The sequence below is a fragment of the Amphiura filiformis genome, chromosome 16 (assembly GCF_039555335.1).
Source record: "Amphiura filiformis chromosome 16, Afil_fr2py, whole genome shotgun sequence".
In the NCBI taxonomy this organism is placed as follows: domain Eukaryota; kingdom Metazoa; phylum Echinodermata; class Ophiuroidea; order Amphilepidida; family Amphiuridae; genus Amphiura; species Amphiura filiformis.
The window spans coordinates 18,397,488-18,459,002 of record NC_092643.1 but is presented as its reverse complement, the minus strand read 5'-3'; the positions used below and the strand labels follow the sequence as shown (position 1 = coordinate 18,459,002).

The following is a 61,515-nucleotide window of genomic DNA, read 5'->3' as shown; positions in this document are numbered from 1 at the left end:
AAAGTCACTAAATGTCAACACATAATCAGTCTTTTTGTATTATTTACACGTTGTCGACACTTATAACTACACAATATATTACATATCATTTTAAGATGAGTTGATCACTACGTTTAAAGACCTATACACAAGTTTACAATCTGATATATTTAATAATCAATTCTCTAACAATACTTCAGCTCATTTGAGACCACATCGAAGCTTATTCACATTGCATTGCAGTAATATTTACTTCTTGGTATAGAAAAACACTCACATTTTGTGCAAAGTTATTCATTAAATTGTGTCAAACAAAAACATTTATAGGAATCTGAGGAGTATAAAAAGAAGCAATCGCTGAGCAAAGGAAGATATTTTGAAAATCAAATAGAAAACAGCACAATGATTTAACGGGAGTCTTCATATACAATTCATGTATCTTTTATAACAAAGCAAACCTTATATATATACTTAGAGCTTCAAGATAATCCGGATAGATGACCCAATTGACAATATCGTGTTTTTGGGTATGTACATTTTCAACTACGATCAGTTTGATGAGCTAATGTTACCTCGAAACCGATTTGAAACCAATTGACAACAGCAATGATCTTTTATTCGACAAATTTTAGGGGAACCTACAGTATTTTGCGTGGTTCGCCGCCCGAAAATGGTCAGGTGCACGTAAAACAAGTACTGTCTTTAACAAAGACAACGCCACGTGCACGTAAAAATAATACGTTCCACGGTCCTGCTTATGGGCGAGTACTACGATAGACATACACGACAGCGCACGCTACTGGAATTACTCTACGGGGCTCACAGTGTACCAATGCATCCATAATTTACCAGCATTCAAGTGAACGATACATTACAGTTGCACCCAGACGAACTGTTGCATATTTACTCAACATTATACCCATAGGCGTAGATCCTGGGGGATGGGGGATGTATCCCCCAATATTTTGCCAGGGGATGATCCATACAATCACCCCCCCCCCCCCCAATGTTGACGCCTGTATATGGGTTTCCAATCAAAATAACCCCATATTTGGCCATTTCAACCTAAAAAGTGCTAAATTTTTCGCGCTCGGCGCGAATTTATTCAACTTTTGTACAATATTTCACCAGTTTAGCTTTAATATTGCAAAATTTTTCGCGCACTTCGCGTGCATTTGTACCATAACCTTATTTTGTCGCCAAAAGGTGCTGACTTCAAGAAATTTTTCTAACCCCATCCCCCCCCAATGGCGAAAAGAAATCTACGCCACTGATTATACCCAAATGCATGTTTATGACTTTATTATTGTTCCCTAAATAATAAGTCCAGAAAATATCAACAAATTATAATGAGACAGGGCTTGGGGTCCAATCCACACCCTGAAAAAGTATCAGTTGAAAATTAAGTAATACTTCACAAATGTATAAAAAGTCCCATGTACCACACACTGTTATCTACGACCAAGTTATTTTCTTAAAATATTTAAGAAACCTTTTAGTACTTTTTAGTTTTCACATACATCGATTGAAAAGTGCTTGCAGATTCGAAGCTTACATAATCTACCAAAAGAGCTTCTTGAAATTGCGTACACTTTTGTCCCGTTTATACATTTTAATACGCTTGCTAACCACATAACAATTGGACGTAAATTCGAGTAAAAAAGACTCCGTATGTTTAAAAAAGTTATATTATACCAACCTCATCAGACCGGACGTCAGCACAGATCATCACTATTTAAAAGAATGCATCCACTCTCTTCTGATGACGATTCTGAGCTATCCATGATGCATCCGATATACCGTAAACGTTCGCCTATTGGCACACCTGGGCTCCTTTGCCTTGGGGTAAATTTCATGTACGAATATTATTACCTCCTCTAAAAATCCCAACAAGAATTAAGGGTATGGGCATTTTTAGTTTGTGTCTAAAATTCCAGTAATGTCAAGGGAGCCCATAGCGCCATTAGGCGAAAGTTTACGGTACCATAGTACATTCCTCAATGTACATTCAAAATGTGTCCAGCTGCAATAAAACACATTTCTTAACACATTCTTCCTAACACTTTATAAACACGTTTAGAAGCTAAACATACGTTTCAAATTTCTAGACATGTATGTTGCATTGCTATAAACACTACCCATCTTTATTCTACAGACTTAATATCGTCACTGGGCGGGAAAAACCTCATATGTACTTTTGGCCCTTGAACATGGATAAAGCCTTGTAGGTGTAGACTTTATATTGAAGAGGTTGCTTCATCCATGTTCAAGGGCCAAAAGTACACATAGGAAACACCTCATATTTACTTTTGGCCCTTGCAAATGGATAAAGCCTTGTAGGTGTAGACTTTATATTGAATGGTTGCTTCATCCATGTTCAAAGGCAAAAAGTACATAATGAGGTTTTTCCCGCCCAGTGACGATATCATCTTCATGTTTCCAAAATGATAACAAGAAAGTGTTAAGAAATATGTTTAATCACCAAACACAAAGTCGAATTACTAGTAGTTTCTTACAACTTTGTGTGTATAGAAAACATTATCAGATTAAGAAGCATATGTACAAAAAGTTGTTTAAACATTGAGCTTGTATGCAAGGATAATATCGTGTGTTTGAGGCAAGGATTATAAGATTACATTAGCTTGGCGAGGTAGGTTATCTAAAACGTGATTGTTTTCATGTGCCAAGCAATATGCTCTATGTCTTAACAAACTGTCAAACGTTACGAAAACTGCCCCATATTTGAGAGATTGCGATTTCCAAACGTAGCATCGAACGTACGTGGAATCTATTCAAAATCCCGTCACAGGAGAGTGGTTTTGAATAGGATTCCATACGGTCGATACGTACGTTTGGAAATCGCAATCTCTCTGTTAATGTTTATACACGTATGTGGACTAGGTCTGCTGCTTACCGTTTCAAGTTTACGGTATAAATATTTGTACACCATAACAGCCTTAAACTCGCACTGAAGTATTATCTACTTTTTGATGATAACTTCATCCATACAACTGATGGATGTTATACAAATTTTTATCTCAGTTTCATGTCTAATGTAATACAAAATACAAAAAACTCTGCGTCTATCATTGGGAATTTTGTGTGTAATACTGGCAACCTATTAAGCAATTTATGGACCCGTTTTTTCTTCCAATGAATAAATACATTTCAAAATAAATTAAAAACAAATTGGTGTCACTAATTAACAACTTCTGAATTTCTTTGATTGTCATATATTTTTTTAAATGTCAACACACAAGTGTTGTTCTATTTAGAATCATCACCGTTTTTATAGTGATTGGCAGGTACACAGTATTTTTTTATCATTTACTGTTTTTAATTCTTCACGTTTCACGGACCTATATTCTATTATAAATATAATAAATACACACCATCATTACAAGTGTGAATGTATAGCTTGTTGAAGTTTAGGCAAGTACTTGATTTCTCTGTAAAACCTTATAAATATATTTCAAAAATATACGAACATGAATTTGGATTAAGTCCTGATAACCGACACAATTTGGAAACCAAAATGAATAGGTGTTTCATTTTATATTTCCCTTTTTTCTTTGCAGAAAGCCATTGTTCACTTTCCGGTTTCTTTATTCCACAGAAATTGTATAAAACTCTCCAGTATCTACCACACCTACGGCCTAAACAAAACTTTCCTAGCTAATGAAGAACTTAAAAATACTACATAATATTCTTCCACAAGTGCGTCCCGTTGTGAATGACACGATATTATACGGGTAAACGGTAGTTTCACTGACATTGCAAATAGTAAATCTATAGTACTTTTATGAATACCAAATTACAGTCGCTACAGGAGTAAAAAATCCAGCTTTTTTTACAAGCACTGGAGCTATACTGGCACCATCTTTATATAAAAAGAACTTGATTTACACAAACATGGCAAATAATCCTGTGCACTCTATTTTGTTCCAAACCGCAGCCTTTTTGGTGTTTGTCCCATCCATTGCCTCAAAAATGTGGATCATGACACCGCCAAAACTTACTTCGACGTCACATCATTATATCAAATAGCCATATTTGGCTAGGAAATGTTTATACTTATGATGATCAAGTGAAGAAGTGAAGGGATGATATTACTTCGACGCACCAATAACCGGATCGGAGTGACAGTAACATCACAAAGTTAGTGACCATTTGGTTACCGATCTAGGATTGGTCCACTGTCGACCCGGACCGACCGACAACTTTCTATGAAACCCCACTGAGGTGTGCTTCAAAATAGGAACATTTACACCAGGGTTACAACACATTGTGTCACGCAATATATTCACAAAAGCTTGTAATATATTATTTTACATTCAGCAGACCGTCGTGGCACAGTTTTTGATACCCTGGATATTTACGCACAATATTGTCCAAAAATAGCACAAAAACAAGATGTATGACGATCACACATCATCGCCATAAAAACTCGGGATTTTGGCAATCCTTAAATTTTTACACATAAACAATGACGACACAGTTTTTATATTCAAAATACCCAAGGTACTTAGTAAAGTGGTGTTTTCTTGCAATTGTTTGTTTACACCTTATGAGGGAATTCCATCCTTCCATTCGTCTGATTATAAGCTACCGCGTAGCCGCCATTTTGAATTGGTGGATATGCCGGTGGATAATGCATTGGATATGGCGGTCTCCCTGCCGTTGTTGAAGCAGACGACGAATATGATGAATAATTAGATGCATGCGATGGATAAGATCCAGGTCTAGGCGTTGGAGGCGCCCTGTACTGCTTTTTGATTGCTGTCGTTGCTTTTACCGCAACAGCAACAGCAGGCTATACATAAAATAATGGTTATGAGGAAAACAAGACCGATAGCAGCTCCAATGATAGCGACTAGCTTAATTCCAAGTGTGTCGAGACCCTGCTGAAATATATTGTCGTTACCTGTAAAAAGACAAAAACGTGAAGAAAATAAGTTTATCAAAATCTGTTTATAAACAAAATAAGCTCAAATGGCACTTCGGGTTAAATTGTCACGTGTATTTTAATCTTTTTGCGCATCCTAAAAGACAATAATAAATCAAACTAGGTTAGTAGGCCAAAGTGACATACGGTACACTCTTCTCTGTTTCTCTGATGGTTAAAGCTATAACAATTTCACATGTTTTGCCTTAGTTGTATTGAGTGTTTCTAGAACAATTCGATATAAAACATTGTAAAAGGAGAAATTCGCACTGGGAATCCGCACGTCAAAGTTGATCAAAATCTGTTTTGGGCAAGACGAGAAGCTTAACGCGTGCGAATTGGGAAATAGATACAGCCAATACACACTAAATTTTGGCGAAGAGCGAAACCTTGCTTTCTGTCCAATGATCTTGGTTGTTTTTCTCGACACAAGAAATAACTCTTCTCCTCTATGGTCAAAAATCAATCTACTTTTGTTGCAATCGATTGAAGTATAAATTGAGCTCTGCATCTAAGCTTTCCTTTATACTTAATGCAACGAAACGCATAGCTGAAACTTCACTTTTCCACAATATTTTATGCTTAACTTGAACACTATACACACACTCGAACGAAGTGGATCACAATATATAGTTGTTGCGAATGCAAAATTCCCTTAGCACTGTACTACTTTATTCATTCAATACATTTGTAAAAGATTGCTGATTTAAATGTGTTGTAAAAACATTAGCACCATCTTTGAGCCATTTTTCTAAACTACATATGACAGGATTTGTGTTTCAGACATGATCTTAAACATGAGATTTGTCTCGTGCGAAGTCTTAAAGTATATTCTATTGGTTCAACAATGTTGATGTTTTTACAAGAATATATGTTTTCATGTTCATACAATCAAATGTCAATGTATGGTAACATTTTATCAGGTCTGCGCGCTAGGCTTATGGAACATGCAGAATACTTTTTTAATGCACACTGAAGTCAGAACTTGTCAATGCTGTGATTCTGTAATTCTAGCAATAATAATTCAACCGCTAAAAGCATATCAGCTATTGCACCGCAAATATTTTACGAAAATATACACAATATAGCAGAACTTTAAGTGTTTTGTCAAATTTTAACTCGTAACATTACAGAGCATACTTCAAATATGTTGAATTAAAAAGGCACATGTCTGCGCATCTATTATCTCCCAATTTTTAAACACATCCATGGTATAGATTCAGAAATCAAAACACCCAAAGAACATTGAATGAATCTAACGGCAGGGTGTTTGCTCAAATCTAGTGTATTGGTTTCTGATAATATTACTCAATCCAACGGAATCTAAGGGCACTTATCGTGGTTTATCTTCACCATGAATACACTTCTTCTCTATCAATGCATTCAACAAGGTATATTCATGAAGTGAAAATCTTCATGAATGTCTATCTAAATCGAATCATCTTGTGCACATATTGCGGCATGAAAACGGTGATATATACTCTCCTCGAAGAGTTGTGGTTGAAGGAGTATTTCGGTAATTCAAGTGTCTTGAGGTGCCATATTTGCTTGTTATACTTGTCCTACAGATACAATTATGAGCTAGTATACTTATTATTCGGCGAGCTCATCTATTAGATACTAAATGATCTGCCCAACTGCTCTTCTACACTTAAATTTATACTTTTTGCAGACGATACTAATATAATTTGTACCAATAAAGATCCTATTAGCCTTGAAACTTTACTAAATAAAGATCTTGAAATAATTTCCAATTGGTTTAAATTAAACAAGCTGTCACTAAATGTAAGTAAAACTAATTACATGATATTTAAAAATAAATATAATCCAAATCCTAACATTGAGATCAAAGTTAATATTGATAACAAACAATTAGGTCAAGTAAACACTACTAAATTCTTGGGGATCCTAATTGATGATAATTTAAGTTGGAAGTCCCACACCACTCACGTTTGTAACATCATCTCTAAATATAATGGCATCATCAGAAAAGTTAGGCAATTTCTCCCAATTGAGTCATTACCAACCCTGTATAACTCTTTGGTTTATCCTTACCTAAACTATTGTGCAATTATCTGGGCTGATAAGAACAATTCACACCGTGACTCTGTTCTCCTGTTGCAAAAGAAGCTTGTCAGAACCTGCACTAACTCGCTCTGGTTAGCACATTCTGACCCACTTTTTTCATCTCTGAAAACATTAAAAATACATGATTTGTACATTCTCCAACTTGTGATTTTTATGTATCAGTTTTATCATGGTCTCCTCCCCAACGACCTACTTGATCATAATTACTTTATTGTTAACAGTGATGTGCATAATTACAACACTCGTCATGCAGGCGATATCCATATTGATCAAACCAACACGTGCCTTGCATATAACACCATTAGAATCCAAGGTGCATTACTTTGGAATAATTTACCATCAACTCTGAAAAATGCACCCTCGGTTGCTGTTTTCAAGCAGCACATGAAAAAATATCTTCTTGGAAAATATATGCCAAGTGATTCGTAATTTCCCATCATGTTTCACAATTTACTACTATTCATTTGGGACTCTATCGTATTTTGCTATCATGTAAGCAAATTTTGTTGTCGGCACCCTCATTTTTTGGTATTATTCAGTATAGGGCCTATTATAGGCCCACTATTTCTACATTTCCATTGAGCAGCATTTTGGCTTTAACTTTTTGCTTTTCACTATTTTGTACATTATTATGCTGAGTGCATGAAGTTTGTACCACTCTGAATTTTTACCTTGTATAATTTATTATTATTTGTAGTTCTTTGTTTCCAGTTGTAACTTTAGGTCGAGGGCACTGCACCTCACGCTCTGCGTTTAGCAGTGTCCTCATCCATCATCTTGCCCATGTAAGTTTTTCATTGATATTTACCTTTTTTTTTTACACTGTGTATATATTTATATTTATAATTTTCATAATTGTATAATTCATTGTTTATTGTAGCTTGATGAATATTGTTGCTTGTTGCTTGATGAATGGATAAAATAAAATTGATTGATTGATTGATTGATTGAGATACTTATTATATTCTAGATGTTGGAAGCTTTTAAGTTACATATGTTTTAACGAATATACTAACTGTTCCTCTGACTAGCAAAGTAAATACTTTACAAAAAAGAAAAGAGCAAGGTCGGATGATATTTTAAAGTATAGATCTTGATGCTGTGAAATTTTGGATATATTATGAAAGGTACTAATGAAATCAGTGTTTTAATTTTCATATTGTTTATATTGGTGGACATAAACATATGGCATGATGGTGGTTCTGTCTTTTATAGTACAGCATCTGATTATAATGTTGTTTACTCCGTAAAGAATACCGCATGGAGGATATTCCAGCTTTGGCTGCATCTAATTTACGTAGTACCACAAGGTAATAAACATTGAATGCGGTTATTCTGCCCCTCTGGAGTACAGTGCTCCATGTGATATGCGCGGATGATTCGGCGATACAACATCCCATATATTACCACATTGCCTCCTTGTGGGTAACTAGCCGAATTGTTTCGATGTGATTGGTATCATCATATTCAAAGAATATATATCGCTCTCCACATGGTTCATTATTTGGGTAAATGAACCATGCGAAAGCTCCTTCCTTCGGAGGGGGACAATATTCAAAGCCGACGGCCCGAGAGATCCATATCTATACATGTAGCTAATGAAAGTCAACGTTTGCGTATATTATTATCCAAATATGGTTGCGAAATATTTTATTTGCACAAAAATTGATTTATGATAAGGATAATGAACTGAGTGCAATGCATTCGTCAAGATAATCGCACGCGCCGTGGAGTTATTGCATTTAGCTCAAGAGCCGATAGGCTCAAGAGCTAAATGCAATAACTCCATGGCAAGTGCAATTATCTTGACGAATGTATTTGCACGAGTACATTATCCGTCATACACTTTGAGTGTAGGCCTATTAAAACAATAGGCAATATTAATTGCTGCATTCATTATATTAGTTTTAATATTAGGAAAATATCTTACATTTTAAAAACACCGTCAGGACATTGACCAGCTACGTAGCATTTAACTGGTAAAGAAAATCAATCCCGTATAAGTTAGCTATCAATGGTATCGATTGCGCCATACGTCATACTTTAACTTATTCACGCATGGTTTGTAACCAATTGACTTTATGTTGTGATCATTTAATATCGTGGTTTCGAACACAGAGAGCATTGAACCAGTTGGAAACGATCGATTTAGATGTCCGACTAGTACTACGGTGAATATCAACTGGACTTTATAGCTCTATAATTTGAACTTTAAAATCTACTTATACGACATTGGGATTTAACAATTTGTTCAGTATTATCATAGGCCTTCAAACACATGTGTTTGAAGGCCTATGGTATTATAAAGAATGATCATGCAATTATTCGCTAGTGTGGGTTTACCGGGCCAGGCTAAGTTATTTTAGATATAGGCCTACATGTATTTCATTTGTAAAATGCTGAATATTTTGCAATGGTGTCATCTTGTATAATTATGATCCACCTGTTTTTGGCCCTTTTTAATTAATAGAAGCTCGATTATTCTCATTTGATGTTTGATTTATTTGAGGTCATTAATCATAATTTATGACAATGATCTGCCCTTTGCACGAGCGATTGCCGAATAGGGTGCAACTAAGACTGCCCTACCCCAACCCTAAACCCTAACCCTAAACTCCGTAAACGAGGACTGGACTCAAGTCTAACGAGTTGCACCCTATTCGGTAATTGTACCCTATTATAGAACACCGTTTGTAACTATACCATTTTAACACCACAGAATGTATATTCGTACCTTTTTGATGGTATATATATCGAACAGACAATTATAGTTATGTGACCTCTGTGTCGAAAGCGTCACCTAACTCTACTATATGGTTATGTGAAAGTAGTATTTCTAGTATTTGAGCGTGCACGTATTATCTAGAATCTATTGTTTAGCGTGCAGGTTTTAGATAATGCATTGTTTAGCGTGCAGGTTTATATAATTTGGGCTGTGAAGGGTAGTTCGCGAAAATAATGCACGGGAGAAGAATACATAACGATGAATAGAAACGGGCACTAGAAGTGTATGAAATATTAAAGCATTTGGAGCAATCCTATGCATTTGGTAAAGTAGGGATTTACCACAGTTAATATTGAAATATATTGATTAACCACAGTTAATAATGAAATATATTGTCGTGCTCTGTAAAAAGACCAAAAGGTGAAGAAAATAAGTTTATCAAAATCTGTTTATAAACAAAATAAGCTCAAATGGCACTTCGGGGTTAAATTGTCATGTGTATTTTAATCTTTTTGCTCATCCTAAAAGACAATAATAAATCAAACTAGGTTTGTAGGCCAAAGTGACACACACTCTTCTCTGTTTCTCTGATGGTTAAAGCTTATAACAATTTCACATGTTTTGCCTTAGTGGTATTGGGTGTTTCTAGAACAATTCGATATAAAACATTGTAAAAGGAGAAATTCGCACTGGGAATCCGCACATCAAAGTTGATCAAAATCTGTTTTGGGCAAGACGAGAAGCTTAACGCGTGCGAATTGGGAAATAGATACAGCCAATATACACTCAATTTTGGCGAAGAGCGAAACCTTGCCTTCTGTCCAATGATCTTGGTTGTATTTCTCGACACAAGAAATAACAAATTTTCTCTATGGTCAAAAATCAATCTACTTTTGTTGCAAGCGATTGGAAGTATAAATTGAGCTCTGTATCTAAGCTTTCCTATATACTTAATGCAACGAAACGCACAGCTGAAACTTCACTTTTCCACAATATTTTATGTTTAACTATAAACACTATACACACACTCGAACGAAGTGGATCACAATATGTTATTTAGTTGTTGCAAATGCAAAATTCCCTTAGCACTATACTTCTTTATTCATTCAATGCATTTGTAACAGATTGTTGATTTAAATGTGTTGTAAAAACATCAGCAACATCTTTGAGCCATTTTTCTAAACCACATTTGACAGGATTTGTGTTTCAGACATGATCGTAAACATGAGATTTGTCTCGTGGGAAGTCTTAAAGTATATTCTATTGGTTCAACGATGTTGATGTTTTTACAAGAATATATGTTTTCATGTTCATACAATCAAATGTCAAAGTATGGTAACATTTTATTAGGTCTGCGCAGAACGTGCAGAATACTTTTTTGACGCACACTGAAGTCATAACTTACCACTGCTGTATGATTCTGTACATCTAGCCGTAATAATTCAACCGATAAAAGGGTATCAGCTATATCACCGCAAATATTTTACGAAAATATACACAATATAGCAGAACTAAAAGTGTTTTGTTAAATTTCAACTCGTAACATTACAGAGCATGCTTCAAATATGTTGAATTAAAAAGGCACATGTCTGCGCATCCCTTATCTCCTAAATTTTAAACACATCCATGGTATAGATTCAGAAATCAAAATACCCAAAGAACATTGAATGAATCTAACGGCAGGGTGTTTGCTCAAATCTAGTGTATTGGTTTCTGATAATATTACTCAATCCATCGGAATCTAAGGGCACTTATCGTGGTTTATCTTCACCATGAATACACTTCTTCTCTATCAACATGATCAATGCATTCAACAAGGCATATTCATGAAGTAAAAATCTTCATGAATGTCTATCTAAATCGAATCATCTTGTGCACATATTGCTTCATGAAAACGGTGATATTATGTACTCTCCTCGAAGAGTTGTGGTTGAAGGAGTATTTCGATAATTCAAGTGTCTTGAGGTGCCATATTCGCTTCTTATACTTGTCCTACAGATACAATTATGAGCCAGTATACTTATTATTCAGCGAGCTCATCGATTAGATAATTATTATATTCTAGATGTTGGAAGCTTTTAAGTTACATATTTTTTAACGAATATACTAACTGTTCCTCTGACTATCAAAGTAAATACTTTACAATCAAGAAAAGAGCAATGTCTGGTGACATTTTAAAGTATTTATATGCCGTGAAATTTTGGATATATTATGAAAGGTACTAATGAAATCAGTGTTTTAATTTTCATATTGTTATTGGTGGACATAAACATATGGCATGGTGGTTGTTCTGTCTTCTATAGTACAGCATCTACTGATTATAATGTTGTTTACTCCGTAAAGAATACCGCATGGAGGATATTCTCGCTTTGGCTACATCTAATTTACGTAGTACCACAAGGTAATAAACATTGAATGCGGTTATTCTGCCCCTCTGGAGTACAGTGCTCCATGTGATATGCGCGGATGATTCGATGATACAACATCCCATGTATTATCACATTGCCTCCTTGTGGGGTACTAGCCTAATTGTTTCGATCTGATTGGTATCAATATAATATCGCTCTCCACATGCTACATTATTTGGGTAAATGAACCATGAGAAAGCTCCTTTCTTCGGAGGGGGTCAATATTAAAGCCGCCTGTCCCCGAGAGATCCATATCTGTACATGTATATAGCTTGCAGTCAGTTTCTAAAAGAATAGGGTAAAAATTCCCTGACTGCAGTGCATGCCCAATCTATCCTGGTTTCATTATGGCCCATAATAATGGACAGCAATACCTCGGCACTGATTAATGACTATCCTCTAATGAAGATGTCGTAAATAAATAAATTAAAATAAAATTTTCTTCCCTAATGTTTATGAGCCTCATCCTTGCATGTGAGGCTGTCATTACATAATATCACGACACTAGGACTTCCAAGTTCAACTATCTAAATCAGGTGACCAAGCGAACAGAACATATAATAATGATGATGAAATTCAATGTATAGGTAGGTCGACACCTGGCCCTGCAAGGTCTGAATGACGACCATCGGGACTTAGCAGTACGACTCAACATCTCACAAACAACCCGCAATCTTATTACCCGCCTTATAATGTATGGAGATGAAATATATTGCAATCCTCTCAAACATATTCACTCTTTTACCATGTTTACCCATCACACGGTCGATGCTTATTTCCGTAGCGATATCAAAATAAAAGTGGAATATTTGATTTTGTCAAAACTGCTTAGAATTTTTAATAAGGACTATAGGTTATTGACCATACGAGTATCTTTGGACAGAGGAATACATTAAGTTAACGCATTAACTAATACAGCTATATATTCAGGTGTCATCGCTACATATAATTATGATATATTTCTTTCAAACGCTTTAAGACATATATCTCAAGAACTCCTAGCCTATGTTAGTACTAATGGACATGATGGACGTCAACGTTCCCGTATATTATTATCCATATATGGTTGTGAAATATTTTATTTACACAAAAATAGATTTTTGTATATTACAGCGTTTGGAACAACCCTATGCATTTGGCATTCAAGTAGGGAGTAGGGATTAACCACAGTTTCACGAATATGTTTAATTCAAACATTGATGAGTCAGTCAACTCGTCACGTGACACGAATGTAAATTAATTTGCTCCTTTTTTTGACAAGTTCGAAGTATATACGATTATAATAATGATGACTTTGAGCAAAGAATGACAAGAACATAATTCCCACGCATTCTTATTCTGTTTTCTTTTGCCGGCCCGTAATACTAATAATGTAATTTTGTATAACACATATTTTTTAATTTGCATAGAGCATTTATTTAGATACCTTTTCTGAAAATATTAATGTGAAGTTATAAAAATTTGCCTTAAAGATGGAAAGCACATATTGAAAATATCCAATTCGTTTAAATTTAATTTTTTATATAATGCACATTTTGATTTTGCATAGAAAATCCGTTTGGATTCCGCTTCAGAAAATGTTAATGTTAACTTAACAAGCATTATTGAATTTACTGTAAGGGAGCACGATGACTGCTTCTGTAATTTCTTTAATGTTTATATAGCAATACTCAGATCAATTGCAATAATGAAAACCAGCGAGTGTGTCATCTTTAATCATCGTGATATATCCTTTCCTTCCTCAATCATCCACATAATTTTATTTTAAAGAAGAATATGCGTTTTGGAAAGAAATACTTTTAGAATTTTACAGTAATGTTGACTGGCAACTACCTGCAAGCAAGTTGCCTTATACCCTAAGTGGGCCAGGTAAATGAGTCCTAATTGTTTTTTAATTATTATAATTTGTCCTTAAATTAAAAAAAAATTGTTCATAGCACATAAATATTTAGGAGCTCACCATATTGCCAATTGTTGCCCAATAACTTGTTTTGTGTTTCTTGCGTTATAATAATACCGTTTGGTTTAAATGACGAACCTATGCACGTGCAATTAGAATGTAAACTGTTTTAAGGCTCCTGATGTATTTCCTGCCAGATTTATTGCCAAAGATGTAAAAAATAAACAGATTGCAATTACTGAAAAAAAGGATGGCTTGTATTAAAAGTAAAGTATTCCGTGAATTGAGCAAATGTAATGCAGGGCGCCCAGAGGGTTGACAAGCCTGACATACTACCGAGACCATGCAACATGAGCGACAAAAATACACTTAAAAGACTTTCTTACGCACGAGCATGGATTCCCGTTGAAACATATCAATATCCCCATCAATACTCGTGGATTTTCAGAGCATGATTCCCATAATTTAATAATTTAACCGGGAAGCTAGCACGAATCGAGTACACATAATGTGACCCGTCACGGGACAATTTCTCTTTTGAAATTAAATTGCGACTTGCTTATGTTCACATAATATTTAATTAAATCCATGCAAATCATATTTCTGTTTACAGTCGAGATATTCGAGATCTTACGATAAGTCATAAATTGAAATCGTTTTCCCCTTCAAGAGGTTAATTTATATTTGTTATTTATTTGAAGAAATATATTTGCAATGGTATTTTTAAAAATACAATATGGTTATTGTCGTTATATATTGCCAAATCTGATGCTATGTTAATAAAGTGCACAATAGCCTCACAATACTGCATGGTATATGTTTGTGTTATTAAACTTCCCCTTGTATTTGTCTTTATTTTTAGACGTCTCATTTGGACCAAGCCTTTCCCGGTACCTTTATTTACATCCATGCTTGGCCTTCCTGTGAATACGGACTCCCTTGCATTTTGATATGACTGGTCACACATCGTGGGTAGAATTCGTCCTTTCATTCATTCATAGACATTAACGATTTACAAGAAGTTATAATGCAATCCCGTGATGCCCTGCAATGTTTTGCAATCATTTTGACAAAACTAAGTTAAAAGGTGCTCTTGGCAACAATATAGACCAAAGAGTAACCGTACTATTCCGAATGCTACCAAACATATTTTGATCACTCACATAATTCATTAATTCATTTTCTGCTTATGCGGATACTCTTGTTCAATGACAAGCTATTTTGAGTTTCTTATATGGAAAGTATGCCTCATTTATATGAGCCTTAATCGAATTCCTTTACAAGCGGGAAGGTGTCGAAAATACAATGTGCAAGGAATTCTGGAACGGCTTGAAATCTAGCCTTATAAAGTCGATTGAAGCAGACCCTCTTGACCTAGTCGCCTCTTCCACGTACGGTACCTCCTCTACACATCTTCTATTTCCTTTTGATATATTAAGCGTTTTTTCAAATTTGCTAGACAACATCAGCATGTCATTGGCTTCTTATTGCCAGGATGTTTTCTTGGTCTTGCAAAGTACATGCACCTCGCACACCTTTGTTGCACCTTAGCTGAACATAATTGCTCAAATGTCTCTCGTTTCTATTCTTAGTTGTACGTTTACAGTATAACTCGAAACTAAAAGAGGGAAAATTAATTTATTTGAACTTTCTTTAGATAGTGTTAGACAGGTTTAACATCTTCAATGACAGAGCACTAACTTAATTCCAAAGAGGCACTGCTAACGTAAGATCTAGGTGAGAACAGCGCAAAAATTGTAGTGAAAGATGAAGGAAATTGGGCCAATTATATCTTTGCCAAAACGGATGCTTGAATTTCTCGAAGCACACGTACGTTACATCTCGTTATACTTTATTATCCGCCCAATAATAATACGAAAGTACACCGATTCATAATGTGGTTTTATATGTCACCAATAAGAACGCATTTTAATATGTAAGTTTGTAACACAATCCGGCGATACTTTTAATATCAAACAAATCCGGGTCCTTAACTCAGATTCTAAACACAGCAAGGACTTCCAGATACATGTCAATTTAGCGCTGGTACTGCATGTTGCCGTAGATTTTGACATCATAATACATTAAGGAATGCTTGCCAATGTTAGTTAACACACTGCGTGGCACTTAAAGGATAGGTATTGATGAAGTGTCGTTTATCAGTTCATCGGCTATGCCATCATGAATATAGCACCTTCTTACGTGCGAAGGTACGGTTGAGTGTGTGTATCCGAACTGATTGTGTCCCATGTGTTAGGTAGCAAAGGCATTAAACATTCAAAAGCTACTGACAGAAATATTGTTAACCAAGGTGTGGACATGTATTTATGCTGTAAAGGTGAAACTTGCAACTTGATCGTTTGTGTCCGAATTGTGATCAGTATTTTTAAACAAAGAACTAATCTGAAGGTGTCGGAGGATGGTTTATGCTCTTGTTTTTGTGAAGGTTCTCCACCCCCCTTTCCCAATTATGCGCTGTTTATCCACGTAAAATGCGTCATTATGAGGGAATATACTCTCTTACTGTGAAAGAGTGATAATTAACTCTTTTAATAGACTGCCTATATGCAGTTATCACATGCACAAAGAGCACATTTGAGAGTGAATGCACTCCTTGTTCACTCTTTTCAGGCGACTGTCACCCTAAATTCACTCAATTTCTACCCATTTTATTTCATTCCATTGGATTAATTACTACTGTATTCACTCTTGTAAGAATGAATGGAATATCTAAGTTGTGTGGCATGAGAGCTATATTGAACAAAATAATATTAATAATACATATTTGTCACGCGAGAAAGGCTTTTTGTTATATGAAATGTGAACTAATGTCATTTATACACGATGCTGAACGAATAACTAACTACATGACATTTTTAAAGGAAAGATCCACAGTATCATACTTTTATAACATATGTCAAAACATTATTTATGTATTAGTTTTGAGAGAGATACATGTATCTGGCAGAATATTCATGTAATCTTGAAGAATATGCATGTGTTGGATACTCTCGCAGATCGCGGTAAGATTAATCTTCCATAATATGCAGAGACCATGTTTTATTTTATTTCTTCAAGAAATAGCTTTACTTTCTTCACACATATGAGAGGTTAAGCTAACACGAATCGAGTACACATTTGCTCGTCACGGGACCATTTTTCTTTTGAAATCAAATTGCGACTAGTTTATGTTCACATAATATTTAATTAAATCCTTGCAAATCATATTTCTGTTTACAGTCGAGATATTTGAGATCTTACGATAAGTCATAATCTGGAATCGCTTTCCCCTTCAAGAGGTTAATTTATATTTGTTATTTATTTGAAGAAATATATTTGACATGGTATTTTTTAAATTACAATATGGTTATTGTCGTTATATATTGCCAAATATGATGCTATGTTAATCTAAGTGCACAATAGCCTCACAATACTGCATGGTGAATGTACCGTATGTGTTATTAAACTACCCCTTGTATTCGTCTTTATTTTAGACGTCTCATTTGGACCAAGCCTTTCCTGGTACTTTTATTTACATCCATGCTTGGCCCTCCCGTGAATACGGACTCCCTTACATTTTGATATGACTGGTCACACATCGTGGGTAGAATTCGTCCTTTCATACATTCATAGACATTAACGATTTACAAGACGTTAAGACGCAATCCCGTGATGCCCTGCAATGTTTTGCAAACCATTTTGACAAAATTAATTTATTTAATAAAAGGTGTGTTATTGCTCTTAGCAACAATATAGACCAAAGAGTTAACCGTACTATTCCGAATGATATCAAACATATTTTGATCACTCACATAATTCATTAATTCATTTTCTGCTTATGCGGATACTCTTATTCACTGACAAGCTATTTTGAGTTTCTTATATGGAAAGTATGCCTCATTTATATGAGCCTTAATAGAATTCCTTTACAACCGGGAAGGTGTCGAAAATACACTGTGCAAGGATTTCTGGAACGGCTTGAAATCTAGCCTTATAAAGTCGACTGAAGCAGACCCTCTTGACCTAGTCGCCTCTTCCACGTACGGTACCTCCTCTACACATCTTCTATTTCCTTTTGATATATCAAGCGCTTTTTCAAATTTGCTAGACAACATCAGCATGTCATTGGCTTCTTATTGCCAGGATGTTTTCTTGTTTTGTAAAGTACATGCACCTCGCACACCTTTTGTTGCACCTTCGCTGAGCATAATTGCTCTTAGTCATGTTAGTTGTACGTTACGTAAAAGAGGGAAAATTAATTTATTTGAACTTTCTTTAGATAGTGTTAGACAGGTTTAACATCTTCAATGACAGAGCACTAACTTAATTCCAAAGAGGCACTGCTAACGTAAGATCTGGATGAGAACAGCGCAAATATTGTAGTGAAAGATGAAGGAAATTGGGCCAATTATATCTTTGCCAAATCGGATGCTTGAATTTCACGAAGCACACGTACCTTGCATTTCGTTATACTTTGTTATCCACCCAATAATAATACGAAAGTACACCGATTCATAATGTGGTTTTATATGTCACCAATAAGAACGCATTTTAATATGTAAGTTTGTAACACAATCCGGCTATACTTTTAATATCAAACATATCCGGGTCCTTTAGATTATGAACACAGCAAGGACTTCCAGATACATGTCAATTTAGCGCTGGTACTGCATGTTGCCGTTGCAGATTTTGACATCTTAATACACTAACATTAAGGAATGCTTGCCAATGTTAGTTAACACACTGCGTGGCACTTAAAGGATAGGTATTGATGAAGTGTCGTTTATCAGTTCATCGGCTATGCCACCATGAATATAGCACCTTCTTACGTGCGAAGGTACGGTTGAGTGTGTGTATCCGAACTGATTGTGTCCCATGTGTTAGGTAGCAAAGGCATTAAACATTCACAAGCTACTGACAGAAATATTGTTAACCAAGGTGTGGACATGTATTTATGATGTAAAGGTGAAACTTACAACTTGATCGTTTGTGTCCGACTTGTGATCAGTATTTTTAAACACAGAACTAATCTGAAAGTGTTCGGAGGATGGTTTATGCTCTTGTTTTTGTGAAGGAGGTTCTCCACACCCGTTTTGCCGAGTTTGCGCTCGTCGAATACCTCATTATGAGGGAATAATACTCTCTTACTGTGAAAGAGTGATAATTTACTCTTTAATAGACTGACTATATAGCACATTTGAGGGTGAATAATGCACTCCTTGTTCACTGTTTTCGGGCGACCATCCCTCTAAATTCATCCACTCATTTTAGAGTGAAATACCTATATTGGGTGGCATGATAGCTGTTGAACAAATATTAATAATATTATATTTGTCACACGAGAAAGAGCTCACAAGGCTTTTTTATGTAATGCAAACTAATGTCACTTACACGCGATGCTACACGAATTGTACACGCCATTTTGTAAGGAAAGATCCAGTATAGTATCAAATATGTAAAAACATTATTTATGTATTAGTTTTGAGAGATATAGCTGCAGAATATCCATGCAATCTTGAAGAATATGTGTTGGATACTCTCGCAGATCGCGGTAAGATTAATCTTTGAGAATATGCAGAGACCTGTTGGGTCTGGTAAAGCACATCTTAATAAATCACCAACATTATATTTCCACTGCTCAGTGTCATAAGTGGGTAAGTGCAATAGCTACCATGTATATAGATATAGATGAGTACAATAAACTGTGTGTAAATTGCAAAAATGTTCACATGGCAGCTATTGCACTTACCCATTTCTTCCAAGATATAGCTTTACTATATCTTCACACATATGAGGGATTAGTACAAGAAGGTACTATCTGCAATAGCTGCCCTAAATACATTTGACAATTTCTACAACTGGCAGCTATTGCAGATGGGGCGGCCATCTTGTATTAACTAACTCCTCCAATAATACGTACCATCTTTGCAGAGACTATTACTTTCATCACTATCGTCATTGCAATTGGGCATTCCATTACAGAGAAGTGCTTGGTCAATACACATAGTGCCATCCTCGCATTTGAAACAGTCTGTTGTGCCCTCTGAATGTGTGAGAAAACAAAATAAAGAGTTAGCGAGGTTAATTTGTGCAATTTATACAAATCTATGGGTCGTATCTGATCCGTTCCGATTGAACAGACTTATAAAAGTACTGAGTGACAAGAAGATAATGTACAGACTTCACTGCAAAAACGCTGTATAAAACCAACATAAGAAGCTTTCAAAAAGGGAAGCATATTATTCATGTTAATTAGAAGCAAAGAAGACTGTGTATCATTATCAGTCATTACAGGCTAATGCAAAATTAGATATCATAGAATCATCATTATCAATTATTCTGATAGTTAATACGGTACTTAACAATTCGACTAGGATGAAGTTGCTGGCGTTATTTATACCTAAAGCAGTATGCAGACTCCGAGTATTAGACGTACAATATTGTACGTAACATATCTACGTTATTCTATTGCCATTCTATTTCCAGTAATGTTTAAGTTCTAAGAATGTTTGATGACGTAAAATCGATAATATGTTACGTATAATATCTGGTAGAAATATATTATCGATTTTACGTCATCAAACATTCGTTAGAACTTAAACATTACTGAAAATAGAATGGCAATAGATTAAATAACGTAGATATGTTACATACAATATTGTACGTCTAATAAAAAGTCTGCATACTGCTTTAGGAACTTCAGATGATCCTCTACTTATACTTGTAAGTTCACACAAGTGTTTATCCATGCTGAGAAAGCGATTCACAAAGTTACTGAATAAAAACACTAGCACTTGTGAATGTTTTCAAATGGACTTAAAAAGTGATAATCGTGTGTTATTTTTCCCACTTGTGTACTAACATGAAGCGAAAACGAATCGAGAAAATATGGGAAATTTTTTGCGTCAATGGCATTGGATTGAAAATCCAGTCGGTTGTTGTTTTGATAAGCAATCTAATTACATTTACATGACCTGCATTTATGCGGACTTGATTGTTACTATTCAATCTGCCCTTCAAACTAAAAACACAGTATATATATTTACACCACGTAGCAGATACGGCTTTTGTACTTGGGGTAGGGAGACAGGTGTTTGAATCAGTATGCTTCCTATATCATGAATATGCTATATGCAGTATCTGCAAGGAGTCACAATAGCAGCTTATACCCGTGTTTAAGGTGGCTGTGTACTCTCAGACATGCATGTAGTAAAAGTGCAATAACTTTGTAATTATTCGCGCAAGACATATAAAAGTATACATTTTTATGAAGGCAAGACATCAATAAATATTAATATAAATACAGATTTGGGGTAAAAACAACAATTCTGAAGAAAATCACAAAAAGTGAGTTTTTGGCAATATTTGTTAGGTACATCATAACAAAAAAACACTCTTTCCAAAATATTTTATTTTGTTTTTAGCTCAATCTTGAGGCTCCATTCTAAAAACGTTTTTTTTTATTTTTTTGATATTGGCCTTATTTTTGAGATATTGACCATATAAGGCATCAAATTGAACTTTTAAAATTCACAAACGCTTATTTGCACAAAGTGATGCCTAAAATCGGAAATAGACCAAAATATAAAAAATGAGAAAACCGTTTCTTGAGTCGATCATGCTTTTACAATGATCATATTTGCTTACCTATAGATGCTGTATTTATTGAGTTATCGTGTACCTAAATCGTCATTTTACCGAGAAAATGAACATTGAAATAATGGCCGTTGAAGTTTAAAGTGGTCACATTTTGCACTTTCATCGAATCTCACAGGAGAATGCGGCAGTTTTCGTTTTTGTACCTTATATTACGTGAACATCGGGTAAATCCACAGCCCCTTGAGAAGTTTGAGCGAAATCCATTCATAACTTGATATTTAAATCGGGGAAAGAACTTGAAAAAACCCACATTTTATCAGCTAAAACGGAGCCATTTGACCGCTAGGTTTTTGTGAAATCAGTGCTTCCGTGGTGCTTCCATGAGATGCGCCGCGCATGTAGATACGCGTTGCGTATGCGTAGCGTATTTGTGCGTTAACAAATTGCGCGATACGCAACGCGATGCGCGGTTGCGCGCGTGTACCCTGCTGGTACAACAAAGATTTTCTTTCCTTTTCAATTTCAAATACGAGTGGAACAGTGAAATAAAATCCTTAAAATATTGCAGTTGGAGTTTACAAATCTGGATTTTCATTCCTTGTATTTATAAAAAACATAACAAAGTACAAACATATCAAAAAAACTCAATTTTGCGAAAGAAACAATGTCTATAGTACACAGCCGCGTTAATTTGGGAGACAGATCTTTTGTGAATGTTTGTGAATCAGCCTGGTCCATCCCAAAGTTAGATGCAGTATCTGATTTAAAGAATAAAGGTACTAGTATTGTTTTAGCCGCTGTCGTGCATCTATCGTTTCATACAACACGGACGATATCATTATTTTACGTACAACGAGGTTAAGCCGAGTTGTTTTACGGCAAAAATAATGATGTCGTTTGTGTTATATGAGACGATAGATGCATAACAGCGGCTACAAACAATACCTTTCTCATTCTAAAACATTTCAATTCAAAGAAAAATAATAATCGTAAGTATATTTTAATCAAATTGAATCTTACACTTTACAAGGAATTACCTAGGGCTTAAAATCGATCAGTCCCGTTGTTGCTATGCAAATCACGATAGCGGGTACGCGTATCGCGTCGACTCACATTCGCTGAACCGTGTTATATCGTGTCATATAACACAGCTTAGAACCAATAAGATTACAGGAACTTTTTCACGTGTTTAAAAAATGTCAGTAACAAACAGATACTGCCCTTTTACGTGGACTGGGTAAAGGTAGCGTAAACAGTGCTCCTTTGTGCGTAAAGCGATATGTGACCGTCCACGGCGAATGAGCCGTAAATTCCTCCCCCGGTCAATTTTGTTTTATTTCGTGTTTAAAAAATAAACATCATAAACTTAAAAATGGTATATCATTTGACTTCAAACGATATCCAGAAGCGGAGTTATGGTTAGTTAAACTTTGCTCCTTCAACAAAATTATAGCTTTTTGGTTTCTATGTGTGTCTCTTTTTCCACATTGCTGGCAATAAATATCAAACAGTCATAATTGGCGGTCATTTCAAATAATCCCCAAGTCAACGAGGTTATGCATACCTATACAAATAACCCACCACTTGAAAAGGATTTAGCAAAAGCAAACAAAGACCAGAGCTATTAAAAGTTCTATAGCCATCTAAGGTACAAGCTTATTATCCACTTCAATAATAGGATTATTGATTGGTGTTGTGACTATCCAAACAAGACAGATGTCGCGCCAGCTTACGTGACCGATGAATACGACCTTCGTACACATTTTACACCATAACTCAGAATACAATTTAGGGAATTTACGGCTCGTTTGTGCTGCCGGGTCACATATGATAAACAATAAATTTGAACATGCATTTCTGCCTCTAATGCTATATTACTATTTGGTTCAAGTTTGACTTTATTCTTTTGAAATTTCAAAACAAGTTATGTTTGGTCGGATGAATAACCTGTATTACGTTTCTTTGCCAGGTAATAGCGCAATCTGAACTTTGATCCACGGTACTAACGCTATATCAGCCAATGGTTGGTCATTTAGATGTGCATTTAAACTTGAAAGCAGATAATCATAATGATCTCCATTTATTTAATAAATTGAGTATTATCGTAACTTTCCGATACAACTAGTACCTTAGCATTGGAGCCAGTAAATATCTAACCATGCTAACTGCAGCTCAGATAAACCACGGATAAAGCTACTATAGTCTATCAACTTCATTATCATTTAGCAAGTTAGCTCAATCGTTAAGACGTTCGACTAGCATATGGTGCGAGAGGTTGCGGGTTCGAACCCTGGCGGCTGGCGGTGCCTAGTACGCTCTCGTGGAAAATTGAGTTAGCTTGAAATTCCCCTGGACAACTTACTGCTAATTGTATCCTTGTAATCATTCATCATGATTAATAATAACATATTTTTATTTAAATCAAAATTCGACTATGGCATAGTCTATATTCATTATAGCATCCTTCTAAAAATGTAGGATGTGATTACCAACCTCTGTCCTAGGGATACCTACCTTCTGGAGGTGTAAAAGATGTATATACAAACTTAATTCCCGCATCAGCAGTAGAAATATCATCTGTAGTAAATCGGACTGTTATCACATTACCAGAAGACTGATAATCTGGCGGGAATTTCCCCGTGCCACCACAAATTGTTACATCTGGTTGGAGTATATCACTACGTATGCGGGCGATCATTCCTGATTCATATATGCGGAATGAATCCGTCGGTGATGTGCCTTCTGTCCGACATTGGTTGCTTGAACTGTCCCAACCAGGGGCCAAATCAAAATAGTCAAATCGGATGTTAATCCTTTTACCAGGATGTGTATTCAGAGTCATTGTACAGTCCATCCCTTTGAGGTAGGGAGAATGCTCTACATTCATATGTGAATAAACACGACCAGAAATGTCGCTGACGTTCTTTGGTAAACATAAGAACGACGGATTGGCATCCTGTATGAAAACTGCAAAGATATAAAAAGAAAAGGCGAATTAAACAATGAATGATATTGGTATTATGTGATTGGACAGTATTTTTTACAAAGTCTTTATTGTTTTTGATTATACTCTCGACAACTTTTCCTCTGTAAGTGTATGGTGTAATGCATCCCCCATGTCACAAAGAAATTTACGCCACTGCCCCCACACACTTATGAAGTCCTGCACCGTATTTAAACGGTTACATTGCTTATATTAGTGAATAACCATGATAAAGTTGTGTTTCTGCATACAAGAGATCTAGCATTTGCACACTGCACAACGTTAGTACTAGGTTGAGTTACAATACGATACAACGGCATGTAAAACTGTGCCATTTTTAAGTAAAGTTGAACAATGATGGCGCTATTTATCTTAAATCTTGTTTGCATCTCAACAAGGGGTAGACACTAACTTGTATAATGATATTAGAACATCAGAAAAAAGACTAACAATTATGAAGGAAATTTTTACAAATCTTTTTATCATGATATGTAAGGAATAATCATCACATCATTTGGCTATTAAATCAGTTAAAGTTAAAATATGGATGTAAATAGCGCGTGCCCTAAATTTGCACACAAATAGAGTTTTAAATATAGAATAAAAATTACCACAAAAAAGCAGAAAAAGATGAATAATTTGACATAGATACTAGAATCTATGTGAAAATAGCTAAAAAATATGTGTGAATATTAGTGGGATTGCTGGTGGTATTGCCCAGGTCTAGAATTGAACATTATAATATAATGTTTTGTTAGAAAAAACAATATATAAATGACCACATCAAACAACCGTGGATCACGTTTTGAAACCACGCACTGAAATGAAAGCACACGACAATTTCTTGTGACATATATCACAGATCGTCATCGATTGTTTTGCTGCATGCATTACACTTACAGAGAGGAAAAGTTGTCGCCGGTCATATTTGATCTAAATTCAACCGAATGAGAAAACATATCTATGTTTATATAGAAACTTGGGCGACAACTACATCGTCTGAGTATATTATCCGAACGTTATGTTAAAGGGATCTTAACTTACATGCCATAAAAATGTGACCATTACAATATATATGATACTAGAGAACCTGCAGCTGCGAGGGCACTGTAGCTGTACGTGAGAGCACCACCAGCATGATAGCGATACAGTTTGACTCCCAATGACCCCATAACATCTGACCCTAGATGTCCTTCGCTTGATGACCTCAGCCTGATTGAACAAAGTTTGAAATTTGACCCCTCCGTAATGACCTTTGACCTCGGTTGACCTCAATTTTATTTCGTGCATATATTGCCCTCGTATCAAGTATTCCACCACCAAGTTTGAGCCCGATCGGACAAAGTTTGAAATTTGACCCCTCCGTAATGACCTTTGACCTCCGTTGACCTCAATTTTATTTCAGGCATATATTCCCTTTGTATCAAGGATTCCACCCACCAAATTTGAGCCCGATCGGACAAAGTTTGAAATTTGACCCCTCCGTAATGACCTTTGACCTTGGTTGACCTCGATTTTATTTTGGGCATATATTCCCTACGTATCAAGGATCCCACCCACCAAGTTTGGGCCCGATCGGACAAAGTTTGAAATCCATGACCTTTGACCTTGACCTCCGATGACCTTTAAAACTACCCGATAAACAGCGCACGCCCGGTACCCATCTATGACTGAAATATCGGAACGATGCATCGAAGCGCGGCGAAACGAAGAGCCGGACAGACAGACAGACAGACAGACACACAGAGCTCATTATTTTATTAGTATAGATGTGTATGTTATCACACGAATATTTTTTGGGCGCTGAATATTTTGTTTGAAGAATTTAGAAAATCTTAAAGACACAATTACTAGGCTGAACAACATGGGTGCAGATCCATGACATTTGATGGGAAGGGTCACTGGAGCGAGATTCTAATTTAAACTGACTGAAATTCTCGAATCTCCACCAACCACACAAACCAAGAATTCTTCTGTTTTTACAAACCGCGAAAGACGAATATACTAATTAGTGTCCCTTCCTGTTTTTAGGGTTCTCTGCCTTTGAAAGGCAAGGAAAACATAAACATCTCACACAAACATGGCAATTCTTAACTATATGGCAAATTGAAGTATCAATAAACTTAAGTATAAATGCATATAAATTTCTCTGATAGGGAAATGGGCAGCGTTATTAACGCAGAAACAAACATTAAATTTCCGTAGCTTAGGGCCACTGAATTCAATGGCAATGTAGGGTCTCAAAAAAACCCTAAAAATACTTAACAATAATTATACATCCGGGTAAATAGTAAAACAACACTATTGAATGCTGTGGTTATGGATATTGTGGTCAACATTGTGTTCAACTTGAGACACTGCAATTTTTGATGCAAAAGTACTAAGGTATTCAGTAAGCGGTAAGGGGGATGGGCAATCATTGTATAACCACAGATATTGGTGTAACCATAGGTGTATAATTCGAGGTGAATCGCCAAAATGGTTTGCCAAAAAATCGGGTTTCCGCCCTTCCGGATTTATATCGAAACACTATAGGCCTAAACGAGCTACATATAATACGGGCTACAATTCGTTGTCCATACATGTGTTGCACGTCATGACAAATATTGAGGATCCCCTATGTCGCAATTGAACATAATATATCAGAATACATGTATAGGCCTATGCAATAAAATAGCCTTACGTTCGTCATAAAGCCAATACATGTTTTATTTTTGTAAGTTTCTTGAAGCCGTGTACACATACCAAATCCTTGCAAGACACATTTTTTCCCGGGCATTTTTTACGGAAAATCTAGTGAGATCTTATTTCACTAGAAATCTATAGTCAAATCAATGTCTTCGGCCTGCTCATAGTCGACAATATTAATTGACACAGGACGTTGTGCCTCTTTCTACCATGGCAAAATTTGGCAATGCAAGGAAATAATGATCAGTGAGATATCACATCACTTTCGAATCCGGGATTCGAATTCGCTGGAAATGATATTAAACACAAGTTAGATAAAGTTCAAAACATTCAGAAGTGCTTGTGCTTTTTATTCCAAATTGGTAAGGTCACTCAACATGACAAATACGTTCATGGAGGTACATGGAGGTCCGCGAAATTGAAAGTTCAAGATCAAGTTTACAACACACTGACTGTGGAGTGTGGAGGAAGACACCACACAAATTCCCTACAGAGCTAGGGCATACTACCACCATAGATACTAAATTTTTAGTATCTATGCTACCACACAACCATAACACACCAGCGACATAATATTATACAAGAGCTCTTATATTATCATATCTATGATATTATACAACCATGTTGGTTAGCCATGACCTTCGCTCCATTCCGACTTGTCAATCACTATTATGAGCGTCGTAATTTTTCACGTGTCAATGCCAATTCAAAGGCCAAGAACGACTTCACAACGAGCACTCACTTGAACTACACCTGAGAGCAAGTCAAACTTTATTTTAGTCCCAAAACCAACATGGTATGAAAGGAACATGGCATACAGCAAATATTAGATCAAGCACAATTTACACTGCTGCAGGTAAATTATTGTACCTAATAATGGATGATTCAGAATGGGTAAAAATTATATAGCTGTGGCTATAATAATATTGGAACCGTTTATAATGAAAATCCATGACACTACATGTAACGTAGGCTACTTCAAACACCTATATAAAAAAAAAAAAATTGGACGGAGGTCTAAACTTATAAAGTTATATATTAACCACACTCATAGAAATGACTTGTTCGCCTTGTTGGCGCAATTCAAAAGGAGTAAGTTTGGACAACTCAAAAATAGTGTAAAAGTTGCCAAAACAAAGTTCATTTTAGTTATCCGAACTTAAAAAATGCTGAAAATGCTCAAAAGTTCCGTCAACTAATCAACTTTGTTGGCATTACTTAAAAAGTTGATGTAAGTCGTTGCGTCAACTTTTTAAGTAATGCCAACTTCTGAATTCAAGTTCAGGGAACTTAGAAAAATAAACAAGGTTCAAAGAACCAATTAGTTGAGTTATTGTAACTCAACATGTAAGTTGATGTAACTCGTTCATATTAAGTTACTGGTACTTATTGTTTTGAGTTATTCCAATTTGGTACTTTGGTACTTAATTCACGTAATTGGATCATTTTCTGCACAATTAGCAGTATTCAAATATTTATTTTTGTAATCAGTGCAAAATTTTGTATACTATAGCACACCTCTAGAAAATTATGCTAACCTAGTTTCATTTTCTGAGTTGTAACAACTCAATAAAGTAAGTGCAAATGAGTGCGACCAACATAATGATATCGGGTCAGCGTTACTCAAAATTGTACGCGTTGGCATTACTCGGAAAGTTGACGCAACGACTTGTTACACGAACAATTTCTATGAGTGCATGATAACTGTCTACACACTCAATGATATTAGCAGCAATAGACCAGCCTTTTAACATGTTTAAAGTCTAGAATAAGTCTTTTATCAAAATTTTGCCCCAAATCTATGCAAGTCGCGTGTTGCAAACCCAAAAGTTTAAAGACCCTTTAATCTCAAAATAAAAGCAAACGTTGTTGGCCACCATTAGCCTTCCTAATAACAATAATGAATTCGGGGCATAAATCATTGTATTTGATTTTTGTTAAAATTTTCAATAGGTTTATATCAGGCAAATCTTGAAAACACAAAATAATTTGTCGCATGCATGCCATGCAGGCTTAGCTCGGCTTGCTAATGATGACAGTATTCAGTACTTCTGTAACTGTAATGCGATAAAAACAGAGGATTGTCCATGTCATGGGCCATCTATCACTGTCTTCGTATTTAATGTATGTCATCATTTCTATCTGCTAGCTGTAAGTAACAAACCATGATGAACTCGATACCCGATATATAATTAGGACAGCTATCAGCATCGGCAGTCGTGTAAACTGAAGCTCGAAATTAAATCCCGCGTAACTCAGGTAGGGCCTACATGGACAGTTTGATATAAAAATAATAAATCGGGATTTCAGAATAACCGAAAATTTGCTTCCCTCTGTTCACATGCAAGATACTACAAGCAAATTGGATCGCATGCACAAGTGTCGTTCTTTCTATAGATGTGTCGTTGGGAGCATGACCTAGCGGTGTTTGACAAATAAAGCTGACACACAAGAAGAATGGTACGGAATCTGAGTTCTGTGAACTAATTTCAATATGGCCGCCATTTAGAAATATACATTGTTCAATATCTCTTTGAGCAACTGAGATATTATGTTATACGCCATTTTGTTTTTCAAAACGTTTAACCTTAATTTATTTTTGTGTGCAGTATAGGAAAGATATCAGTTTATGGAAAGTATGCCTAAGCAATTGAATGGAAAATATATTGAGTCGAGAAAAGCTGAAACGAGGAGACAAAAGGCTGATGGAGAGATGAAGTCCTTGGCAATGGCGGTACTGATTTTTCTGACCGGGGGGGGGGGAGCAGGATATTCATACAATGAATCAAATATAAAGCATAAGGACAATATAGGTTTGTTTCTATTGGTCTTGAGTTAGTTCTCTGTCAAAATTGTGACAAAATTCTCTGTAGTTACTTACATGTGCATGAAGACCAAAACCAAAAACTCCCTTTAATCTCTTAATAAAAGCAAACGTTATATTGTTTCCATTATTAGCCAGTAAAAATAATAATGAATTCAGGGCATTAGAGCATTGTATTTGAATTTTTAAAGAAAATTCTCAAAAACAATATCAGGCAAACTTCTTGAAAGCACAAAACAATTTGTCGTGCCCGCACGCAAGCAATTATGCAGGCTTTGTTGCTAATTATGACAGTCAGAGCTGATGAAAGTATCCAGTAGCTTTAATATGAATCTAGGCAAGAGGCATAAACGATGTTGATGATTTGCGATAAAAACAGAAAATTGTCCATGTCAAGTCCATCTATTACTGTGTTCGTATTTCGTAATAATATGTATACATGATATGTCATCATTTCTATTCTATCTGCTTGCTAGGAAGTAACAAACCATGATGAACCCGATACCCGATATTAGGTAAGCTATCAGCAGTCGTGTAAAAATTGAAGATCCAAATGATTAAAATCCTGTGTAATTGGGTCGGGTGAAGAGATAGATATAGATTAATATAAAATAATAAATCATGATGTTATATAACCACTGAAAATTTGCTTCCAATCCCTGATTACTGCACACCAACAAAACGGATTATAATTTATATTCATTTTGCTCGCTGTGCCTCAAATCATGCAATGATATCTTTGTACATCCTTTCATCTTGTATAATAGATGTAAGTAGGCCTATAGTAATATCAAAGATGAATAAATTATGAAGCCTGCTTGTATATTGTAAGCAATTTGTCATGTTTGTTGGCTTCTTGTGGCTGCCATCTTCGGTAAACTCAATGGTATATCACCGTATGCATGGCATACGGCCCTAATATCTAGAAGTGCACAGCCCCATATTCATGATAACAAATTACGACACAAAATGGGTTACTTTACTTTATTTACTTCGATAATTTATTGATCATTTCCTAAAATCAGTTGTGTAACTAATTTTAATATGGCTGCCAACAAAAATTCAAAATGGCCGCCATTTAGAAATATATCTTGTTCAATAGATACTGGTATATTTTAGCCTACTTTTACCCCGTGCTTTATTTTTCAAAACGGTTATCATCGATTCTTGTGTGCAGTATTATATAGGGAAACGTATGAAAAGAAAGGTAAGCATTGGGCAATTCCATTTAAAATCCACACTACCCCTGTGGAAGATTTGATAAGTCTTCCACAGAGGAAGTATAGGTTTCGCATTATGATATACATGATATAGAATCGACAACTCCAGTTGTGGAAGATGCAAAATTGCAGTGGGAGTATGTTTTAAAAATAATTAACCTAGCCAATTCAACTGAAGAAATGTAACGGCCCATTTTATTGAAAACTACAGGTAGAGTGAGAGCTGAAAACCAACTGATGGATAGATGTTGAAGTCAGTGACAATATCAGACATTTACCTCTTTTGTTTAAAACACGTTTATGTAAATTGGAAATCTACAGTATAGAAGCTATTTTGTAACTTGGATACATGGCTCTAAATAAATAATGACGTTATGTATTCACTTGTTTATTCCATTACAGTATTGTGACTTACATTAGTATCATGGCATGATTGTACAGAATGACAAATTAATGGATGACGTGCATTAAGTTCCGTGTTTGCTTCTGTATATGGTCGAATCCAACGAAAAGTGTACACGGCATGTTCAGGCCCATAACTTAAAAGTATTAATCAATTGGCATTCGTTTTTGTATTGTGTTTATTCGCCTTGATCATACGCTTCGCGCCATATATAATAAGACCCCTTCTGTGAAAAACTTAGACACAGAGACCCCAAAACATGCTATTTTTACCCATTTTTTCAAAATATTTCTTAAAGTATTTTTAAAAACATCTAAATCAATTATGAAAAGAAGTCATTGGATTGAATCTAAATTGATTTCCTGAAAGGTGTGTATTCAAAGATTGCCTGTTCAATTTTTCACATATTTGTACATAATTATGAATTTTTGTGATAATTTTTTTGAGTGGTATTTTTTACATTACCTACGAATACAATTTTTCATAGCACTAGATATATCTTTAAAAATGGAAATCACTAATAAATGCGCATTTGATACAAGCTTTGATATGTCCAATACTGAAATGCATTGCATTCGGACATCTTTATTATTGTGTTTAGCTGCCAGAAATTCTAAATGGCACAAAGGTAGGTTTGGTAAAAAATATGCATTACCTCCGAATACATGTTAAAAGCTGTGTCATTTCCACACACTGAGAGAATAGTAAACAATAGTTAAGCAATAGGTGCAGGGTAATACACTCTTTATTTCTACCAAGTTTCAATAGCCTGCGTTTAAATACTTCTGAGATGTCAACAATAAAAGCAAGTATTCGTAGGTAAATTTCGGTAACCGAATGTTACCTACGAATACAATTTGACATCATGACAGTATTGTGAAACACCGCCATTCATGCCAATGCCCATATTGGTACACAACGAAGGCCTGTATGTTTGCTATCAAATCATATGTCAATGAAAGTTGCGAAATCACAAACATGCCCACCATGCAAAACTGAAAACGGCTTAATTGTTGAAAAGTATGTACTGAAATAGACGACGGTCTGCTCATTTGAAAGAAAAATCAGATTCGAAGAAGATTAGAAGGGGATAAATTCTTGGATTTGTCAGCTGTCATGTGTGTTTCATTTTAAACGTTTACCGACCTTCTGGTTTCTGAGTAATTTGTGTCCAAATTGGTTTATTCGCAGGTAACTTTTGACATTTTCGCTAAGTTTACCTACGAATACCATGGACAAAAACGACTTTTCTCATTGTCTCATGATCTAGACAACACAGTGGTGGACCCTAGTATAAAGCTAATTATAGTTGCCCTCAAACAAAAGGCCACAAGACGTAACTGACTCCAAGATGGACTTCACAAGTCTGCAATAACGGTTTTAAGCGATTTGTGTGCAATTAAGCAGATTTAAGTCACTTTAGTGCCTTTGTTTCTTACTTCAATCCTCTTTCAACCACTGTGAACCGACATTAAATATACATGATAGGGTCTCAAGTATCAATAAACGCACATAAAGAAAATAATACATTCAAAGTGCTTTATAAAATGAAGATTTGATTGCGATATCCACCAAAAGTCTAATTCTTACCTACAAATGCTGAAATGTTACTTACGAATACAGCATAATACATGACATATGTAATGAAGTGTCCCTACCAATGGAAATTAATTGTCAAAAACTTTAAGCGGTACCCCCGGACAATATTATTACCCATATACGGATTCATTCAACAATTATTTATTATGTAAATTTGCTGTTTGACTACCTGTATATCAAAATGAAGTGTTCAAAATCTTGCTAAAAGCATCAAAAAATTTTGATCTAAGGTAATAGCATTTATTCATTTGGACGTACCATCTGAAAGAGATCTAAAAACTACCATTTTATTCATTCATTATCATAAAAGCAAAATTTGAACCTCTAAACTTAATATAGATCTTGTTAAATTGCTCATGTTACCTACGAATACCCGGGTTTCGTCACCTATAATTTTATAAAGCGTTAGGTATATGCGTATAAATTCCTAGTATTCCTGAAAACAGATATCCCACTCGTTCTTATACAATATGTAAATTGATTCATACTCATTTGATAAATAAAATACAGAAACTGATCTAAACTTCATTTTCAAAAATAAATGAGCATACATTGACTAAAATCGTATTGATCGCGTTATAAAAATAAAAACAAATATTTTCTGGTTGAGCTAGCATTTTCCTGACACCCTGTGGTCTACATTACACGAAAAAAGCGTTAATGGGAATATTCCATTTGTTTTAGGTTGATTAGTATTGCAATAGTGAAAGCATCCTAGTGGTATTCGTAGGTAACATTGGGTTTTGATGTCACATTTACTATCACACGTCCTGGATTTATTTTTCAAGATTAGTGATGGCACTTTTGGTTCCTATAAGGCCAACATGCCATCAATCAATGGGCAAAAGGAAAAAATTGTGGAGACATTTTTATTTTGGACTTTTATTTTTGGCCCGTGGACACTTTTGGTTGGATTCGACCATATACTTTCCTTATTATGTAGGGACCCAATGGATTACAGCATACATTGCAATTGAGAATATACACCTGCAACAACTGTATTTTTAATATTGTAAATAGCTACGGTACCTTAAGGGCTGGGGTATGAACGTTTGGACAGTATTTATTTTGGGACATCAGAGCACATCAGACATATCGAATTGCATTCTGAATACGAAGAATGTCATTCTGATATCAAATAATTTTGATTTTTGAAATTCGCAATTTAATACACATTTTATGGCAAATCATTAAAATTGATATTTTTGATATTTAACAGTACTTGAAGTAAACTTTATAAATCTGATGATTTATACTTAAAGTGTATGTAGGTGGGATGAAAAGCCGACGATCAATTGAAAATTTTGACCTTTCGTATTGAAGATATGGATTTTTTTTTCCCAAAACACCAAAAACAATTAGGTGTTTTTGGGAAAAAATCCATATCTTCAATATGAAAGGTCAAAATTTTCAATTGACCGTCGGCTTTTCCTCCTGCTACATACACTTTAAGAATATATCATTAGATTTATATAATTTACTTCGAGGACTGTTATATATCAAAAATTTGAAAAATATCAAATTTTTATAATTTGTCATAAAATTTGTATTTATATTGTGATTTTCAAAAATGAAAATTATTTGATATCAGAAAGACATGCTTCGTATTCAGAATGCAATTCGATAGGTCCGAGGTGCTCTCATGTCCCACAAAAAATACTGTCGAAACACAATAAACGCTCATTTTAGATCCCTTAAGGTGGTACTACACCCCTGATAAATTTTGTGACTATTCGTTTTGCATTTCTCAAAAATAACTACGTTTTAGAATGACAGTAGACAAACATTTTATGGAAATAGTGCCCTATTTAACAGAAGCCTAATGAATCCTTTAACCTTTTAATAATTAAAATAAGATATAATAATTATAAGTTTATGATTCACATTACGGACATGTATGCTTTTCCATTTCATTTCATTTTTATTACCCATTGCAAATATGTACTTGGAATAAAATAAATTGATCAACCATTAAAAATAAACAGTCGGAGCAATCTATTGCAATAACACTGTAGCACAAAATTACTCGCTTTATAAAGATGACGTATACTGATAAATTGCTTTAATTTGTTTAATTTCAATCAAATAATGTTCAAGTTCATCATCCATCCTACCATCAATCACTATGGACCACAATGGCCTCATCCCAATGGCATAGTTCAATAACCTCAATTAAACAATCATATTGCAACATTTGACCTCAAGTTTCAGAGTATGCGTTTTTGTACCCAAATTTTCAAAGGTCATTCAATGAATATGCAAAATGTATTGGGGTTAAAGAACTGTGCCTTGATAGATGAGCATGTTGTGGATCCTAGTGAATGTCTGAAAGCTGATTAAGCCATTACTCACGTGACCTCAATGTGACCCCGTTATACGTTCAAGGTGATCTTTACTATAATCATGATAATGAACACCTTGTTTAAATACATGCGTGACCACAATGTCATAGCCTTGTCAATTTCAAATTCGACTCTGAAGTATGTCAATTGAATATTCTCTGATTGAATTAATGTAACGGCACTACCAAGTTCATCACTGTGGTTAGTACTGGGAAGTTTCTACAGAGTTTGTATACAGGACATTTTGAGCTGAAACAATAATGTTTTTGTATAGGCTACAATTCATGATGTCAACCTGACCACAACGATGAAATGGTACATGAATATCAAGTTTGGGTCTTTGGTTAGCAACTATTTCAAACTGTTGCGATTTGGTAGTTCACAGCATCTTGCGAATGATGAGCTTTGGCAAACATTGCACTGATCATTTAATTTAAAAAAAATTACAATAGGATCTCTCATTTGACATAAATTTCTTACATTATTATCATGATGATTATCATTAATAAACACACTGTATCAGTATCACACTGAATAAATGTAAGTAATTGCATAAGGAATTAGTCGCATGTTCTTTTTGCATGAGTGTTATACGTAAAGTTTTAAAGAATTCGATTTTCCAAATACTAGTATATCAGGTTATTTTTTAGTACCTTCCTTTAATACCCCATATCATGCTTTGAAAACATTTCATATCTAGATCATAGTGTATATTTTATCAGATGTCAAATGATGTGATGTCATCATTAATTGATTAGTCAATATACACATTTATTAAGTGGCTCTCATTATTACATGTTTACCGATGAGTCAACTGTTTTATAAATACACCTATGGGGCTGTCCAGTTTTAATTGGGATTAGCATATAATTGACCGTTTAAATTTTTAATTAGTAAACCTACAAAGTACTCGTTCATTGATGTTTTGATGATGACATCATCATTGATTAGTCAATACTCATCTTTAAGTGTTCCATTAATTATTGTTTACCTCATAGGCGTGATGAGTCACCCCTTCAAATTCCTGTTTATTTTACATAATGTACATCGTTTTAATTATAAGCCCTCGAAAAAATTATAAATTAATTCTTAGTTGTGAGAGTCATCTATCTTGTGGTAGATAGATGGTGAAGACAAAATGATAGAGTCATGACTCTAAACAAAATGATAGAGTCATCTATCATTTACATAGGGTCCCTACATCACAATCAAATTTTTAACATCTTGTGTTTAAGCATTATTTTGAGAACGAATTAATTAATTCGATTTGCAAAGCATTTTTTGCGGGACCTAAGATTAAGAGCACATCAGACATACCAAATTGCATTCTGAATACGAGTTGTTGTTTTTTAAATTCGCGATATGATACAAATTTTATGGCAAAAATTATTAACATTTTAGATATTTAACAGTCCTCGAAGTAAACTTTATAAATCTAATGATATATAATTAATGTGTATGTATAGCTGGGAGGAAAAGCCGTTCATTATAAGAGAATTTTGACCTTTTGAAGATATACATGAGATTTTCAAAGATCTAAAAATTTTAGATCTTTTGGGAAAAAATGTATAATCTTCAATACGAAATATCAACATTATCAAATGATGGTTGGCTTTACCACCCAACTACATAAGTTTACTTCGAGGAAAAATGTCAAAAATATCAATTTTTAAATTATTTGATCTAAATCTAAATTATTTGATATCAGTAGGACGTTCCTTGTATTCAGAATGTAATTTGCTGTGCATGACGTGCTCTCACAGTCTCAGGTCTATCAAAAAATACTCTATCAATATTTGGAATATAAAAACAAGTTTACCAATGCCATATAAATAAACATATTGAATGATTGCATGGATCATTGCTAGTATGGTAAATATAACATGTGATGCATATCTTTTGAAATGTCATGCGTGTATTAGGAACATAACTACTTTTTATTAAATGTATATTATTTTAACGCATCACATAATTATGTAACATGCGTATTATCAGCATAGGTTCCGTTTACTAAATTACTATCAAGGTAAATGGTAGGCATGTACAAAATTTACCTTTGGAAATCTCGTCCGGTCTAAAAATATTAGAATGTTATTTTAAAATTAAATTAGATTTACCTTAACAATAATTTGTTTATAGTTCATTTATAACTTGTTTATAAGATGCAAAAATAATGCGAATAAAAACAACCGCCCGTCTGAAAATATTAGAATGTTATTTTAAAATTAAATTAGATTTATACCTTAATAATAATTTATTTATAGTTCAAAAATAACTGTTGATGCATTCGTGTGTTTACATTATTCAAATGTGCAAATATAATCCAAGATATAGATTGTCTATTTGCGGAATGCCCAGCATACAACGTGATGCATGCAGGGGTTCCAAAAAGGGTGCTATAATTATCTATTTATTTAGCTCTATTATCTATCGGAGAAGGAAAAATGTTCAGCTGTCTGCTGCCTGAGGAAAACTCATACGATATACACATGTATAACTAGATCCAGATTTGGAATAAACCTGGGATGAAAAAACGAAGCTATAATAAGATGGCGAATTCAATATATTCGAAAGTATATTTTCTTCAATATTTATTTATGATACATCTTTGAGAGATAACTACATTAGTAATAGTATCCGCCATTTTGGTCAAATAAAGGTGTGAGTTATTTTGACAGACGATAATTCATAATGCATCATACATGCAACAGACATATGGGACCTACACGTAAATTCAAATTGAAATATATATACACACTTATAAATTAATTTGATTGTATTCGAAATACATGTATAAACATATTTATTTTGCAATGAAGTGTTTTTAATTAAATTTACAAAATATGCTACTGTATTTACAATCTGCTCGATTAATTTCAGAGTGTATTTAATTTATTCAGTGACCATGCCGTGATAAAATACGAAGCCCTCTATAGATCCTTATGTTGAATTTTCTTCTTTTCTAAATGATGCACCTATGACTCATCAGTTCAATCCACTCATCTCTCGCAACTGCTGGTTTATCAACATCCAGTCCCTGAAGCTAAATTCATAGTTAAGTCGCTTCTGACGAGCGACTCTTTTAAAACCAATGAGATGGCAGAATCAACTGAACTACTTTTAGCGCGGAAGATAATGAAAATAGATCGTATCTGTCGCTTATAATACGCGATTGGACTATAAAACCACAATTTCACGTTCAGTCAAGCCAGGTTCATATGCAAATGTATTTTTAGCTCTGCAAGCAGAAGGTGATTTTCAAATAGATCACAATCGCACCATTTTTCTCTAATATGAATAGTGATGGTTTGACTCAGGTAATCTCCAATCGCGTCTTAATTTGACAGTAAATTGTCAGAAATAAGAATTAATCACTCATTCAAAAATGCTTTTATTTAATGCTTTATTCTATACAGAATTTCACATTCAAATTGAATCTTACGATGATAGCTAAGGGGAGAGGTGACAAAATATTCAGCATAATTATAATCAGCAATGTTATCATGCATTTGGAAAATGTAATGTCTTACGGTAATTTTACATACATAAAAAATGCGATTTGAATTTGCAGTATTTAAATATTATAGGAAAATGAAATTAACGCACGAATTAAGAATTTGTCAGGCGATTTTCAAATAACAGAAATGTTTTTAAATACACACTCCTGTTATTTGAAAATCACTTAAAAAATTCATAATTCGTGCCTTAATTTAATTTCATTTAATTAAAATATAATTTTATCATAAAAGAGAAAGGCAAATTGAAATTAAAGATTATAATTTGTGTTTTTTTTTCTTCCTGGCGCTCGAATTGGTTTACTATTTTCAGATTTCATATAATAGTATAAAATTAATCAGAAAGATATAATTTCTGTATAGATGAGACTATTCAAATGGGTATTTAATTTATCATAACAGCAGAACTCGGAAAAAATTAAAAAGGTAAAAATGTTTTGCTTCTCCGCACTTCGATTCATCAGTTATTTTCAATCTATTTCACTCTTTTTACAATTTTTTACTCTTTCATGAACTAGTTTCATTCGGGAAAATGATATTATTTTTAAAATCCATTTTAACACAGTGCGCATTTCACTCTGTTGCAATGATCTCTATACACATCTTGGAACTCTTTAGAGCAGGGGCCTATACCAAGTGTATCAAAATAATTTAAAATTACTATTTTGTTCTACCATATAAATGAAAGCTTTAATTTGGGGATCCGTGAGTTATCAAATACATTTAATAAAAATGTATAAGACAAAGCAAAAGACAAATTCCAAATTTTCATATGAATTTATAATTGGAACCATATTCAAGCATTTTCATTAAAAACATGTCGGACTTTTTCAGTAATAAGGCCTATAAAAATTGTTTGATTGGCGTAACCCGACCGACCCTATAAGTATATAGGCCCGACCCTGACATGTCTTACTTTTGTTTTGTTTTGCAAAAGAAAATTAAAAAAAAAGAAAAAAAAGATGAAGATAAAAAGTTCCAAGGCCTTTCAAACGCAATTTACAGCTTTAAAAGTAAAAAAAAAAATCTCTACCTACCTACCTACCCTAATTTTTCTTATTGTTACGCCAATCAAACATTTTTCTTTTTTAGGCCTACTTCACAATTCGGTTACACAAACATTCATTGTACCTGATGTGGTCACAATAAATGGCCTGTGTATGCAAGCAAAGCTTATATTAAAACATTGCCCCTAGTCAATAAAAAGTACCTACAATGTCAAATTACAAGTTCATGTTTATAGCACTCTTTGACTATAAACAATCCACATCCGGAGTTCCTGGTGTTTGGTTCACACCTAGACGTGACCCCTAGTATGACCTACCATCTGCGTCATATTTCCTAAAAGTGCTACAACAACGTCCGCTATTACATGTACATCTTTATTCGTTTGACAACAAAGGCTCGCGATATTATCACCTTTGCATTAAATATTAATTTACACGCATATACATAAAAAATAAAACCTTTTTATTATGCATATGCGTACATAAATTAATATTTAACACAAAAACTTGTACAAAAATTGTATTCGATCGATGACGTATCATACAAGGTCTTTAGGCCCTATTAATGTAATTTGCAATATTAATTATAGGCCTATCAGTATCAGATTGATTTATAATTTTAACTTCAAACGCGACACGGTTAGGGCCCATATGGTTATGATGTGCTCACCGTTTTCTGCACATCATAATTTTAACATATCACATGTTTAATGTACGTTGCATGCATTGCAGGGCCTAAATTAATAAATATATCTCAATTTTCCTCTCTGATATATCGGACATATAAAACCGATTCCATATACCTATAATATAATTATTGTAAATAATTTCTTTTTAGATTTCATATCGACCAATTACGCCACGATGTGCTAGTCGTCAAAACACATAAATGTCTGCTTCATCCAGTAGCTGCATCTGCATCTCCTGATTTATAAAGGTTAAAAGCAATCATCACAACAACATTGAGTTCTAATCAATGTTCGTGTCTCCTGAACTAAAATGCAACCATCTCTAGTCCCTAAATCTGGTCAAAGGTGCTCAAAAGCCCGTCATGAACTGGCAACTGAAACAACATTTGTTGAGAGTCGTCAGCGCTCTATTGCAGTAAGTAGAACTCGACAGGAGACCAATTCGCCTCGAGATTCTCTCAGTAATTTTGAATTGATCTTGTAATTTCATGTTATTTGCCCTCCTCATAATAGACTCATTGCCACTTTAATGTTACTTGTGATTTAATAAAATGATGTAAATTGGAACATTTATGTACAAATAAATACCCCATATAAATATCGGTATGTGATGCGAATGATAAGAAGAAAGGTATGTGAGTTTTAGAAATTCATTCTATTTTAAGCTAAATGTGCGTTTATATGAAGTGCTTTAACTGTCAACAGCGCGATGTGTCTTAACGTATTTGTTTCAGTCAAACATTTTCCAGGTGTGTTTGCTGTTCCTATAAATGTTGAGATTCTATTGTTGACAAGAATAATACTTTATCTAAACATCGAAAGAAAAACAAAAACAACGAGAATAGACAACAATCAAACAATTGTGAAACATTTGCACAATGCATTGATTGAGATACACCATGTAGCATTTTGTGTAGATTCACTCATTGAGAAGAATCAACCTTATCTAAACAATTAAAAGATAAACAAAAACAAAGCATAAATGAGACAACAACCAGTCAATCAAACTTGCATCCATAGACTCCACATATGAAACAAATAAGCACAGACCTACTACAGATTGACAGGACTAGTCCAGCGTTCCCATACATAGCCTCGTTTTATAAGACTCAGTTCTTTAATCTGACTTTTGCATATACCATGTATACTATCTAAATATGTAAAGATGACCTCGTGGGAATTTCGAATCATAACACAGACGTGAGGTCAAATTGTGCTCATATACAGGTCATTGAACTTTGTCCCCAATTATTGAGACTATTTGGCTCATAAAGGTTGTGTCCCGGATCCAGATTACTAGAAGAACATGACAGATGGACAGCAGCAGCAGAAATGTCATCTTGTGCACCTGCCTCTCAGTTTAAACCACATAACAGTGGAAACTAAAGGTCAATGTTCAAATCACATTCATGCGTGACAATGACCTCTAACATAACCGGAAGTGGATTGAGGGAATTATGATTTCTTTGTTTTAAAATACTGTCGATCCAATTTGATTTGGATGCATAATAAATGTGTAGCATTACCAAATAAAAATGGGCCTATTTATTGCAATTATTCAGAAATTCGTTGTTGTCTGTTTGATGTCCATTGCGCACATTAATAAGTCCAGAATGAAAGAGTCAAACACGCATCATTCTCGTTTGCAGATGCAAACTCATCATACATGCATAATTAAAAGGGCATTTCGTGATCCACAGCCTCATCCCCCACTTTTTTCAAAAAAAGTTGAGATTTTTAAACCACTGGAAACCTCTGGCTACATAATGTTTATCTGCCAAAAATTTCTTGCAGATAAATTTGTTTTGCAAAAATATCGTCAAATTTGAATTTCGTTCTGGTGCACCAGAACGAAATTACACACAGTGGCCTATGGAGCAGTGTAATACACACAATCATGCATAACTCGCAAACGCAAAATCGGAATCAACTGAAATTTTGGGAATAAGCTTTTTTCGTGAATATCTACTGAAAAATGTCAGAAAAAGAGGGTGCTAGGATCACGAAATCCTCCTTTAATAGCCTACATGTTGTAGATTGGATAGTGATCTGATCAATTGTCTTCCAAAATCAAATGTTTTCGGCTTTCCATTTTAATAATACGACTTTGCCTGCATCTGTATAGGCCTGCGCTGCACATGCCTATCATGTTGAAAGTAAAATCAAGGTCGCCTAATTCAATTGGCAAAAATATATGAGGTCACCATGGTCACGTTCAATAAACAAAATGACCGATGGTGCGAAAGATCGGGGATTCATTACCCTTTAGAATACCGCCTCGGGCGCTTGTGATATTCCCTGGCTATTTCCTTTCTTGTTCAGTCTTTCCATTTTATTTTTAACGTGCTTATTAGTGCTGAAAATTATACATTTATCATTCGCCCGAGTATTGGAATGCATTCAAAGATTGCAACTATGGAATTCGTTGCTTAGATCAAATTAAAAACAGAAATAATATAGTGGTTTATTATAACAATATAGTATGAAACAGCATGACCTGATTTATTATTTTAAAATCTGCATTTAAAAGGGTTTAAAATTCATACGAAGCTGAAAGTGGCAGGTGATTTTTATTTCAACACGACTATACAACTTCCCAAAAATAACAATCCTGTATGCATTGCATGAGAAACAATTATCGCATGTACATGTGTACATGTATTGTTATGCTTTGTTTTTTGTAGGTCCACGATTTCCCATTGTAAGTTTTGAGCAGGGCTTTTAATATTATACAGTTTCACGAAGACGATGACATGGCGACAACGACGACGACGACGACGATAATTATGACGAATTGGAGTGACCGTCACAGACAAATAAACAATGGTTTTAAGTCTAAAAATAGTGCTATCTTTCCATTTCCCGCAACTCCAATAAGAAAGAATTTTAAGTGATAAAAGATCATACAATTCTGATTCAACTGCATTCCAGTAAAACTTATTTAGGCTCGCTTCCAACTTTTCTTCCAGGGTCTATGGAATATGGATTGGTGTGTACGGTACATGCATACATGTACGTACAAAGTGTACATTGTAATATAATTTGTATACAATGTTTAAACCTTAAAATGTATAATTAATGCAAATTCCAATCCAAGTCCTCGACCCTTAATTCTAATTCTAATTTATTAGCATTAGAATTATTAGCATTTAATCATTAGAACCTAGTTGACCTTAAAATTAAATCTCAGCTTTACATAGCAGAAATCCTTGCAAGTTCCATTGACCGTAGCATGGTACATTCATGAAAATGAGACTTGCAAAGGTTTTTTTTCAATGCCGAATAAATTATGACTAAGCACGAGTTGTGGTTATTTCTATTCATGGTTTTCACGTAAAATCTAATTAAGTGGCCAATTTAATCAGTGAATTGCTCGAACATTGTGGTCTCCGGTATTATTTATAAATGTTACCCTTTAATTTTATGTTCTTATTATCGGTACAAATTATTTTGGCGTGTGGCATAATCAGATCCTATGTACAAAAGGCTCCTTCATCACAAGCAAATGTGCGTAGTGTGAAAAGGTCACGAAAGTCATCAACGTGATTGCAATACTATAGATCTGACTATAGCCTGCACGCTATATTTACATCTGGAATAGAATAGTATCTCATGTTTTATAAGTACAAGTTCAAGATGTTCAATGCACTGAGAATCAGTAATATGACATGAGTAATAGACATGAGTAATGTTATATTATCCTATATGCATGAATGTATTCCAGTTGGTCCATCCAGGCATTACACGCATTATCAAAGTAAAAGTATGATAATACTGATAAGCGCAAAACTCAAGAACCTACCTGGTTCTACAGGTGCATTTGAATTCTTAACAACACATTTCCGCTAAAAAGATACACGTATCAAATAAACAGCCATGTTACTTTGAATTGTCTATACAGTTCTATATCTGAACAACTGTCACGTGTTCATAGTGTTTATACAAATCATAATATGTGACCGTACAGCACGAATGAGCCGTAAATGTCCTCAATTGTATTCTGAGTTACAGTGTAAAATGGGCATGAATGTCGTATTCATAGGTACCTCAATTTGGTGCTACGTGTACCTCATTTAATGAGATACACGTAGCACCAAATTGAAATACCTATGAATATGACCTTCATGCCCATTTTACACTGTAACTCAGAATACAATTGAGGACATTTACGGCTCATTCGTGCTGTACGGTCACATATTATGATTTATATCCCCAAGAAGTAGAAATCCAATATCGACACTGACACATGACCCAATCAGTAATCAGTGGCAACATCTTTTTCAATATTAAACACCAAGACTACATTGTATCCTCATTTGACTCCTCTCACTTATATATATGCCCCTTAACATCTGACATTTACATCACACCTCCGACAATACAATAAATTCATAAAAATAAACGATATTATTGTATTTCAATCAATGGTAATCATTGAGCAGCATAGTGTGGTTTAAAATGATATGAATAGGTTTATTGGTATGAAATTGATGGGGGTCATTCACCCAGGTAGCTTCATCATTGATTTCCGTACATTAATTGGAGGAATTTTGCAATCAAAAATATGACATGATCAATGGTATAAACTGCCCTACTCTGGTATACATGGTATATAAATGACACGTAGGAATGCCCTAATGATGCCATGTAGAGAGATTTAAGATGAGTTACAGAGGTATTAAGAAATTAGATTTTTTTTGATAATTTAACGAGATATGGTTGGCTGCATGTTGCTAATAAAATATCTCATCTTCATCTCTCATGCCCATATTCATGATTAATTTTCATGAATTTGCTGTATGCAAGTATGTGTATATTAAAGGTACAAAAATAATGAGAAATATCTGTAATTAAACTACATGCTGTTTAAAGTTCAAACCAAAACATGTGCAAAGTCCAATGCACGCTGTTTGTTGGAGCTTCATTCAATAAACAGAAGAATACACGAATGTTTATACAAAAAATTGTTTGCAATGCACTGTTTTTGTTGAAACAAGCAAGTTAATTACAAAATGTATGTATACACATACACCTGCAGAGCACACAAAACACACATGATTCATAATTTACAAAAGCACCACTTGGAAGGAATGAAATTGAAGTATATAGTGGTGTAGACTGCTCTGCATTCCCTTTTTTGATAAACAATTCATACCTTTCCACACAAAACATAACACATCCCCAGTGACAAGAGCCCCTCTTCCCAGTGACTGCCCTGCCCAGAGAGCTGAGCTATAGAAAGTTGGATCAGAACAGGATTGGTGGATTTTCCATGGTCAGAGGGATTAGTAGGGGATGATAAATTAAAATGGTCTACTACAGTAGACTAATAGTGGTGCTGTTTATGCTTGATACCTCATTGGTGAACAGTACTTCAATGGTTGTACACAATACAGAGAGTAAGCCATTTTTCTTGACACCTAATTAGTAATTAGCAACCGGACCCAATGACTTACTAATTAGGTTGGTAGGTCTATATCCAGTCTAATTCTTTGCATAAAATGAAAAAGTTAATAAGCAATATTGCATTAACTCTACATGTAGTCAGGAAACAAAATGACTTGTTTACAGTTGGTCTGCAATTATTTTAAACAAAGGATATTAATTAAAATTATTATTGTTGTTACCATTTAAGTAATCTTAAGTTGACAATCTATGTTGTGATTGTTTTGCACAAAGCACCAACATTGTTTGAAACCATTTTGTTGTTGTTGCAGAAAGCATCACAAAATAATGCATCATCAGAATCAGATCTGAGATATTTAACTAAATAATTAATAACATTAAGGGCTGGGGTATGAACGTTTGGACAGTATTTATTTTGGGACATTAGAGCACATCAGACATATCGAATTGCATTCTGAATACGAAGAAAGTCATTCTGATATCAAATAATTTTGATTTTTTGAAATTCGCAATTTAATACACATTTTATGGCAAATCATTAAAAATTGATATTTTTGATATTTAACAGTACTTGAAGTAAACTTTATAAATCTGATGATTTTTACTTAAAGTGTATGTAGGTGGGATGAAAAGCCGACGATCAATTGAAAATTTTGACCTTTCGTATTGAAGATATGGATTTTTTTCCCAAAACACCAAAAAAATAGGCCTTTTTGGGAAAAAATCCATATCTTCAATATGAAAGGTCAAAATTTTCAATTGACCGTCGGCTTTTCCTCCCTGCTACATACACTTTAAGAATATATCATTCGATTTATATAATTTACTTCGAGGACTGTTATATATCAAAATTTGAAAAATATCAATTTTTATAATTTGTCATAAAATTTGTATTATATTGTGATTTTCAAAAATGAAAATTATTTGATATCAGAAAGAGATGCTTCGTATTCAGAATGCAATTCGATAGGTCTGAGGTGCTCTCATGTCCCACAAAAAATACTGTCGAAACGCAATAAACGCTCATTTTAGATCCCTTAATATACAGGTACAATGTGCATGAGAACAGTTTATACATTGTGAAGTGGTGGTAAAAGCTGGTGCATGCAACATGTTGTTGCTGTTGATTACTCTCAGATCGATACTGATGCTTTTGTTGATCATCATCATGCTTAGCTTGCTTACCATTTTGCTATCTGGCGCACACTTTACACAAAAAAGTTAACCAGAATTATTATTCTTATGAAATATGAATTAAAGGTAAGGACCAAACTTCCATTCAGGGCTCGATTTAGAGGAGTTTTACATGCACATATGCATGTAAAATTGGGATATTCAGCCCATGTACATATTACAAGGAAAAACTGCAGTAACTTTTATTTTCCAAATCGACCACTACTTCCATAGGCCTACCTAAGATAAACTAGGCCTTAGATAAATTAGACCTTACATGAAATAGACCCTAATTTAAGACCCATGTTTATGTGGTCCTTTCTTTGGCTATTTTGGTCCCTTTTCTGGGTAATACTATAAGTCAAGGATATATGAATTGGCGAAAACTTCTGCAGTGGTATACATGTATACAACAGGATCAGGAAGTATGTGTAACCATGCAATTTATTAATAATTATGCAGGCATTCATGAAATATCATGCATTACCATGTTTGAGTTGAGCAATTAAAACAGTAGGCATATGGCTAATGCAGAAGTAATTCTTTTGTAACTAGGGCAGATGTATTACTAAACTGGGTGTTGAAAATCTACAGCAGATCTATTTAGAATGGAAAGTAAATAGCAGGATATCTGTGGTGACTAGTACTAATTGAGGTTAGGACACGGGTTTGCACATGCATTACTCACGATACTGTATTAACTTACCAGGTTCAAATACATTTGAATATGTTCCTACTGCTAAGGCCAAAAGGCACAGACCCACTGAGGTCACAGTTGTCGTAGATACCTTCATTTTGTCAAATAACCTCTCAATCACTTATGCAGGCGTGAAAACACTGTGTTTAAGCCTTAATGTCAATCTCGGCTCTTTATTCCAACACAAAAGACGCTCTTACCATACACTCTCTATGGGAGAATACACACTGAGTAAGCAAAGCAAGCAATGCTGCATAAATCAGTGGATTTTCCTGTAGCTTTTTCTTCTACAAGACGTATAATTATTATAAATTTTTCTTAAAAGAGAAAAATATACCATGCGGCTAGTATTGACGGAGATCGGCCGCCCAGGGGCATACAGATGAGAAGATATTTATATTCACGATACCGTCCCTCTCTCTGTATATTGAACTCGTCGGACGGACGCTAAATATCATACACACAACATCCAATGAAACACCATTGTAGGGAAATATTCACATCCATTCAATATATTTTCAGCCTCAAAATCGTTCTAAATCATCATAAAATCCAAGTTGAAAAATAAGATATCTTCAAATATTCCACATGCACAGATCTAGATGTAAATTTTCAGCAAATAACGGAAATTTCGATGAAAATTGTACATGTAAGATGATGTTTCGCCACTGGTTCCGCACAAAGCAAGCGCTGGTTCATTATAAATTTGCTGTGTATGTGGTGCATTAGTGTCCGCAGTGTGACTCGTAGTAAAGCAAGCACGTACGGTCATAGATTGATTCAGTGTTTCTAGAACATTATTTTGAAGTCAATTGAATTTTCTTTTCGACTTTTCAGCAGATGGACAGATTTTTAAACTGAAACATAGGCATTAGAAAAAATTTAGAACTTTAAAATGTTATTCAAAACATATACCTGTACCCACTGCCTTTCCCCACCAATTATTGTATCGGGATATGTGGGAGATACATTTATTGCTCAAATATATACCTTTTTAGTAGCAAAAATATTCTGCTGGCAATCAAAATGCAGGTGCACCTGACTGGGACCATCTTTAGGGAGTGTTCATAAATACTTTGGTGGGGCGGGGGTGGAAAATATGGGAATCAAAAAATATTCAGTCCTTAATGGGGGGGGGGGATCAAAAAATTTCAGGGTAAAAATCTGGGGTATTAACATGTAGCCTACTACAAGGCATACACATTCCAAATTCCGCGCGCATCATGAAATGTTAAGTATTCAAATTGTGTAGGCCTATACTCTCACGCTTCAAATCAACAAAATTAAAAATTCAGTCAGTATGGGGGGGTCAACAAAATTAAAAGATATTGAGGATTTCTAAATACCCATATTAACAATCAGAAGAAACAAAGACTTGTGTCGTAGCACTTCATTCTGGAATGATATTTTAGCGTTTGTTATTTTGTCTTACAGACATGAGGGTGAGAGACGATCAAAATAATTTAGACTCTAAAAAAAAAAAAAAGGGGGGATAACAAATTTTTACACCCTAAAAACTAACAGGGGGATCAACAAAAATCCCGGACAAAAATGTCAAGTTGTGTCCAAGGCTCCAACCTTTCCACCCACCCCACCAAAGTATTTATGAACACTCCCTTAGCATGCTCACAGCTCTGCTCACTGACCTGGTACAAAATATCTATTTACTTTATCTCCGATGCTAAGCATAATTACACAATAAATAACACGAAAAGCGCGAAAACAGTCAGTCATATAGATAAGATAGGCCCGTGGGTTGCGGCTACTGGAACAAATGGGACAGGTAGCAAGGCTCACTGTGTCTCTAAGGAGCTGTGTAATAATTATGAGCCCCTGGGGTAAAATTTATGAACGGCCCGCCAAAATCGCTTGCCCCCCTCCCTCGGCCCGCCAAAATCGCTTGCTCCCCCTCTCGGCCCGCCAAAAAAATCTTTGCCCCCCCTTGCACATGCCAAATATTTGGGATCACAATTTGTAAAACTTTAATGGTATAGATCAGGCCTTCTCAACTGGCGGCGCGCGCGCCACTTGTGGCGCTTGGAGTTAGTCGAAGTGGCGCATGAAGTGACGCACGGTAAATTTACTAGTTTTTTCCTCAAAAATTGTTTACAAAAAAGGGGTGAAAATACCACATCTGAAGCTTTAAATAGCCTTAAAATCTCAGAGCTTCCGGGGGCGCTGCCCCTGGACCCCCACGGCTGGGGCTTTCGCACTGGAACCCTATAGTGGCCATAAGGCGCGGGTCTCCTTGACCCCATACGCTATATGCTTTCGATCGCGCACACGCTCCCTCAAAAAATACTCCCTAAACATGTTGGCACTTCATTATCACTAAAATTTCCCAGTTGGCACTTCAAATAAACTAGTTGAGAAGGCCTGGTATAGATATATGTTGCAAGCGCAGCGAGAAAATTTGCATATTAAAGCGTTTCCTTACTGTTTTCCTAAGCCTTTTTCATGTTTTTAGAGCGTTTTATATAAAAGGTGCCCAATGAATATGTGCCAAAAATTGCTTGCCCCCTTCTCGGCTAGCCAAAATTGCTTGCCCCTTTCGGCTCGCCATAAAAATTTCTTGCCCCCCCCAATTTTACCCTCCCCAGGGCTCATAATTATTGCACAGCCACTATTCGCTGCTCTACATGCATGTCCCCACTTATAGAAGTTATAGAACTAGTGACCATTTATATTATTAATGGTAAGGGCCTGTCCCCCGCGGCCAAAAATGTTTGCCCCAGGTATTTGAAGTCTGTGACATGGTTAATGGACTACCATAGACTTCAAGTCAGTGGCGGCGATAGGGGGTGGCCCCCAGTTTTGAGGCAAACCCACAAAATTACGTAAATTTCGCTTTTGCGCAAAATTTGTCGATTTTGCCCCCCCCGAAATTCACTTTGCCCCCTGAAAAAAATTCCTAGTGTCGTCACTGCTTAAAGTGCTAGTTGGGCGTTACAGTTTGCAGTCATATTATTCCGTCTTAGTGCACTGATGACACGGCCTGCTGCAGTTACAATCCTAGTAAGCTGTGACTGGACCCGGGCTATGGAAGATTCCAACAGGGCAATATCATCAGTAAAATCCAGGTCATTCAGCATCCTAGCAGGATACCTGCTTGACCGACGTCCAGCGTCAATTCCAGAAGTTGATTTCTTCAGAAGGTAATCTACGAGGATAATGAACAGGAATGGTGCCAACGCATCACCCTGAAGCACTCCAGCTGTTACTTGGAAAGGCTCTGCAATACTTCTTATACCATAACGGCACTGTTGGAGACTTGGAGTCCTTGTAGAGCACCTGGATGGCATTGACCACAACCTTTGGTATTCTATAATACCGCAGCACTGAAATCATGACGGACCTGTTGATGGAGCCGGAGTCGAAGGCTTTTTTGAAGTCCACAAAAGTGACTGTCAAGGGAAGTTGGTACTCCTTGAAGCCTTCCATGATCCTCCTCAAAATGTGTATTTGCTGAGCACAGATGCGACCTGATCTAAAGCCAGTAAAGGATCAATGTGAGGTCGGATCCTGTTCAGAAGGATCTTGTTGTACACTTTTGTGGCAATGGACATAAGCGAAATACCACGGTAGTTTGTCATGAGAGAAAGCAGAAAGGTCGCCTTTCTTTGGTAGAGGAATGATTAAATTTGTGACACATTGACGTGGCGGTGTCATCGTTGAGAATACTTCCATACTGAATTCGATGATCATATCAATCATGATATCCCCTCCTCCTTGAAGTGCTTCAGCAGTTATGGCACAGCCCAATGCTGCTGCCTTGTTGGTCTTCATGGCTACTATTGCTTTGACTACTTCTTCACGAGTTGGGGGCTCAGTGATAATAGGTGATCTTCAGCAGCTGGTGCAGGAAGTTCTGAAGCTGCTGTGCCACTGTAGTTGTATAAGGAATGAGCTAAAATATTCCTTCCATTCCTCAAGCAGTTCATGGTCACTGGTTGGGGCTGATCCATCCCTCTTTTTTGACTTTTACCCCTTTCCTTGAGTTCTTCCCAGAAAGCAAGTGTATGATTTTCCCAGTGGTGGTGTCACAGTCCAATGCTGTTGCCTTGTTGGTCTTCTTGGCTGCTATTGCTTCGACTACTTCTTCACGAGTTGGGGGCTCAATGATAATATGATCCATCCCTCTTTTTCACTTTCACCCCTTTCCTTCGAACGTCTGCGTGGCACATCCCTATAGGCCTAGTATTATTTTTCGAAGATCCCCATGGATTTCGGGGTATATCGTGTTTGAAATGGCAAAAAGGCCCTGCTGGTAGAGCTACCGTACGGGCGAATGAGAAGTATCGAAGAATCGATTACGCTTCGTTATTCCGAAGGGTCGTTATTCTGAAGGTTCATTACTCCGAATTTATATATAATAAGGTTCGTGGGAGTAACAACCCTTCGGAATAACGAACCTTAATGTAAATTCGGAGTAATGACCCTTGGGAAAAACGAGCCTTATAAATTCGGAGTAATGGCCCTCGGAATAACGAGCCTTATTTTAAATTAGGAGTAATGACCCTTCGGAATAACGAGCCTCATTTTAAATCCTTATCCTCTGGAGCCTTATCCTCTGGAGCCTTATTTTAAATTCGGAGTAATGACCCTTTGGAATATAAATAACGAGCCTCATTTTAAAGTAATGACCCTTCGGAATATAAATAACGAGCCTCATTTTAAATTCGGAGTAATGACGCACAGTGTCTTCGACCCTATATCTTCATGGCAGGAATCGCCATGGTAGGTTAAATCCACAGCCACGATTAGCCATTTGGTTCAAACCTTTAAAGCTCTTTTAAACTAATAATTAGTCGAGGGACATAACTAAGGCTACTCACAATAGCCGGGTAATCGATCTTGGTTGTGCGTGATTAAGCTTGTATACCCCATTGAGGTCAATGGTCATCGACTTTTATACTGCCTACAGTGAGTGCAGCTGTACTACACGCTGCACGCTGTAGTCCATAACAGGACCAACGCAATATAAAATGGTCAAATTTTGAGTTCAAAGCGCACGGCCAATTTTCAAAGCGCATTCTAGCGACTATCATATCTGTTCAACACGTATTTCCAAGTTTATGAGACCAAATCTGGTTTCTTGAGAAAAAATCATGACGGGAGATATTCATCATTTTCTAACCCGGTATCAGAAGATTTTCGTCTGATATCAAAATCGTGCATAGCAATTCACGTGTATCGATCCCGTGTATTCATTTTAGTGTCCCTTCTGCACCAAATAATTATTAGCCAGGCGGTGTCGGTGTGTGACGGGATTAATGATCCTTCGGAATAACGACCCATCGGAATAACAACCCTTCGGAATAATGAACCTTCGGAATAATGAACTTTGTTGTATATAAATTCGGAGTAATTACCCTTCGGAATAACGATTACGGTTCTTCGGAATAACGACACGCCCCCGAAGAATCGACCGCTATGCATATGGTGGCGCTATAGTCCACTGACATGTGTGTCAGACCAGTACAAGGGCGTATTACACTAAATCACTGCGCGAAAGGTGCATGAGTTCCGGTTTAAACGTATATGGCTACAAGAAACAATGTGGTGTCCTGACTCCTTAGGGACCATGTTCTTCGTGAGGTTGGCATGTTCTGATTTAAATGAAAGATGCTAACCTATTAATGACTAAAATAGATATGAAATTATACAAATCGATTTCACAAGAAAAGTAGGCCCTGTCCGAATTACTGCTAACGGAACAAGTTTTAATGCTAGTTTTGGGGTTGAAATAGCGGCGTCGCTTTTCAACATTTTTAAATAAAAAACTGAACTGAAAGTTCCCCAAAATTGAAGCTTAAATCAAATTTCAGTCCTTAATTAATACAGGGATGACGTTAAAAAGTGAAAAATATTGTCACGCCTGGTAGAAAACGCCGTTTAAAAAGGCGATTTTTACGTGCTTTTCAATGGAGAAGTTATTTGGTGGTTTACGCGCATAATCCACATGACATACTATTGTCTGTTCAGCTTAGATTCTTGAATCTGGCACATGAAGTTTAAGACCCATAGGACAAAGTTTAAAATTTGACATTTGACCTTAATAAGTGTACACCCCCTATAAAGGAGCAACTTTTTATAATCAAAGAAATGTCCGGATTTCAAGTCTGCTTTATGAAAACGACAGGAATTCCAGATGCCAATTAATGTCGCTTCAAAAAGCTTGGAAATCCAATTAAATGAAGGAAAAATCACATAAATGTCTAAAATGAGCTCTCAAAGTCAGAATTTCTGACTTTGGACTATTTTTCTGCTGGATTTTGTCGCCTTTGGACACTTTAAAAGTCTGGATTTCCAACAATCACGACTGGACAAAAGTCTGGAAATCCGAACTCCTCTATACGGGATTAAAGGGTGTGCATGATGGGCATCTATTGTCTGAAATAGACCATTCCCCTCATATCAAGGATTCCACTCACCACTGAAGTTTAAAGACCCATTCAGTGATCACAGTGAAACTGTAAAAAAATTGAAATTGTTTATAAATTGCTTAAAAGTGAAGGATCTCTCTCTGTGTGTCAGGTGGCGCTGTGTAGCGCTGCTGTGGTCTTCACAAGAGTACGCCATCTCACTCGATCTGATGCCAAGTACGTTGCACCTCAGAGGATGATTTAAAGGTGAACCTCATTGAAAATAAAGTTATATATCAATGGAAAGCTTATGATGTCAGGAAGCAGAAAAGAATATTTTTTATTTGCATAGCGTACCAGGCTAGACATAATCTCCATGCAAAGATTGGATTTTGGCACCCCCTAAATTACAAAACGAAATCGTTCAAATTGGGCGCTTTCGTTGATGACGTCAGCCCAGGGACACACGGTTACTTCCGGGTTTGATTGTAAACACAATGTCCGTGTATTACTGTGGCATGCATCGGGCCAATGCACGAATTCAGTCATTGTCAACTTACTGTACTTTACATGAAAAATATCTTCAATAAAATAAGAATAATATGAAGGAAATATCATGATCAAATTAAGAATGAAGTTCCTGAATAAAGTGTGTGGATTTAAAAATGGGGAAGTGCTGGCCGGGGTGATTTGGGATAGGCCAAGCCATCCACGATATGCATAGGGAATATTACAGTAAAGCACGAAGAGCGAAGATTCGCCGAAGAACCGGAATGAAAACAGATTACAAAAAATAACTGCTAGTGCTACCAGTTCAGATCGTCACACCAAGTTGAGATGATCTTATCACAATGAGAAAATGAAGGAATAGAATAAGGTACATGTACAGGATTTTTTAATTATTTCTTAGCTTTACAACCGGTCATGTATGATAGGCGAACTCGTATATAGATACATACGGGATGAGCTCAGTGACTGACTGAGTCTCACTACGCCGAGTGTTTGGTATCTGCGACTGTACTGTACTTGCAGACAAACTGACCAATTTGATATTCACATTCTGATATTTCCAACTTATTGCTACTTCATCAGCAAAATTTATTCCTGTAAATGTTCCAAATATAAGGGAACGATTGATCAAATTTGCTGAAACACCCCATGAAACACAGAGGACGAAGCCCCGAAGCGAGTCGCTGTGTTTGTGCATATCCGTCCCTGCACTTCAGCAGCAATTTACGCATCGTGTTCGGTAATCCATAAAACATGAATGTTTCACTTTTTCAGTACCATACACTGATTGTACTATCATTAAAGAATCATGACACAAGTGACAATATTTTAATTTTACTCAGATTTCAGAATTCCATCAAATAACGGTCTACTAAGCCTAAATTGTATTTATTTTAAAATAAAGTATCTGCCCGAGTATCTGTTTCTTTCAATCGCGATTGTGTGGAAAGAATGTATTACCGCAATACGCTAAATATGAAAACCTTTATATGGGCTGGATTTGATGCAATCGGCGGTTTTTTATTAATTTTTGGATTACTGCAAGACGATATTTTTTAATCAGACATTTTACAATGAATCAAGAATATATAGGGAATGTCACAAACAAGTATTTAATTTGTTATTCGATCATGTTTATTCAGTCAATGACATCGGTAGCAGCAAGCATTTGCGCATGGGATTGATCCCAGCGCGAAATTCAAACTCAATTACCCAGTTATACCCAGCCAGTTATGACTAATTTTGTCAAAAATTTACGGAAAATTTATGTGTTGACAATAATTCTATTATTTCTAATATATATAGAAGGAACCAGCAACTTGAAGATTCCTCTAATTTCAAGCTTTATTGTGAAAATCAGACTTGCCGGGCAGCTTGCAAAGTACAGGAAGCAAGTCTGGTTTACAGGTATCCGGGTAGGAGCACGTGACTGCGAACCCTGAGCTTACGTCACGAGCATTCCCAAGGTCATAGACGATTGATTTGGGTGCTTTTTGGGCGCCTTGAAAAAGACCAAAATTCAATCATTTTTTAATTTTTCAGCTTTATTGGCCATCAAAAAAATCGGAAAAAATCATTTTTAATATCCTGACATCATAAGCTTTCCATTGATATATAACTTTATTTTCAATGAGGTTCACCTTTAAGGAAGCCCCATCATGCACTGTAAAAGTGTTATCACTAGAGTTTCAACTGCCACTTTACTTTTCAAATCCCATTGAACTCTGTGCAAAAGATGTTGTTTTAGAATTGCCCGTGTGTCATTATTTCTTGGTCGATTTCAGATCTAAAGTGATGTATGCATGAAGGATAATGCACACCTTCTGTATATAACATAAAATGTGAAATCGACCAACCTCTAGAAGGTGTTTTTACTGTAAATATATCTGTCCAAATTCAAATTTAACCATGCACGTGTGTATGCAGTGGTGTCATGTTCACTCACACAGCTGTGCTAACCGCAAGACTTGCTGGGAAGTGCTTAAATCATCCTCTGGTTGCACCTTGCATTCCTTGGTTAGAAACCAGCTCAGTCATGCCATTAGTCCAAGATGTTGGTGGACGTCCTCTTCCTCGTTTGCCTTCCATAGCCCCTTGCAAAATCTGTTTTTCTGGCACCTCCATGTTTCCTGACAATGGCCAAAGTACTTCAGCTTTCTCTCCATTATGCCGCTTCTGATGTCGAGGATCCAGGAATTTGTTCTCCTGTCTATATCCATGTCACTCATATCGTAGAAGCCTCCTGTAACACCACTCTCAAAAGCATCTACTCTTTTCCTATCATTCTTGGTCATAGCCCAAGACTCGCATCCATAAGTGGCAATGGAAAATACAGTTGCACGAAGTAGGCGTACCTTGAGGTCAATGGATAGGCCTCTGCTTTTCCATATGCTTGACATGCCCTGCACAGTTGTCCTTGCAATAGCCAGTCTTCTCTTAATTTCAGTTGTGCTGTCACCAATGTTGTTAATCATTGAACCCATATATTCAAATTGCTTCACCTCCTCAATCTGCTGTCCATCTATCACAAACTCACCACTTTTCCGCTCTCTGTCTACAACCACTATTTTTGTCTTCTTTCAGGAGAAGGTGTTTTCTTCGCTGGCCTCTTTGATGCGCTTCAAAAGATCAATCAGCTCTACTCTGCTGCTACAAATAAGAGTGGTATCATCGGCGTACCTCAGGGATAATTCTTGTACCGCCAAACTTCACTTCACCTTCAAACCCCCCAAAGCTGTTCTCACTATGTCTTCAGAGTAGATGTTAAATAGGTTTTGTGATAGAACACAGCCCTGTCGTAAGCCTCTTCCAATCTTGAACCAATCTGTGTCCCCACTACTTGTTCTGACTGCTGATTCTTGGTCTTCATAATTATAAGCAGCTGATCAGATCCACAAGATGACTTGGGAAACCCATCTTTTTCATAGTTTCCCACATGGCCACATCTGAGGGTGGCTAACACAGTCAAAAGCTTTACTGTAATCTATGAAGCACATGTAAAGAGGAAGCTCTCTGCATTTCTGATTCCTGATATTGACAATTTGGTCCCTAGTTCCCCTTCCTTTACGAAATCCTGCCTGCTCATCAGATATTTCTTGCTCCATTTTTTCTTCATTCTCTTGATGATGATCTTCAGAAGCACTTTACTTGCATGACAAATCAGGACGATGGTCCGGTGATTGGCACACTCTTTCAAATTTGCCTTCTTTGGCAGTGAAATAAATACTGCCCTGCACCAGTCTCTCGGCCATTTCTTCTTTTTCCAGAATTTCCGACTTTGAACTATTTTTCTGCTGGATTTTGTCATTCAAAAGTGAAGGATAAGTCATTCAAATTGTCATTTGGTATTTTTGAAATGAAAAATTTGGCAAAACACAAAGAAAACAGCAGTATAAACGAAGTTGAAGGACCCATTCAAATACATGTAGCTATTCTCAAACTAGCATAGCGCCATCAAATCAAGTTTCTTCAATAATACCGTTTTAACCCATTGTTAATATGCTGGCGTCATAAAAAAAAATCACGATTTATATTAACTTGGCATTCTTTTGAAAACACGTAAATTTTTTAAAACTCATTGTTAATACTAGTATGCTGGCGTCATGAAAAAATTCATGAGTTATAGACGAATCCAACGAGCCAAGTCATGGTCAGGATTTGGTCGGCCATTATTGGGTCCCCGGCGCACCAAGCTGGTGTTGTTACTGCCCAATTGGGTGAATTAAAGCCGCTTAAAAAATCGATGTTTTATTGTATTGTGTTGTAAACTTTCATCATTCTTGTCTACGTGTAACACGGGTGATGGAATGCAGATTAAAATTCCCGTCAAGGACGCATCATTTCACATTTCAGGTGAGATATACTCAGGGGGGACCCAAACCATGGCTGCCACTGAGGTGTAGGAATGCGTGAAATTGGATTCGTCTATAAGCTTTCTTGTGAATACGCGTAAAAATAATACGAGTCACCCTTCCCCGTCAATTATTTCGGATTTTTTTCTGATCGGGTAACAATCATGATTCACTTTTTTTGTACATATTGTACAAGTATGTCAAACGCTAGTTTTAATTCTAGGAGGAGGAGGAGGAGGAGGAGGAGGAGGAGGAGGTACAAGATAAAACAGAGAGATTATGATTTGGCAACGTATATATTACTAAATAGAACGTTCTGGGAAAGAAAGGTAATACAGATTTAACGTCTAAGAATACTATAAACCTGTGCAATATCCATTTTGTTTGTTAGAAATCATCGTAATACAGCAACAGTGTGAAAATTTGGCTTCATTAATTGTGATGAACGCATTTAGTTGAACTTAAAATTATACAGATGTTTGTCCCAAGCAAAGTATTAAATAAATGGTCATAAAATGGTTATTATATTAGCATACAATAAAAGTAAAGTATAGCCTACGAATGTTATCGAATGCAACATCTTGACATAATAATTGAATACGAGAGCTCACTTATTGATCAGTTCTGATTTTGGGAATCTACCCCCATCTACCGGATTATTGAACGCGAAACCCCGAGTAAATAAAAACGAATAAAAACATCCGTTTCTCAACACGCGATATTCAAAATTCCCGGGCGCCGAGTGCAATGACGTCCCAGTAATACAATGAAGGCTGACGACAATTGAACACAAATAACCATTACGTCATTGCACTTAGACAATTTCGGCGCGGGAATTTTGAATATCGCGTGTTGAGAGCCGACTGTTTTTATTCGTTTTTATGGTCAATATGAGTTTGTTTTAAATAAAACAATGTGATTCGTGCTTGACAATTATTTTTCTAACATATAAGGCATAATGTTATGATTGCCGGAGTCCCCCTTCAAACATTTAAAAATATTTTAAAATTCATTTAAGGTCATTAAGCGGTCAAAGGTCAAGTTTTTCAAAATGCTCCAATTGAGCTGAAATTTATATGCAATGATCCTTATGACATTCTTAACATTCTAAAAACAGTTTAAGATTCATTTAAGGTAATAAAGGGGTCATAAAGGGGTCAAAGGTCAAGTTTTCCAAAATTCTCCGATTGAGCTGAAATTTAAACGCAATGATCCTTATGACATTATAAACATGTTGAAGATATTTTAAAATTCATTTAAGGTCATTAAGGGGCAATAAAGGGGTCAAGACTTGGTCACCAGCCAGTTCCAAAAATTGCTTAAGTACAGGCCCTATGGAGAAACCAATTATTGTTTGTCTATTCACCCAAATAATAATAGCAATCAGATTTAGGGATGGATGTATACACAGTGATTTGGAGAAGCTGTGTAAATAAATAATCAAAAGTATATGGCTACAAATTGACAAGGACAACTCCTTTTGTCAAAAATATTGATTATACAATGTACTCCATGGGCCTTCTCCTCAACAATGGTCACTGACCTTAGTCAATGGACTAAATCTACAGAACTTATGGGCAAATCATGGCAAACTCTTTGAGCTGTGTGAAGGATCAAGAATATTTTCTAAGTTATTGTTGGGCCAACTATCGAGTGACTAATGAAACCAGAATTTTACTGACGATTGACCGTTTCGTTTATCATGGACGATAGACATCTTCAGAAGGGAGCGCACCACCATTAAACGCGCCCATTGAAATACACGGTAAAAGGCCTACATTTGGATCGCGTTTTGGCACTTGAATTACGTATTTCAACTATAAAGCTTGGTATCAGATTAAAGCTGATCATGTGTAGAATATTATTCTTTTAACGGAATATATTGCTAACCACCGACTTTTTCTGTTATTTTGCCGCAAAGAAAAATTGTGCAAATTTAACCCTAAAAAATCACTCAATTTTGGAAACCGGACGTTGTTCAAATTCGCGCCAGAACTTCAACTCTGAAATAAAGAATTGGGACTTTTTCTCCGAATTCTTCATGTATATACTTGTCTGAAGCAAATGAGCTGAAAACGGGCAAAATTTGACTATACGTTTAGAAAATAAAGCCGAAACAAGCTCAAATAAGCGGTGGACTATTTTAACCGAATTTCACTGTTACATAAATCGTGGAGTGATTTGGTGGTGCGCCCTCAGAATGATGATGGTTGATCCTTACTTCCGGTTTGCCAGATCCCGACTGTGATGGTATAAATTTTGATCAGTCAGTAGGGGATCGTATACAAGCAGTGGCGCAACAAAGGGGAAATTTGTGTAATTTTTGTGTTTTGCCTTGAAAGTGAGGAGGAGCAAAAAAAAAAAAAAGGGGGGGCAAGAATTTTTTTAGGGGGGGGGGCAATTGTCCCTTGCCCCCTCTCCCCATAGCGCCGCCACTGTATACAAGAAGTGGGCCCCTTGTCCCTATTCATGACGTTGGGTTCTCTTCTGATCCAAATGGATTCTCTGATGTGTCTTCGAGTTTGTAGCACACTACTTACAAAGGATTTTTGCATTGTCCCAGTTAATGATGTGATTTTGTTGAACAGTATGATCTGCT

The 61,515-nt window shown here is 35.7% G+C and overlaps 1 protein-coding gene across 1 annotated transcript; it reads right to left on the bottom strand.

Moving 5' to 3' along the window:
- Positions 1 to 1,456: 1,456 nt before the first annotated feature.
- LOC140135672 (uncharacterized) lies at positions 1,457 to 48,909 on the bottom strand. Its single transcript, XM_072157256.1, is given in 5 exon segments — positions 1,457 to 4,756; positions 4,758 to 4,903; positions 19,966 to 20,088; positions 24,159 to 24,611; positions 48,200 to 48,909. Coding segments are annotated over 5 exon segments (1,029 nt in total). The 5' UTR covers positions 48,288 to 48,909; the 3' UTR covers positions 1,457 to 4,537.
- Between the last annotated feature and the right edge of the window lie 12,606 nt (positions 48,910 to 61,515).